The sequence below is a fragment of the Artemia sp. Qi Xiang Cuo genome, chromosome 12 (assembly GCF_049724085.1).
Source record: "Artemia sp. Qi Xiang Cuo chromosome 12, ASM4972408v1, whole genome shotgun sequence".
Classification (NCBI taxonomy): Eukaryota; Metazoa; Arthropoda; class Branchiopoda; order Anostraca; family Artemiidae; genus Artemia; species Artemia sp. Qi Xiang Cuo.
The window spans coordinates 10,150,504-10,201,172 of NC_142805.1; the positions used below are offsets into that span (position 1 = coordinate 10,150,504).

Genomic DNA, 50,669 nt, shown 5'->3' on the forward strand with positions numbered 1-50,669 from the left:
TATTTCATGAGGGGCAAAGCCTCCCCATTTCATTTCATGAGGGGCAAAGCCTCCCCATTTCATTTCATGAGGGGCAAAGCCTCCCCATTTCATTTCATGTGGGGCAAAACCTTCCATTCCATAGGAAAGCTAAAATATGTGTAAGTTATAAATGTACATGAAAGAAGTCGTCCTAGGATTTCCAGGAGAAACGGAGAGTACTATATTTAGTCCTTTTAAAGCTATAGTCTTTTAAAAAAAAAGAACGTTCTGACCATTTAAATGTATACACTCCAAAAGAGTAAATATATGTTGAATACATGAAAAACAGAAGCTATCATAAATATAGAAGGTTTGGCTGAATTCACACTTTCTTGAAACCACTTTCGCATGTTCAGTACAATGCATTCCTACTTGAGAATAGTAGGAGCTTGCTAATTCAAAACTTCATTATGAACATAACATTTTCTTTTCAATTTCAGAATAAAGAATTTTCTTTTCAATTTTTGAGAAAGAAAATAGGAAAAGCTTTGTCAGTTTTTAATTAAATCGAATTCAAAATATCTTGAATGCCAAATTTACCTCTAAACTAGTGATAGAGGGAAAAGAAGAGGGGCTGACCCCAACGAAAAGCTAGAATATATATATATATATATATATATATATATATATATATATATATATATATATATATATATATATATATATATATATATATATATATATATATATATATATATATATATATATATATATATATATATATATATATATATATATATATATATATATATATATATATATATATATATATATATATATATATATATATATATATATATATATATATATATATATTGTAGTCACGAATTTAAGGCTCGTGGTTAAGTGCATTTGGGGCAACTAGTTCAACCGACAAGTCATAAGCTTAACTGATACTTTTTTCGCATAATACACACCAAACAAGAGGCGAAAAACTGTTCGCATGCAGAATATTAGCGACGTCACAGTTCAAATGGATATGAAGTAGTAGTGTCAGTACAGAAAGGTGCTATAAGGCCTGACTAAACAAAAATAACACTCTCTTTTTAAACCACAAGCACTATGCATTAACGGGCCTTCCTGGCACCAAAACTTCTTTATTACAGATTCAAATAGAAAATCCGAAATCACAAGCTATTTCACAACCGAGATGAATTTAGAAAAAGGCTCCTTAGCTGCACCATTGCGAATATCGTTAGAGGGAGTTGAATGTTCCCAAATGGGCTTTGCAATTTGGGCAAGAATGAACAATATTCATGCAAGATGGGATGCAACACGGAATTAAACAGCAGCCAAACCAGCACCTGAAAATGAAACAAATTTTTTTTCTGAATGAAACAAACAACATGAATATTTTTAAAACTAAAGAAAAACCAATTTTCGGTAAAAAGGTCAGTTTCATTTAATCACCAGCGCAATTGCCGGTTCTTTTTACGAGTTCGTTTAAGTGAAATGCATTTCATTGCCGGAAGTTGTTTTTTTGGTACTGTGTAGCCTATATATTACCGCGAAAGACCGAAATTAGAGAATGTCGATATTCATCAGTGAATGTACAAAATCCTTTTTTTTTCTACTCGAATTTAGTCAGCTAGGTCAGTTTTATACAAGGTTAGATGGTGATAGATTAGGTTAGGTTTCTTATTCATTTCAGGGATTTATAACCTAATTTAACCAAACTTAAACCTTATCATCAGATGTTGCACAAAACTGACAAATCTGACTGGCAAAGCAGAGAAAAAGGAATTCCGAACTTTCACTGGTGAATGTCGATATTTACCAGATTTCACTCTTCCACCGCAACATCTATATCTTATAATGATATATAATGATATATATATATATATATATATATATATATATATATATATATATATATATATATATATATATATATATATATATATATATATATATATATATATATATATATATATATATATATATATATATATCTTGAATCTGAGTAGATTGTTAGCTATTTATGTTTATTTATATCCAAAATCATGTTTTAGGTGCCAGTAATCGGTGCATTAGCTTATGTTTAATATATATATATATATATATATATATATATATATATATATATATATATATATATATATATATATATATATATATATATATATATATATATATATATATATATATATATATATATATATAAATATATATATAGTATATATATATATATATATATATATATATATATATATATATATATATATATATATATATATATATATATATATATATATATATATATATATATATCTTGAATCTGAGTAGATTGTTAGCTATTTATGTTTATTTATATCTAAAATCATGTTTTAGGTGCCAGTAATTGGTGCACTAGCTTATGTTTAATGCTATTTGCCTAACCACGACTAAGATCCGATTTTAATCCTTTAATCCTTTTGCTGCGTGTCATTTGGCACGGAACACCCTTCCCGATTCGGCTCGAGAATGTCACTCGTTTGGCACCTTCAAAAGACTAGTAAAAAATTTTTGTTTTAATGTGATTAATTTTCCTTACTTTTGCCTGAATTAATTTTTAATTTTTCCTGAATAAACCTTACTTTATAATTTTTATAAGAAGGGTATGAAGATCACCTTTTCGTTTTGAGAATAATATGCAGAGAAATGAATTATGTTATGCTTTATTGATGTTTGATTTGTTTGTTTTTTGGTACTTTTTTTCTTCTTTTTTTTATCTCAGTAAGTAATTGGCTATTGTTCTCTGAGTAAGTATTCCGTATATAATCCCATAATTACAGATCAAGGAGCCTTTGGGGGGACTAGCACAGTGTATTATTTTATTTATATTGATAATAAATAAAATCGTATCTTATCTTGATACCAAAACAACCTGTTTTATTAAGTAGGAAGGAGACTAACTTAAAATGATTGAATTGAAATATGACTTAGATCTTAAGTTTTAAAGCAAAATATATCGATCCGCCTGTCTAGCATCGGTTTCTCAATTAGTGCAAAAAATTTTGACAATCCTTTTTTTAATATTTTAAAGATAAATAGCTGAGGTAAGTGAATGACGTTTTTAGAGGTTTTAACCATTATATATTTGAGCTAATTCCAGAAAGTTTCTCAAGAAAGCTGAAATTACCAGTTATTTCTGTAATTGAGGAAAGTCAATGACACTTTCAGAGATTTTATGCACTGTATATCAGAGCTTATTCCTGAAAGTTTGATTCAGATAGCTGTACTACTCTCTCCAAAATATCAAATAAAGTTTCTCAAGAAAGCTGAAATCACAAGCTATAACTGTAGATGCACTAAGTCAATGTCACTTTCAGAGATTCTAAGAACTGAATACTTGAGCTGATTCCTGAAAGTTTATTTCACCTGGCTCTATTACTCTCTCTTAAATATAATAAATTAAACCATAGCTAAAACAAAATTATATCTTTACAGCTTGGAAAAGAATGAACATAGTAAGGACTGAAACAAAATGATTAAAATTGAGTGCCCCATGTCTGCAAAAATGGATTGGGAGGGATATACTGCCTAGCTTAGCCTACATGATGCATCTTAATTTCGTGTGACTTTTAAATATGTAATTCTACAATTAATGACAAATCAATATAGCACCAAGCCATCTGAGGCAGCCAAGACTCTGAAAAATTTGTTTTGAAGTTGCATTAAAAATGGAAAACACTCCCCTTAAGGTTATTTATCCACTGATTTCACTTATGGAGGCACATCTACTCCATAAGAGCTCAGGGAAGGCGAAAAACTTTAAATATTTGGAATATACAGACGAAAAATGTGCTTTTTGTTTATTCTTTTTTTTTTGGAAACTATGTGAATTTTAAATACTAGAGCTCAAGCTATGAATTTATTTTTATTTCAATCCTTAAATACTTAAAAGATTCTTATACGAGTATATTTTCAAGAAAAAGTTACATGTGCAACCTTCCCCCTGGATACTGCATTGGTTTCACTATTTCACATCATATTTCGCTGAAGATGGCTATTATTCGCAACCAAAATATTTGTTTAGGTTATCTCATATTTAATTCACTGTCTTTAGGAAATACCCCATTAAATTTTTTTTTAGTATCTCTGGCTCGAAAACTGTAAAACGTGATTCATATAGACTATGTATCAAAATGAATCCACATTAGTCAGCTACACGTTACAACTTGGGAAAGGACTTTCTTATTCTAAATCCTTGATCAGTAAACTGTTTCAATCAAAAGCTTAAACACTACACCTTCCCATTCTGTAAAATTATAAAAAATGTTAATTTTTTGGAAGAAGACCTATTGAATAAAGCAAGAGGTACCGGTTTTGCCATTTTTATCGCAGTTTTGCTATCTCCAGTCTGTTAGTGACTGGTTTGATGTAGCGTCGATGGCTGTTTTCTACAACCATTTAAAAATCAACCTCTTCTCTAGAGCTTTCTCGTACTATACCCCCGATTATCCAACCAACAAGAGAGACACGAAGGCACACAGTTCGGTCCAATTATCTTGAGGTTGGCAAGCCGAAAAAAGAGTACTTTAAGAACAACGTCATCCGACGTTGCACTTCGGTCTGGAATGATCTTCCTAGGGCAGTTATCCCTAAGTTTCTGTGTTGACTCTTTTAAAAGAAGATTCAATAGTCGTCCAAAAATCACGATAAAAGACTAGCATTTTAAAAAAAAAAACAGATATTTAATTATATCTGGGGCCGCAAATTAATAAATAAAATATAAAGAAAAAATCACTTCTAACTTATATTAAACAGTGTACTAGATTATTAATAATTCCAACCTTAGTAACAAAGACTCTTTTTTTTATTAGTTTACAAATGTTCAAAAATGATTGTCGATCAACCAAGTCACACAAAAAAAGTATTGTTGGACCAGAGCAGAAATCTTATCTGAAAATATCGATTTTGGTCAGTGAAACAGCCAGTAAAAATGACCAACCAGAAGGTAAGATTGATATACCAGAAGATAAAAGTTGTTAAATCGAAATTAGTGGCAACATAAATTAAGAGAAGCGAAAACCTTTAGAAAACTTCAAATGATTTTTCCAACAGGGTAAAAAAATAAAGTAGTAGATTTGCAAAAGAAACTGTAGAAATGGAAGTATTCAGATATGTAAAAACTCTACGAAGATAGGGGCGTGCATATTTTCTCCAAGGGGATCGAAATTAGTGGTAACATAAATTCAGAGAAGCGAAAACCTTTAGAAAACTTCAAAATGATTGTTCCAACAGGGTAAAAAAAATGAAGTAGTAGATTTGCCAAAGAAACTGTAGAAATGGAAGTATTCGGATATGTAAAAACCCTACGGAAATAGGGGCGTGCATATTTCCTTCAAGGGGGCTGATGCCGGTTTTCTGGTATAATAGAAAAACAGAAAGTTCACTGTTTTCCCACCAAAGGATTTTTTTTTGAAGTAATAGATTTGCCAAAGAAACTGTAGAAATGGAAGCATTCAGATATGTGTCAACTCTACGGGGAGAGGAGCATGAAATTTATCCCGAAGGAGGCTGACACTGGTTTTCTGGTATTACAGAAAAACGGAAAATTAACTGGTAAAAAATGTTTTGCCTCAAAAAATGTTCGTTTTTTTAAGGGCTTCATATTTGTCGTTGAAGTAAAAGATTGCCTCTTTGTCTAGAATATAGTTTAGCATTAGTTAACCAGTTCAAAAGGTAGGACTATTTGTTTTTCCAGGAATATTGAACAAGGTGATGGGCTCGCGAAACTGCGTCACAAAAATAAGCCAATCAAATTAAAGTACACTTTTAGAACGGAAGCATCTCTTTGTTTAATCATTTCGTTTTTTTTATTTCCATTCACCATTTTCTTCAGTTCTTTTTTGACCATTTTCTTCATTTCTCTACTTCAATTTTCATCATTTTCATTTCATTTCTGTGTTTTCATTTCATTTCTTTTTTTAATCTTTGTTTTCTCTTTGATAGTGCGAAATTAAAAATCTTAGAGAATTATGATTCACGTAAGAATGCACGGCGAACTCCTTTAATTAGCATAAAAGTGGATTCAGGAGGGCGTTAAAGAGTAGTCAAACCACCATCTAAAATATATTTTTCTCGGATACACTGTATCACATGGTGTGATCTTCATTAAGATTCCCTGACTTTTAGGGGGCGTTTCAACCCTTTTTTAAAAATCAGGCAAATTTGATCGTAGCTTTTGATTTCATAGCATTTTCTTTTGAAATTATCATAGCAGATATATATTTATAGGTAGAGTAAACATATTATCCTTAAGTTTGATTATCCTAACTAAGATCTGAAAATTTGATAATTACAAAATTTATAAAACTAGAACAGTTTTCTTTTAATGATTATTTATTAAGGAAGGACATAAAATTATTCTGAAAATCAGAGGAGTGAAGTCTGTTAATGGTTAACGATATAACTGAACATAAATGGTCGGGATGCATTAACATCTTCAATGTGAATATTTTCGCTAGAAGCACAAATAAAAATAGACGCAATGGCCTATACAATCTTCAAAATTAACTGGAAGGTTTAAAGTAGAAAATCTACAAAAAAACGTACGCAAAAAGCCATATCTTTCACCACAATATCCAAGCCGTATCGACAGGGATGGGTTAGGGGGTTTGAACAACAACACCCACCCTCCTAAATGTTTGTCCGACTCGTAAGAACGTAACAAAAATAAATATAAACAAATTTTTGATGCGTCTTCAAAGTTTTTTTGTACCCCTCTACAAAAAAAAAAAATAAAATCCTGGATACGCTCTTGACAATATCCAAAGTTCTTATATTCTTAGTTTACCTTGGAGGCTTTGATGGAAATACAAACTTCAGTGTACCTTCTAAGCCAAAGACGATGGCCTAAGAAATGAAATTTTTGATTTGAGATGCAAACGAGGCATCTCAAGTATTGAAAATCAAGTATTTTGCAGTAGGCATCGAGACATGGCTAATTGTAGAAAAAGCCAAGACAGATAGTCCGAGTAATTGATAGGCAAATGTTCAAATGGCACGGGTAAATGGCGGGAGTAAGTATGACTCTCTTATTGAACAAATACTTGTGTGTTAGTTTTTGGAAAGGCACGCCTGCCTAATTGCTTGGGTTAGTTTGTAAAACTATTGCAATCCATTTTTTACTACTACTACTACTACTAGCAACTCACCGCAGCACCAAGCCACCTGAGGCCAACACAGCTACGCCCGCTCCTCCTCCATCCCAATCTATTCAAAGCCTCCCTTTTTACACCCGCCCACGAAGTTCCCATTTCCTTTAAATCTTTCTTTATGACGTCCTCCCACCCCAGACGGGGACGACCTGCTTTCCGTTTAGCCCTATATGGTTGGCCGAAAGGAACAATCTTCGGCAATCTGTCATCCTTCATCAGCACAACGTGCTCTAACCACCTCAACCTTTTTTTTCCTTATAGCCCTAGAGATCAGTATTGAACCACATTTTTCGTATATCCTCCTGTTTGATATACGGTCAGTCAGCTGGGTACCCACAACAATCCTTAAGCAATTTCTCTGGAAAACATCTAGCAAATCTTCATCCGCTTTTCGGAGCGTCCATGCTTCAGAGCCATATTTTTCGTATAAATGTGGTTAGGTATTGAACCGCATTTTTCGTATAGCCTATTGTTTGAAATACGGTCAGTCAGCCGGATACCCAGAACAATCCTTAAGCAATTTTTTTGGAAAACATCTAGCGAATCTTCATCAGCTTTTCAGAGCGTACATGCTTCAGAGCCATATTTTACCACTGTCATTACTATAGCTTCTAATATTCTAATCTTTGTTTGCACACTTATCTTCCTATTCTTCCAGACTTTTTTTTAACTGTGAAAAAACACCCTGAGCCTTGGCTATTCTATTTTTAACATCTTCACTGCTCCCACCATCTTTACTAATAATACTACCAAGGTAAGTGAAGCTGCCCACCTGATCAATCTTTTCATTACCCAACGTCACCTTTTACCTTCACTTATTCCTAGGCTTAGTGACTTAGTCTTCCTAACATTAATTTTCACACCAATTCTAGCACCCTGAACTCGCAAAACCTCTAAAACTTCACTCATTTTGCTCACACTTTCATCTAGGATGCTTAAATCATCAGCATAATCCAAGTCCAGGAGACTTTTTCCTCCCCATTTGGCTCCGTGGTCTCCCATTGCCTTTCCTGTGCTCCTTAAAACAAAGTCCATAAAAATAATCCATACAAAGGGGGATAGAACACAACCCTGCTTAACTCCTGATTTAATACAAAACCAGCTGCTAACCTCAGTTCCTACCTTAACCGCAGCAGTGTTATTCTCGTACATAGCACTAATCACTTTAATGTATTTGTCTGGTATACCGTACAAGGATAAAACCTTTACTAAAGCTCTTCTATCAACAGAGTCGAACGCTTGCTCATAATCTATAAAACTGAGGACCAAAGGTGTTTGAAAACTCAGGCACTTCTCAATTATTAGCCTAAGAGTGAAAATTTAGTCGACACATCCTCTACCTTTTCTAAAACCGCACTGCTCTTCTCTTAAAACTTTGTCTACGGCATCTCTCAGTCTAAAAAGTATCATATTACTAAGTAATTTGCTACCTACAGAGACCAGACTAATGCCTCGGTAATTACTACACTCACGTTTATCACCTTTCTTATTAAGCGGCTTAATTAACGTTTTCCTCAAATCGTTAAGTACTTCCCGTTTTTCAAAAATCATATTCATAATTTTCAATAACATATTTCTAACCTCAGAGCCACCATATTTAAGAAACTCATTTACCACCCTATCAGCACCTGGAGCCTTATTATTCTTTAATCCTTTTAGTACTGTTTCTGATTCCTCCTCACAAAACAAATCTTCCTTCCCATCCAAGGTATCACAAACTTTTTCATTTTCCTCTACACATTTTTCTGCAACTCTAGCTTAGTGAAGCAAGACTTCAAAATTCTTGATTCATCTCTCTTTATAATTTTCATTATCAGGAACTGTGACTACATTTCAATGATTAATTGGGCTATTTCTATATTTGCAACTCCCTCTCAGTTTGTGGGAGCGCAAGAGCAAAATGTTATCATTATGCATTCAAGATTCATCTTCCAGATCATCGGTAATTTTATCCATGGCATCCACTTCACACCTCCTTAGTTCATATTTTAATGCTTTCTCCACATTCTTTACATTTCTTTTGTTTTCATACGATCTATCACTCAGATAATTCTTGTATAAGTCCTTTCTCCTTTCTATTAAACATAAAGCTTTATCACTAATATTCTTAGCTGCAGTTCTAGCTTTCTTCCCTAATACACCTTCCGCAACTTCACAAATTATTTTTCTAAAATTATTCCAACCATCTTCCACATTATCAAATTTTAAACTCTCAAGTTTTATATTCAACTGTTCCTGGAAAGTTTCTCTCAAATTCTCATCCTGGAGTCTACCAACATTCTAACTTCCCGGGAGGTAGCTACCCTTCGGATATTTCAGCTTTAAATTAACCCTTGATACTACTAGATGGTGATCTTTACTTTTAACATAAATAAGAGCGCTTCTATATGCCCTAGTATCTTGTATTGATCCTGCTATTCTTCGGTTTACTGTAATATAATCAATGAAGCTTACTGTCTTACCATCATTTGAACATCACGTTAACTTATGAGCCATTTTATGACCAAGCACCTTATTGTTTATAACTAGATCGTTATACCTACAAAATTGCAAAAGTCTGTGTCCATTACTGTTTTCTTTTCCTACACCAAAATTACCTAGGCTGGGATACCATCTATCCATATTTCTACCAACCTGGGCGTTAAAATCTCCCAGTAATAACATCATATTTCAACCTGGGACCTTGTCTATTTTCTCCTGTAACTGTAAGTAAAATTTATCCGAGTCACTAGTATCTCCGTCAGTCAGTTCTACAGGGGCGTATACTACTATAACTGATACCCTGAACTTTTTAGTCATAAAATGATCAATTTGTATGCTATTATTAATACCTTCCGAGCCTAAAAAAGACTTAGCAGCTTCCTTATTCATCATCAGCCCTACTCCCTGTCTATGTATCCCATACTTCCTACCTGAGTAAACAAATTCTGTATCACCTAATTTCATTCTTCCTACCCCTGGGATATGAGTTTCTGAAACTCCTAATAAATCCAGTTCGAACCGTCTGAATTCGTCAGTCAAAATGTCGATACGATAGTCATTTTTTAACGTCGTAACATTCCAAGTTCCAATTTTCATGTTCTTTAAATCATTGAAATTATTTTCCCCTCAGGAAAAGCAATGATCCCGGATACCAGTGCAGGACGGGGATCACATATCTTCTCAAGTCTACACCAAAGTGCTTAAGCCGGCTTAGAACCGGACAGCAAGAAGTCCCTGGGACCTCCTTGAATGGGGGCTTTGTGCAATCCTGGGCCCATCTTGGTCACAACATGGTTTTCAGCACTTGGCGATGGTTTTCAAGCCTATTACCTCCGACTCATTATATATTCATGCCTACAAATATTATGCTACCATGGGGAGGCATCCCATAATAGATAAATTAGCTAGGAAGAGGTTTTTCAGCCCAAAGACGCCCATCATAACATACCAAGACCAGAAGAATTGTCCATTAGTCAGAATCCCGTGCGACTGCTGTGTCGTTTACTAGGCTATAATTTCCTCAAGGGGCGCCACTCCTCAAGTAGGAATAGAGTTGACCGCAAGGTACCTAGTTTTGCAGGTGCCCCGAGAAGGTCAAGGCAGCCCGTTGCAGAGGCCGCTGTCCATAGGTCAAGATCTTACACCACAGTTGTCCTTCTCACGAGGATCCTTCCGCGATGATGCTCTGCATCACCATGCACTTTAACCCATTACTGGGAGAAGGTTTGCAACTCGTGGAACTTGTGGACAAACCAGTGGGCCCTTTTGAGTGTACATTTGAGGGGCCTTCTTCCTACTCCGCCTGTGTTTATGACCCCGGGCGAGGGTGCCCCAGATTCTATTATGGACCCCCAGGGACAAGGTCCATCCTCGGTCCGTGCCTCCTATGGAGGTACCCTACATATCTGAAGAGCGTTTCCCTATCGCCACCTGGGAACACGCTGAATGGCCTGGGGGAGGTCAGTCCACTACGCTCATGTATGTGTGTGTGTTGTTTTGAGAGCATAACCTTGCGAAAACCAAATAAAAAACAACTGCGTTTTCTGCTAAAACCTATCTGAACATTTTTTAGTCAGCAACCAACACCAAGATGCTGACATAAAACTTCAGTGACAAATAATGGACACGAGGTCTTTGAAAATAATTTTTTTAGCACCCAAAAAAGATTTTCTTCAGTGTACGGACACCCATTCAATAGTCAGAATTATTATCAGCCACTTTGTCCCACATTGCAGTTTCAGGGAATAAATGCAAGGAGAGAAGAAAAGGTACAGTTTCAAGAACATGTTTTCCTCATCGATGAAATCGATGAGAGCGTTTCTTCAATGCCTTCTATGAAAGCGTCTTCTACTTTAGCGGAGTTTGTTGGCAGGGAGAGGGTCTGTTGGATCAAGAATTTCAGTTCCTCTTGAATCAAAATTTATATAAGATCTATTTAGAGTCTCAGGTAGGTTGACCAAGAATTCAAAACTGGCCTAGGACCGCTATACTGCCTGGAATTAGAGGCAAAGAAGGCACGTCTACTTCAGGCCATAAAAAAGCTGACCAAGAATTCAGGATAGGCATGATACCGTTAACTTGTTTGAAATATCTGACAAACAATCGGTTAAAGCCATCTTCATCTTCCAAATAGTACCTATTCAATGCCTAAGCTCAGCCCGACATTCTGAGCAAATTTCAATTTTTCACAAATTTTTGGGTCACTTGCCCGAGACTCTCGGCGGTTGGGTCCCTCCAAAAATTGTCCCAAGTTCCTCTCTCACCTTAGAGCTTATTCACGGATGCCTAAAGCCATGAATAGTTTGACCGTTTCCCTAGCAGTAACCATGCACTACACACACACCAACAATAATCTAGCCCATGTCTATCGCTTAGCATTCAAGTCAAAAAGTAAAAAAAAAATGTCGGCAAAATCAGTCAAAGGCCACAAGCATTTAAAACTTGCAAATGGGCCAGTCAGTCATCACTAAAAACAAGTTTCAAATAGGACATTTAGCTGGTTTTTTTTTTCAAAAGAAAACAGAGTTTGGATAAATGTACTCCATTATTCTCCTATTATTCTAAGATATACAAATATGTATATTTGATTTGAAAATTCGACTATACGCTCTATGAACCCATGAAAATCAGTGGGAGAAGAGAAAAACGGGGGTTCACTAGCTCAACCAGTTGTCCTACTACATGAATTCAACTGAGGTTGAACAGCGCTGCCTACGATATTGTTTATATGCCCTTTTAATATCCGCATGCATATAGGTTTTTTGTTTAATTTGAAACCTCCCCTAAACGTTCCCTAGAAGTTTCAACTTAAAAAAAAACGTTGTAAAATAAAGAATAATAAAGAAAAATAAAGACTAAACCAAAAGAGTTTAAACGGGGTTCCCAATTGTCGGAAGAAGCCACGTCACCACGTGGCATCGTCACGGAAGAAGCCACGAAGCCACGTTTTGGAAATCATGATCAATAAGTACAATTTTATCAGTAAACGAGTTCATAGGTTTGTCCTCAATTTCCTGAAAACGAGTCCAACCCAACCGGCCAGACTCGTGGAATCACAGCCAGATTTAATTTTCGCTGCTTTTTGCGCTTTATTAAATGGAAAAAGAGAAGTAAGAAGCAACATTAAAACCCAAAATAATATTTCAGGCACTTGTGCTACTACATCAACTGAACTTCTTCAGCTTGGGTTGATTGACACTAAATTTTAGGTACCTTTAAGACAACCATTTTTTACTTTATTTACTGATTTCTCATTAAATAATTATTTTATTTTAAAATCGTTCCCTTAAATATTATACCCATTTTGTTAAGTTCAGTAAACGGAAGGGTAGTGTGGTCTAAGAAATTATTTATTTTAACTAATTCAAAGAATAGGTGCATAAAATTACAGCAGGCAAGGCGTTTGGCAATCGGCTTAGTTGACTCGTCCTAACTTTCAACCTTTTTTAAATCGTAAATACCAACCTACACCTATTCTTATGCTTAACTAACATTTGGAAATTGCAACTTCCTCATTAGCTTGGAAAACATGTTTTAGATGGGCAAAATTTTGATGAATGGATCTACAACCCAAATTAGATTTCAGGTTACTACAACCCAGGATCTACAACCCAAATTAGATTTCAGGTTACTACAACCCAGGATCTACAACCTAAATTAGATTTCAAGTTGCTATAGTCCAGGATCTACAACCAAAATTAGATCTCAGGTTACTACAACCCAAATTCGATTTCAGGTTACTACAATCCAGGATCTACAATCAAAATTAGATTTCAGGTTACTACAACCCAAATTAGATTTCAGGTTACTACAACCCAAATTAAATTTCAGGTTACTACAACCCAGGATCTACAACCCAAATTAGATACCTGGAACTCCCGCTACCTTCTTACTTGTGAAGTTAATATATTATAAGAGCAAAGGTGCTAACTTATAAAAAAAAAAATTATATTCAAATTTAAAATAGAAACCATCTCAAACCCCAGCAGCCTTTTGCAAAGCCTTTAGTTAAAAAAACCAAAGGCTAAAAAAAACAACTCCGGATTATGATGTAACACTACATGGCAACATCACAAATCGATGAAAGCGTTTCTTCTATGTCTTCTATGAAAGCACCTTCTATGTTAATGATGTAACACAACATGGCAACATCACAAATCGATGAAAGCGTTTCTTCTATGTCTTCTATGAAAGCGTCTTCTATGTTAGCGGAGTTTGTTGGCAGGGAGAGGGTCTGTTGGATCAAGAATTTCAGTTGCTCTTGAATCAAATTTATATAAGATCTATTTAGATGGTAACTTTCAATGATTGAAAACGCCTTTTCAGGGCCCAATTTGGGGTGTAAATCCCTTCAAAATTGCTTCACTCGCTTAGTAAGTTATCTTTTAGAGATAGAAAGGAGTCGTTGTCCTGTACTTCGCCAATAAACGACATAAGATAATTAAACCCAAGAAATTTGACTGTTTAAAAAATATTTATTATAATATGGTTGTACTATAATATGTACAACACTATTAAGTACTAAAATATGTACAATATTTACATATATAATATGTACTTATAATACAACCTAGGGAGCTCTCTTACTTAAGCTAAAAAAAAAAATCATAGAATATGTTTAAAACCACGAGAACTTCTCAAAAAGGGAGTAAAACAGAGGTTTTTCATACGCTTCTTCTACACACACCCAAGGCAATCTCAGGTAATTTAACTCTCCCCCCATAGAACCCCCAGGCATTATAGGTGTCTCTGCATGCATAAGATTATATAAATATATCCAACACACAACTTATCATGGACTCCGAAGATTATACGCCCTCAGTAAAATACCTAATAGATCTAAATTTCACGATTATCATACCCCCTCAGCTTGAGTGACATTTTGCCAATGCCCATGATTACAGTACAACACAATGATACCTTCTATGTTGACCATTATTGGTAACAGACAATTGGTCGATTTTCAAACCAATATCTCTTTTCGGATTGTATCTATACTGACTGATATTTCTACAGCTATTATTTCTAGTATTTCTATTATTATTATTATTTCTAACCATTAGCCTACTATTATTTCTAAGCGCTAGTATTTCTAAAGCACTCGTTATACTACAAATACCATAAGGCACTGAAATATAAACAATAAATAACCCTTCGACCACAAAATTTTCAAAATAATTAGGTTAACAAAAATCATGCAAGAAAACAAAACAAACATCATACGTGGATTAAGAATCCTTTAAGCAGAAGATTTGATTTTCTAGTTAATGTAGCCCAACCAATAAGAAGATCACAGATGAAAACAGATTTTCACAAATGAAAAGGAGTTAAAAACTTTATTATTTTTTTTTAATTTGAGATATTATATCTGGCAAAATGACTCACTTTATAGCTTTATTAGCCAAAATTTATTAAGTAAACGATAAAAGTATGACGCTATATAAGCGGATGTAATGAAAGATAAGCTCACTTGCTAATGATCCATTTAGAAAAAAAAAAATATGCTTTGACGTAAATAGCCCACAATAGACGGCAATAGCAGAACTTTGAAACTAACACCCGCATTAATCCTCCCCTCCCATAGATTGGTTAGAAGCACGTTTTGAGGAAACTATCTCAAGAGGATTTCTCGAGGTTTCCATCCTTGGTTATAGCGCCTTACAGGAAGAATATGCTCGTGAATGTTTAATTTTTTTGTTGAAATCCCCCCCCCACAAAAAAGGGTCACACTGATTGCGCCTATGGCTGCAATGCTTAGTTTTTAAAGAACGCGGTGACACTGGCATGTCAAGGAACAATGATTTCATTCCAAGTCGAGATTTCTGGGGGGGGGGGAGGGGCAAGTACACTAACGTCCATGTCTCCAAGAGTAACCTATTTTGCAAAAATCTACGTTTCTAGTTTAGATAGTTCAGCCGATACACAGAGCCGTCCCTAGGGTTAGTGGTGCCCAGGAGAAATTAATTACAGCGCCCCTCTCCCGACTCAAATATAAGCGAAAAAAGCTGAATCACAGTGAAAAATATGACCAAAGTGGGCAACCCCCAGCCGCAGCACCCCCTACCCTTGCTGCAACACCCGGGGCTTCTGCCCCAATCCCCCTTTGAACAGCTCTCCAATTTATCAGAGGCGTATCTAGGATTTTTAGTGCCCATAGTCCATTTTTAGCCAAAAAGTGTCTCGGTGGCATTCTAAAAATGAAAAAGTATAGCGAAAAGTGTCATATCCGAGATGAATTAAACCACGGATATACATAGGTGTTCGGAAACAGCAAGCGCACCCAGCCATATTTCGTAGATATCATGTAGTTTTCAAGTCACATTGAGTGCCTTTGGGTATTATGAAACTATGATGTTGTTTGATACCTCATTATTTATGTGTCTTAAAATTTCAGAAAATAAAAACAACAAATCTACTGATGTTTCGGGCTATTTTTTTCTCCAGAAGTACCACCATTTCAAAAATTGCCAATTCGCTTAAATAGGATGATAACATCAGAGCAGCAAATATAAGCATGATGTCAAACTATGAACACGTTCAGGTGATAAAATACAATAATGAAGTGTAATAACAATAATTTCATAATAAATTAATAATAAATAATAATTTATTAATATTTTAATTAATGATTATTAATTTGAAAAATTAATAAATTAAATAATTTAAAAATTAAATAATTTGAAAATTAAAAATCGATAAATTAATAAATTTATTAATAATTTATTATGTTTAAAACAATAATAATATATTAATAATTCCAAGCTCTGAATTTAGTCTTACACCTCCAAAATTTTCCCAAGTAAGTCCACTGTGTTTAAATACATGCATATAGTAAATAAGTACACAGTGCCATAGTAAACGTTAATAAAAAATAGCAAAAAACGCCACAAATAGCAGGATGAGGGCCTTCAGACTTTCATTGGTTTGAGCTGAAGGCCCGTGCTTCCCACCATAGCGAGGCCACTGGGTGGAGGTAGGTAACATATATTTGTTAGAGGTAGAGACCCCTCCTCGCAAGGGTCAAAGGCCCAAGCTAGAGCAGGGGGGGGGGAACACTACGCCAAATGCAACCCGTCTAATAAACATTTAAGGTACTTATATAAAAAAAAAGCTCAAAAAGTTTCACACAAGAATGATTTTTGCATTAACTGATAAAATTTGCCCCAAGGGTGTGAAAAATGTCACAGACCCTAAAAAATGTAAGTAAGGTGCCAAAAGTACTGCTTTGGCAACCTTACTATTGAGTGATACGGGTTTCATAAAAGAAGGGCATTAGATCCCAGATTGTGCCAACAATACAGAACTTTAAGAGAACTGAAGTTTACCAATCTGAGAAATACCAATCAAGACAAATTCCTATTTAAACTAGTTTGATTAGCCTATCAGTTTAGATTGCTAGTGCCCAGGTTAATCCCTAACATAAATTTGCCAAAAATAACTGTACGAGCCCTGCAAGGAGAGATCCTGTCAGCTATCCTGCCTGCAAATACCAACCCCCCCCCAAAAAAAAGATAAAAAGATTAATGCTTAATCCTGAATTTCTTGGTAATTCAACATTTTTCGATAAATTGTTTCTAATTTTCTGTAACAACAATCATAAGATATCAGATCTTAACTAATCTGGGTGGAAAACAAAAGTTGGTGTTACCAGCTTTATGTAGGTGTTATTTACATTTGAAATTAAACTTTATCAAACTACATTAATCTGATCACACATCACCAAAAACCAATTATGAATTGTGATTTCCTTTAAAATACCACATAGCACAATTAATGAGTACAAGCTCTTAGCTAAGAGTAAATAAAAAAGGTTTTTATGCCATTTGCCAGATTGAAAATATTGTAAAACAGAGAAAAACACTAAATAGCAAATCATTAATTTATGTTGGTTCATGACAGATGGCGCTATGAACCACGTATTTCTTTTCTTGAAGTAACTTCTCCTCTTTTTTAGAAAACTGATAAGTAGCAATAAAGTGTACAACAACACAAGTGTTTGAGACTTTCCACTAAGAAAACCATTTTTCCTAATGTCTATCATTTATTGTAGGAAGTTCAAGCGCCTGTGCTGAACTAACTAACAAACTAAAAAAAAAAAAAAAAAAAAAAAAAAAAAAAAAAAAAAAAAAAAAAGAGTTGACGATAATGTTTTATCGAATCAAAAAAACTTTCAGGGTAATAAACCTAGCTTGTAAAATTTTAACTTTCCAATAATTTATTGCACCAATTTTTAGGCTTTATATTTATAAATATTAGAAGAATATATCTACATGATATTGTCAAAAATAGTGCTAAAAACCAGCACAAGGCTGACTTTTTTTCGTTTTTTTTAACATTGAGGCAATTTCTAGTTTACTCAAACTTTCTCTCACTAAGAAGAGCATTCCCGATGACTAATCTTCACAAAACATATTAAATTAAGTTATACCCCCCCCCCCCAGATTTTTTGAGAAAGAATTAAAAAAACACTCCAAATAATTAAAGGATAGACATTATAATTACCCCATGAGAGCAAGGATGCCTCCGCTTATCCAGGCAAGGAGACTTGGTTCTGATCTAATAGACGTATCAATTTCAGCATGACAGTGAGGACACACCATATGAGTAGGACCTGGCCCAGGTGGCACCAATGTTGTAACAATAATAGTTTGACCTGGTTGAACAAAGGGAGATGATGGTGGAACGCCACCTACAGACTCTGCATAGCTTGGAGGAGCAGAAGGTGGAGGGCCAGATTTATTCATAGCTAAAAGTAAATATTAGCTAAAAGCTAAAAGTAAAACGAATCATAATTATTAATGATATTTACAGCTATAGGTAATATTTTATACCCTCGTCTGACCAGCTGTACAATAGAATCAGTTGGTGAACAATAACCTGTTGTCAATTTTGATTTTCAAATAAAAATTATTATTTATTATAATTATTATTATTCATAAAAAATGAAAGAAACGGCACTAAAATAAATAACAAATAATAGCAAATATAAATTACATTAGGCCTATATCAGGGCTGTATCCAAAGGAAGGGGTACTGGATTTGAACCCCCTTCCCGAAAGTTTTCTCCCACTCTTAAAAAACTAAAAAATGCAGAAAAAGATTTTTGATTTATTTGTAGTTTTTTGCCACCCCTCCCCCTAATAAAAATACCCCCACCTTAAACAAAATCCTTGATATAGCCCTGGTTTATACATAAACCATTGGCTAAACTTGACATAATAGCAGAGTTTGTCAAGGAAGGTTTACAATATTTCTATTATGTATTTTGTATCATATAAAATTACAGCTTCTTGAAGAACAAAAAACTTATGAAGAATTTTTTCTGGCTTACAAAAACCTCGACTTTAAGGATCAGTATTTGTGTTATTAAAAGATAACTTGTGCTTATACTCAGCCCTTCTTTTAGAGTACAACTATACAAGCCCCTCCATTAAATCACAGCAGTGCTTACCCCCCCCCCCCTGGGTGAAATTCCTAGAAGTAATTACAGTTTGGGCTGATTAGTTCTTTGATAATCAAAGCAGTAAAAAAAATTTTCAATAAAATGAATCCATCTGCAATATTTGGCCTGATCCATTCTCAAGAGGCTGCTGCCCAAACAATGCATCAAAAAGCATCAAGCAAAAAATGCATCAAGGGCCATCAAAAATTCTTTAAAGCATGCTTTTTGCTAGACAAAGAACCTGAACAGCAGGACATTTTGCCTAGTGTGCCTATCGTCTTAATGTTTCAATGCTTGATTTTTCTATTACTTTTCTTTAAAAAACTTCCCTTCGAGAAAATATTTAAAAAGACATATTTGTTCTTTAATTGAGAAAGTTTTGCTATTTGTTAAATGTTGGAATACTTGTTAATTATTTTAAGCTTTTCAGTTTAAGAACTACAATATTGTAACACAATTTAATTTTTAGGCAAAACTTGATATTTATGATCAGGATGAGTTATCGATTTAATCTTATTAAAATTCCCCCGGTAAGAAAATGTTTAATTCTGAAGCACATGACTGACTCTAATTCCTAAACAATCATTCCATAATTTTACAATAGGTTATCAATTCAAAGATTGAATATGCAGTCAGAGCCTATGGAGAATGTGACTAGATAATTTTTGCCAAATTACAAACCATACAAAACTTGGTGAGAGAATATTTCTGGGACTTCATCGCCAATCTTCCTCGTACATAGTGCAACTTCAATCTGGACTACATTTGATTCCTGTCTGTTTGAAAAATGGTTTGCAACCGGTCCAGGCTGTCTTATCTGTCCTATTTCAACAAAATTTTGCCACTGTAGTTCCTTCTTTAGAAACCGTTTGACAGTTATTGTAAAGCATATACAGCATATAATATACATTTAGTATTGTATATTAAGGAATCAATTAAGGTATTTGCTTGTTTGGTTAATTAGGTCCAGCAATTCAGCTTATCTCACAGAATTTTACAAATTTTCGAGGATCCCTGGCATATTTCCTATATCTCAGGGGGGAATGTCTTTTTCAATGTTTGTCAATAAAAATCACCCCCAAAAAAGTGATTCTCAAAATATAGGGGGGGGGTAATATAAAAAGCAAAGGCCGCCCTTTGCCCTCCAATTGTTACCACTGCTATTACTCTATTTTGGGTCTAAAATCAAAAATAAAAACTAAAATCTAAAATGCTCTTTTATGCAATTTTCTAAGCCCTAGATATAAGGGAAAAGTAGAGATAAGAGCTTCAGAACATCTTCCTGGAGTATATTTTATCCGAAAAAATGAAAGTTTAATTTTTCTAATGTATTTATTTTTCAATACAGGGGAAAAGCCTCTCGTCAAGAATTTTACTCAATCTTTGTTAGTGGTTTGACATAAAGCCGTTATTTATTAGGAATAATTTTATATAACTTTTTCCACAAAATAAATTTCCAAAGAAAAGTAAAGAACTCCATTAAACCAAAAATTAGCATCGATAAATAAATGAAACCCAAAAACGAACAGAAATTACAATAAATAACCGAGTCAAACTCAAAACGAGCAGATCTGTCTAATCTATTATGTATTCAATTATTATGCACTATTAGGTATTTGATCTTAATCCATTATCTCCAAAACCAAGAGTTAAAGAAAACCAGACTCAAACTGAAATTACGGAAAGACTTATTATTTACCAAGATAAGTACTGGCTTGTAATTAATAGCTTGCTTAATTCCTCTTGCAGAGAAGACAGAACAAGCTAATAATCAAATATTACACCAAGATAGCAAGTATGAATAAGCATGGCCCCATCAAGCTTACTTTCACTAAGGAGTATTTGTTGAACAGTTTTTATCTAAACAGTCCCTAGGATGGCAAATGATACATCCAGGTCTTTTATCAAAAATAATATCAAACCTAAATCAAATTTCCTGCCAATGGAAATTCAGGCAACATTCTATGAGAAAATAATCACTTCATATCCTGAGTTTCTCCAAACCTTTACTGAAGGACAGTAAATGTGCCTCTGCACCAATAACCCTAAGTTATTAGCTGAATATTCAACCTAGATTTCCTGAAAATATTCTATCCTCCCCTGCACAGTTGTTGGCAATAAAATAGCCTCTCAAAGCTATCAGCTATTAATATTAATCTACCAGCATCCACAAAAGTATTTCTGCCCTTGGATTGCAGTGTCTTCAACTCCATAGTGATCTCCATAACAGAATAACTGGTTCAGATCTGAACACAAAATCAAAAATATTCTCCCCTCCAACATTTTATTTAACGAAGGACAATATTCTTTCCTATGAGGTTAAGAACAACTATGATGACAAAGAGAAAGGAGTTTGCATGGAATTAACCAACTCACCCATTCTGCAGATATTGTAACAACAGAATCCCTGAACAATTTGATCTTTGGGTGTCAATCCGTCTTGGAATAAGTATCATGTATAAAGAAAATCTTCCAAAATATAAACCTTAAACCAAATGTCAATGTCATCCATGAACTTCAGCATGTTCACTCCAGAAAAGATGAGTGTATATTCAATCATCCAGGCAAATCGCTTCTATCTTTCTAAGGATACTGCAGAGTGCCTTAACATAGAATGATTTTCAGTCAAGTGACAGCCCAGCTTCAGAATTAGGAATAACCACTGAACTGCAAGGAGATGAATGTCTGGGATGATTCAAAATCAAGGGTATGTGTTTGGCTATTGTACCAGATTTTAAGCTGCTTTGGATGCCCCAACCTCAGGTATGTTTCTCTACTTGAGCTATCCTGAGGAGAGTATCTTAGATGTCAGGTATTGCCAGTAATTTTTGCTTAGAGTCATCATATAAATGCATTCCTCCTGTTGTCTTTCAGCAAGAGCCTTCACTTTGAACATGACTTAGTGCAAAAGGATCATAATAAGTAATGTCAATAATGTCTTTCATTTACCCTTATAATATTTTATTGTCAACTCAAAAACTTAAACAATGGAATCAAAGCTTGTCTACAATGTTGTCTAGATGTCAGACCTAGCCACCATCTTCTCTTTGACATATTTCTTACCTTCAATACTAATTCAGCCTTGTCAAATGCTGGCTTGTAAACAATAGCTTGCTTAATTCCTCTTGCAAAGAAGAGATACAGCTCAAGTAATATATCAGATTATGGTAAAGCTGCTGCAAGCATTTTCTACAAGATCTTATCTATCAGCCATGCACCAGTTTAGTTGAAATCACAGTCAGGATACCTTGCTGAACACCAAACATGTTACTCTAATAACTGTAACTTTATGAAACCCTTGTCTAAGATTCCTTAAATTTATCAGCAGTTTCTTTCCCTCTGTATTTTTGGCTATTACTATGATTGAGTCCCTCCTGGATGGTGCCCTTACAACTAAAACAGGCTGACACATATCACAAGCCTTTGTTTGTGTGCAAAGTCAGGCATACTATCTGTTTTTTAATTATGACGTCTTTATATTATACTTATTTTCTTTAATTATATTTTTACAAGAATATTTTCTTTTATAATTATAACATTAATAAATGAAAACATGCTGGTACTTCCAGAAATTAATGTCATTATATGTCAAGCAGTCAGTATACTTTCATTAGTTCTTTTCAGTACGCTTTATTACTAAGATGATTGCCCTCTTTTTTTTAAATATATGAAGAATCAAATACAAAATACTGAAAATAAAACCACACTATGCAAAATACATTTTTTTTTATGAAATATAAACAACATCTAAGCTGTTTAGGGAGTTTAAGAAGCATTAACAAGAATTAGGGAGCATTAGTCCCACTCTTGTGCTAATTTCGTTTTTTATAGATTTGATAATGATTATTCATCTTAATTTTATTTTTAGGACTCATATATTCATCTATATTGGTATCCATTAACTGTATGTTTGGTATGATTATTCATTTTTATATCTGCCAGTTTTGGGTGTCATTTATTCATTGATAGTAACTATGGCTTGTTTTAAGTTTTAGTTATTATAAGACTTTATTTCAGTTAGTTTTTAGTATTAGTAGGGCCCTTTACTTTTTTTTTGAAAAACTTTTATGGAATAGGTCCAAGCTCAGAACCAGAAGAATAAGTAACTCCATTCTTCTTTCTATTTATTTATTTAATTCATTTAAGGGTACAAAAAAAAATATTAACCCCCTTAGAGATCAGAGCTAGTTAAGTTGGGGTAAACACACAGTATGACCTATAAAAGAAATAGTACATATCATCATAATAATAGCTAAGTGGTACAAATATAAACTGTCATCAAATATGAAAAAAAAAAATTTAACATAATTTCTTTAATAAGAATTAGTAAGAATTTTTCCATTATCATAGCTAATTTAGAAGGGGATAATGCTCCGAAGATTTCTAATATTGCATTATTTAGTGGGTGGTACTCTGACTGCTAGCTAACACAGCTTTATGCACCTTTCATGCTCTTTCTAAACGCACTAATTGCTTTCTTTGCAAACTTAATTTTGAATATTTAAAGCAAGACCTTCTTCCTTATTAGAAAATTATTTGAAACAAACTACGTTTTCTAAAGAGTTAAAGAGGCTGAGTTACAAGGTCGAACCTTAAAACGTACAGGGATTAGGAGGCACAGTTGGGGGGCTGCCGCCTCCCAAACCCCCCGCTTTCTCAGTCTTAAAATAAAAAAAAAAATTTAAACTGAAAGTAAGGAGCGACATTAAATCTTAAAACGAACAGAAATTATTCCGTATATGAAAGGGGCTGTGTCCTCCTCAACGCCTCGCTCTTTACGCTAAAGTTTGACTTTCTCACAACTCTTTTTTTTTAACAATAAAAACTTTAGCGTAAAGAGTGAGGCGTTGAGGAGGGCATAGCCCCTTTCATATACGGAATAATTTCTGTTCGTTTTAAGATTTAATGTCGCTCCTTACTTTCAGTTTAAAAATTTTTTTTTTATTTAAAGGCTGCGAAAGCGGGGGGTTCGGGGGGCGGTAGCCCCCCAACTGTGCCTCCTAATTCCTGTACGTTTTAAGGTTCGACCTTGTAACTCAGACTCTTTAACTCTTTAGAAAACGTAGTTTTTTTCAAATAATTTCTGCACGGTTTTGTACAGTTTATTACTTATTATTGCTTGACTAACTGTTAGCTGATCTGACAGCTTGGGGGCTCTTATAGGAAAACGAGCCCGCGTTTTCGCGGGCTCTTATGGGGAAACGATAAGAACCCGCTTATAGTGGGTTCTTATAGGAAAACGAGGTTTTTCGTAAATGTAAATTCGGGGGATAATTTTTTCGGTCTGAAAATATCAAAAGGCCCTAAAAGGTCGAATTTTGTTTCGAATGAGTCCTCATTCACCCGGATCAGTCGCCAACTGTGGCCTGTAGGCGTGGCTAAGAAGAAAAATTTTTTTTTGAACTTTAAGTGGCTATATTTGGTTTTTGGAAAACAGGGAAGGAGTGATCGGATTGAGCTGAAATTTCGAGGATAAGCTCCCGGGCCCTAGGAAAGCTTAACCTTTAAATTTCAGCCCAATCGGACCACATTAACGGGGGGCTGTGGTGGGAGGGTCGAAAATTCCGGCACACTTCCACCCATGAGGATACAGTCGGAGGGGGATGAAATTTTGCGCGTTTCTTAGTTTGAGCTTGGGCTACAAAATGCGATTACCGCTGTCTCTCTGCGACCGCTAGGACCAGAAATCGCTTAACATTGTGGTGGGTCGCCTCTTTATAGAGGCACAAGTGTGCCTCCTTGATGGCTAACATATCAAAAATTCTGAAACTCATTCAATCAAAATTTTGAGATAGCATTTTGTTCAACGTAGTTGAAAGATCTGGAAATTATGTATTTGAGGAGGACACTCCCCCCACAGCCCTCAGGGCAATGGTTGTAAGTTATGCCCAGGGGGCATAAAAGGTTTTTATAGAAATCATTGTAGCAGATACTTCAAAAAGGCCTCATTCGATTGAAAATTCAAATGGCTAGTGCCCTTTTTAGTAGTCAAAAGGGATTGGGGGCAACTAACCCCCCTCTCACACCCACCATTTCCCCTAACACATCAAATCAAAATTTTGAGTTAGCCATTTGGTTCAACGTAGTTGAAAGGTCCGGAAATTATGTCTTAGAGGATGAGAAACCCCCCACAACCCCCAGGGCGAAGGTTGTAAGTTATACCCTTGGGGCATATGAGGTTTTTACAGAAAGCGCTGTCATAGAAACTTCAAAAAGGGCTCATTCAATTCGGAATTGCGAGGGCTAGTGCCCTTATTAATAGTCAAAAGCGATCATTGGGCGAATACCCCCTTTCCACGCCCATCATTTCCCCAAACACTTCTGATCAACATTTTGATTGAGTCATTTTGTTGAACATAGTAGAAGGGTCTGTAAATTATGTCTTTGAGTATGCCCCCCCCCCTTACGGCCCTCAAGGCTACGGTTGTAAGTTATGCCCTGGGGGCATATAATGTTTTTTATATAAAGCGTTGTTCCAAAAACTTGAAAAAGGGCTTATTTTTTCTATTGCCCTTTTTAATAGTCGAAAGTAATCGGATGGAGAATCACCCCCCCCCCCCACACGCCAATCGTTTCCCCAAAAATTTACGGTCAACATTTTCATTTGGTCATTTTGTTCAACTTAGTTGAAAGGTCGGAAAATTATGTCTTTGAAGATGACAACCGTCCCCCCCCCCATAGTCCTCAGGACAAGGGTTGTAAGTTATGCCCTTGAGGCCTATAAGGGTTTTATAGAAGCTTCAAAAAGGGCTCATTCGATTGGAGATTGAGAGGACTAGTGCCTAATTTTTCAGTCGAAACTGATTAGTGGGCAAATGCCCCCCCCCCCTCCACACCCATCATTTTTCCAAACACTTCCAATCAAAATTTTGAGATAGCCATTTTTTCAATGTGTTTGAAACGTCTGAAAACTATGTCTTTGAGGACAACCAATCCCTCCAGCCCTCAGGGCCAGGGTTGTAAGTTATGCCCTGGGGGCATATAAGGTTTTTTTTATTATAGAAAACATGGTTATATAAACTTCAAAACAAAAAATCAAATGAATTTACTGAAAAAAATGTGCATTTTCAGTTTAATATACATAATCCTTATTCCTTAAAATAATGATATTTATTCCTTAAAATCTTAATTAATTTTTGTTTTCTTAAAGTTATAAATGAAAACATTTAAAAGAAGTTTTATCAGTAAAGTACAAATTATATTCTGGCTATTAGAAAGCATAGGGTTTAGAAATCTACTCAGATTAATTTCTGCTCGTTTTGAGTTTGACTTATTTTAATTTCTGTTTGTTTTGGGTTTCATTTATTTGTTGATACAGATTTGTGGTAGTTATATGCATGGTAGATTATTTGATTCTATTTTTGTTTATTTTTTGGTTAATGGAGTTCTCTACTCTTTTTTTGGAAAACTTATTTTGTGCAAAAAGTTTTTTTGATTAGTTTATATTTGTTTTATATTGGCATAGTTTTTTTCAGAAAGTAAGAATTAGTCTCTTCCGAAGTTAAACAACCATTCCTTCCATAAAAACCTTTAATACTCGCTAGGCAAGACTTACAACCCTTATCCACAATCTTATGGGTTTTTTTTAAGCTCAAAGTCCTTTTTATATGATATTTAGAATATTTTGAATAGAATGGCTATCTCAAAATTTCTATTAGACGCATTTTGAGACAATAAGACGTGTGTCCAGGGGTGAGAGGGTAGCTACCCTCTGATCACTTTGACTCTTAAAAAGACCACTAGAGCATTTGATTGCCAATCCAATGAGCCCCCTTTGAAGTTTATGAGACCACACTTTCTATAAAAACCATATATTTCCCCAGGGCACAACTTACAACCCTTTCCCTGAGGGCTGGGGGGATTTCTTATCCTCAAAACATAATTTCGAGACCTTTCTGATAGGCATAATAAAATGGCTATATCAAAATTTTTATTGGGAGTGTTTGGGGAAATGATAGGCGTGGAGGGAGACATTTGCCGTCTGATCATTTTTGACTAATAAAAAAGGCATAAGTCCTCTCAATTTCCGATCGAATGAGCCCTTTTTGAAGCTTCTACGACAAAACTTTCGAAAAAAACCTTATATGCTCCAAGGCCATAACTTACGACCCCTGTCCTGAGGGTTATAGGGGGAGGGTTGTTATCCTCAAATACACAACGTCCAGGTCTGTCAACTACATTGAACAACAACGTAATAGTAAAGCTCCGATAGAGTATATTTGGGGAAATGATGGGCGTGGGGGGATTCTCCCTCCGACCAATTTCGACTATTAAAATGGGCAATATCCCTCTAAATATCCAATCGAAAGAACCCTTTTTGAAGTTTTTACGACAACGCTCTCTATATGACATTATATACCCCCATGGCATAACTTACAACCTTAGTCCTGAGGGTTGTCATACTCAAAAACATAATTTCCGGACCCTTCAACTATGTTCAACAAAACTGCTATATCAAAATGTTGATCAGAAGTGTCAGGGAAAATGATGGGTATGGGGGGGCATTCACCCTCCGATCGCTTTTGACTATTAATAAGGGCACTGACCCTCTCAATTCCCAATTGAGTCCTTTTTGAAGTTTCTACGACAACGCTGGCAAAGACCTAATTTCCAGAACTTTCAGCTACGTTGAACAAAATGTCTATTTCAAAATTTTGATTGGATGTGTTTGGAGAAATGGTAGGCTTGAGAGGGGCGTTAGTCGCCCTCCAATGACTTTCGACTATTAAATAGGGCACTAGCGCTTTCAATTTCCAATTGAATGAGCCCTTTTGGAAGTTTCTATGATAACGCTTCCTATAAAACCTTATATGCCCCCAGGGCATAACTTACAACCCTTGCGCTGAGTGCTGTGGGGGGAGTGTCATCCTCAAAGACATAATTTCCGGACTTTTCAACTATGTTGAACAAAATAGCTATCTCAAAATTTTTATTGGATGTTTTTGGGGAAACCTTGGGCGTGGGAGGGGTGTTAACTTTCCTCCAATCACTTTTAACTATTAAAAAGGGCACTAGCCCTTCAAAGTTTCTATTACAAGGCTCTATAAAAAACCTTATAGGCCCCTAGGGCATAACTTACAACACTTACCCTGAGGGGTGTGGGGGGGAGGGATCATCCTCAAAGACACAATATCCAGAACTTTCAAAAACGTTGAACAAAAATGGCTATCTCAAAATTTTGATTGGATGTGTTTGGGGAAATAATGGGTGTGAAAGGGAGGTTATTTGCCCTCCAATCAGTTTCGACTAGCCTATTAAAAAGCAGACTAGTCCTTTCATTTTCCAATTGAATGAGCTTTTTTAAGTTTCTACAACGAAATTTTCTATAGAAAAACCTTATATTACAACCTTAGCCTTGAGGGCTCTGGGGCAGTGTCATCCTCAAAGACCTAATTTCCAGTACTTTCATCTATGTTGAACAAAATTGCTATCTCAAAATTTTGATTGGACGTGTTTAGGGAAATGGAGAGCTTGAGAGGGGGGCTAGTTGCCCTCCAATAACTTTCGACTATTAAAAAGGACACTAGCCCTTTCAGTTTCCAATCGAATGAGCCCTTTTTGAAGTCTCCACGAAAATGCTTTCTATAAAACCTTATATGCCCTCAGGGCTTAACTTAAAACCCTTGCCCTGAGGGGTTTGTCATCCTCAAAATCATAATTTGCAGAACTTTCAACTACGTTGAAAAAATGGATATCTCAAAATTTTAATTGTATGTGTTTGGGTAAATGGTGGGCGTGAGAGGGGGGTTAGTTGCTTTCCAAAGGCACTAGTCCTTTGAATTTCCAATCAAATGAGCCTTTTTTGAAGTTTCTATAATGTACTACGGTAATTACTTGGCTAAAAAAAAAAAAAAAAAAAAAAAAAAAAAAAAAAAAAAAAAAACGTCTTCCTACTTTAGTAACTGAAATAAATGAGCACTTGAACAAGGTCTAGACCCTACTCATCCATCCAGTTCCCCAGGACAAAACAGTATATCCAATCCGACAATCCGAAAATCAAGTCCAAAATATAGCAAAATCAGCATCAATAAGTATACGTCAATGTTCCCAAACCAAGCTATAACGCTTTAAATCTACAAAAACATTATATTCCTAAGGTGATCACCACATATCGGGGCTCATCAGATGAAAACTCATTGCCTAAATGGGTTTTGGCGCTTAAATTTCATTACCCAGGCAATATGAGCGCGCCATGACAACACTTTCTATAAAAAAAACCTTATATGCCCCCAGGGTATAACTTACAACCCTTGCCCTGAGGGCTGTGAGAGGGTTGTCATCCTAAAAGACCTAATTTCCAGAACTTTTAACTATGTTGAACAAAATTTATATCTGCAAAATTTTGATTGGATGTGTTGAGGGAAATGGTGGGCGTGAGAGGGGGGTTAGTTGCCCTCCAATTACTTTCAGGTATTAAAAAGGGCACTAGCCCTTTCAATTTTCAATCGAATCAGCCCTTTTTGACGTTTTACGACAACGCTTTTTATAAAAACCTCATAAGCCCCCAGGGCATAACCTACAACCCTTGCCCTGAGGGCTGTGGGGGGTTCTCATCGACAAAAACAAACTCTCCGGACATTTCAACTACGTTGAAAAAATGGCTATCTCAAAATTTTGATTGTATATGTTTGGGAAAATGGTGTGCGTAAGAGTGGGGTTAGTTGCCCTTCAATTACTTTTGACTATTAAAAAGGCCACCAACAATTTCAATTTCCAATGGAATGAACCCTTTTTGAAGTTTCCACAATAACATTTTCCATAAAAACCTTATATGTCCCCAGGGCATAACTTACAACCCTTGCCCTGAGGGTTGTGGGGGGGGGGTCATCCTTAAAGACCTAATTTCCAAAACTTTCAACAACGTTGAACAAAATGGCTATCTGAAAATTCTGATTGTATGTGTTTGGGGAAAAGAAGGGCGTGAGAGGGGGGTTAGTTGCCCTCCAATCACTTTCGACTGTTAAAAAGGGCACTAGCCCTTTGAATTTCCAATCGAATGCGCCATTTTCAAGTTTCTACAACAAAGCTTTCAATAAAACCTTATATGCCCACAGGGTATAACTTATAACCCTTGCCCTGAGGGCTCTGAGAGGGTTATCATCCTCAAAGACCTAATCTTCAGAATTTTCAACTAGGTTGAACAAAATGGCTATCTCAAAATTTTTATTGGTTGTGTTTGGATAAATGATGCGTATGGAAGAGGTGTTAGTTGTCCTCCAATCACTTTCGACTATTAAAAAGGGCACTAGGCATTTCAATTTCCAATCAAATGAGCCCCTTTTTAAAGTTTCTATGACAACGCTTTCTATGAAAGCCTTATATGCCCCCTAAGACGTAACTTATAGCCCTTTCCCTGAGGGCTGTTGGGGGGGGGGCGGTCATCCTCAAAGACCTAATTTTCAGGACTTTCAACTACGTTGAACAGAATGGCTATCTCAAAATTTTGATTGGATGTGTTTGGATAAATGGTGGGCATAGAAGGGGTGTTAGTTGCCTTCCAATCACTTTTGACTATTCAAAAGGGCAGTGGCCCTTTCAATTTCCAATCAAATGAGCCCCTTTTTAAAGTTTCTATGACAACGCTTTCTATGAAAGCCTTATATGCCCCCTAAGACGTAACTTATAACCCTTTCCCTGAGGGCTGTTGTGGGGGGGGGGGGGGTGTCATCCTCAAAGACCTAATTTCCAGAACTTTCAACTATGTGAACAGAGTGGCTTTCTCAAAATTTTGATTGGATGTGTTTGGATAAATGGTGGGATTCGAAGGGGGTGTTAGTTGCCTTCTAATTACTTTCGACTAGTCAACAGGGCACTAGGCATTTCAATTTCCAATCAAATGAGCCCCTTTTAATGTTTCTATGACAACACTTTCTGTGAAAGCCTTATATGCCTCCAGGACATAACTTTAGCCCTTTCCCTGAGGGCTGTTGGGGGGGGGGCTGTCATCCTCAAAGACCTAATTTTCAGAACTTTCAACTTCGTTGAACAAAATGGTTGTCTCAAAATTTTAATTGGAGGCGTTTGGATAAATGGTGCGCGTAGAAGGGGGGTTAGGGGCCTTCCAATCACTTTCGACTATTCAAAAGGGCACTAGGCATTTCAATTTCCAATCAAATGAGCCCCTTTTAAAGTTTCTATGACAACACTTTCTATGAAAACCTTATATGCCCCCAGGCCATAACTTATACCCCTTTCCCAAAGGGTTGTTGGGGGGGGGGCTGTCATCCTCAAAGACTTAATTTTCAGAACTTTCAACTATGCTGAACAAAATGGCTATCTCAAATTTTGATTGGATGTGTTTGGGGAAAAGGTGGGCGTGAGAGGGCGGTTAGTTGCCCTCCAATCACTTTTGGCTATTAAAAGGGCACAAGCCCTTAGAATTTCTGATCAAATGAAACTTTTTTTGAAGTTTTTACGACAACGCTTTCTATAAAAATCTTATATGCCCCCAGGGCATAACTTACAACCCTTACGGTGAGGGATGTGGAAGAATGTTCTTTTCAAAGACACAACTTCTTTCTCGTAATCAACTACGATGAACAAAATAGCCACCTCAGAATTTTTATGGGGTGGGTTTGTAGAAATGGTGGGTATGGAAGGGGTGTTCGTTTCCTTTCGATTACTTTCGAATATTAAAAAGGGCATAAGCCATACCAATTTCCAATTAAATGAGCCCTTTTCGAAGTTTCTATGACAACTCCTTTGATACCAAGTGCCCTTTGTACCCCCCCCCCCCAAAAAAATAAAAATAAAAATAATACATTGTACCAACATCGTTCCTAACTTTGGCAGCGCTATTGCGCTGCCTATGATTAGGGAATAACCCAGACAGCTTTGGTTTTAATTATTTTCACTTGGTCAAACATAAAAAGAAAAAACTTTCAAAAAACATGGGCATTAAAGGCAGTGTCATCCTCGTCAAGTTCCATGGCATTCTAGCAGAAAAACAATCTGCATGATTTGCAAGCTATAGGGCATTGTAGATTATAATTCTTACATTAGCATCTTTCTGAGTCACAGCTATTAGGCTTACAGGAGCATTTCACAATTTTCAGAAGTTGCAATTGAGCCAGAGATAAATCAGTCATCATTGGGACCAAAACTGTTTCTTTGCACCTAAATCCCCACTGAAGAGGGTTGAGAATTTTTAAGTGGCTATTTTCAATTCAAATTTGGACCTAGTGATAGACATGAAGCAAGTGAAACTTTGCAGATGCACTTGCAGGTGGCAAGTCTCAAAGGTCCACAAATTTGGAAGATATTGAGACCTTATTTTGAGAGATACAATAGTGAGCTGAGTTTAGGTTTACATCACTCTTGTCTCCATAGATGGACAGCAAAGCATGTTTTCCAGAAAAACTATCTCCTCCTCTGTGCTTGCCTTCAGGAAAACTTGAAAACTTCTTTGGAACACCTTGTTTACCTCAAAGATGTCTATAGCCTTTCCTTAACTAACACCATGTATATGGGAAGTGATGTTACAGCCATTCAGGGCATAGGAGAAAAGTCTGGAATTGCAGAGGTCTATTCCCAAGCTACTTTTCATCATGTACACGTCCCATGCAATACTTGTTTTGCTTCAGGAGAATAATATATCTAAATGGAATAGCAATTGGCATGAAACAGTAAAAGAACAAGTAAGCTAGTATCATCTCCAACTAGCACAGTAGAAAGAATACTAGCCTTCTCAACAGGTTTAATGATCTTCACATCAGTGTTGTCTTCTCCATTAAAAGCTTCAATCCCCCTTTCACATGAGCTTTCACCAAGCATGCAGATGAACATTGCCTTATTTTTTTTTTTTTTTGGATAGAAATTCTTCCTTGTGCATTTGACATGTATCTGCAGTAAACAGAGCCTGTGTGCTGTTGAATTTCAAACATCTGCTTTGTGTCAGGTCTTTTGTTGCAGGTCCTCCATCACATTCATCAAAAAACCACTTTAGGGTGTGGGTGCTGCATTTTGATAAATGTCAAGTACCAGTTGAATATAACTGAAAATCTGCTTCCAATCTTCCACTGAAGCCTATGAAGAAGAGCTTCACCATCCAAAATGTGAAGTTAGTGTCCTAGTAGTTCTTTCCTATTTGAGCACAGGCTATCTATGTATTTACAAGCTTCAAAGAAAGCTTTTGCAAGATCAGGCTTGTTTGGTTTCCTCATTGGCCTATTGATGTCAAAGAGTGATGAAGGAACAGCACATAATTCATGTTTGGAGCAGTCTCTTTCTGGTATGATTACATGTTTTGCAACAACCAAGAAGCTCTAGAATATTAGGCTATGATCTGTGTGTTTGATGCCTAGTGAGCCAGCTCTCATGGCTCTCATGAGGGTTACTTGTGATTTCTTTCTGAAAACATAATCCTTTACTGATTTGTCAACCATACTATCAAGAATCTCTGTTCCCACTTTTAGAGCTTCTTCCATGTTTGATTTTAAGGGAACAATTATTCCATTAACTATATTTCACAGTCCTTCTTTCCTGTAAGCTCCTGCATGAGATAGTTTACTTTAATGTAAGGAGAGCATGACATCACCCAAAGATTTTGCTGAAATTCTGTCATTCCACCTCCACTAGTAGGGCCTCCAGATGTCTCAAGACTCCTCATAAACTCCTGATCTATAATCAGGTCAACTGACACCCCATCCCACTCCTTTTCTGAGTGATTTATTATTTGAAGGCCATCACAAAACAAAGATCTGTAAATTTTCAGATGAAAAACAGATAGCTTGTTTATTTTTGAAGGCAGACTCTTGCAGTCTTTACATATTGGTTATGGCCTGCTAGAAGATAGAAAAGCATGCTTTTTCTGCATGCAGATGTTCTTCCAACAGACCAAGTCCCTCTGCACTTAGGAATCACTGAATTATGCCAACCACATTGAGGTACTGTGTCCAAAGCTTGACTGTTCTGTTTCCATCAACTGAAAGTTGTTCCTTCTGCTTGTCAAATGCAAATCCAAGATATTCTAGTACTTAATCTTTACAGATACTTCCAAGCTTAATCTACCATCAATGAGCCCTTCATACAAAGCTTGCAATTGATCTATTGCTATTAACTCCCTAACCTTTAATAAGCAGATTTTTATCATATTCCCTTACAAAGCACAAGTTTCTGCTTTCCCTGTCAATGTATGAGGTAGTGTTTGTTCATCATAAACAATTTCAAGAATTTCTTTCAGGCCTGATCCTTGCAGTATGTGTTCTATGCAGTTAAGAAAGCTTAGGAGAAAATGGAATCCTCCTTATTTCAATACAATCTTTTTCTGTATGTTTCCAGGTTTTTCACTTTCTAGACTTATTTTCATAGACTTCATTCATAGAGGTTGGTCAAATGTTACAATAGGCACAAATCCATATTTCTCCCCTTGCTTGGCTACAAACATCAGGGCACAATACAAATAGGACTCACTACTCAAAGGAAGATCAATCATGGGTAGAAACAAGATGCTTGCTTTCACAGGTAGCCCTAAAAAAAATTGCTTGCATGACCCTATTCATAGCAGGCCATGGAGCTCTTAGGTACCAAGACCACAACAATTCAAGCTCACAAAAAGGATTGGAATTTTAGATTCGCAGGAGATTTTTGTATTTTATAGTTGAAAGAATTCTGTTGTTTCCTTAGTAATTCAATTGTGGAATTGCAAAGCATTAGTTAATAATATCAGTTGAAAGTGATATAACATCAATCTGGTAACAAATGTTAAAATTATTCAAGAGTATTTTCATGTTCCTTTTGTTGTTTTTTTATGATGCCAATAGCTCTATTAAAGTTATTTCTTCCAAAGCTTTTAGTTATTTAGATTTTTTCACCCTCCCCTTTGCACTTTGAGGGAAGACTTTACAAGTATGGCAACACAATTTGTTACCTGTTATCAATCCCAGTACTCACAAAAAGGCATTTTTTTTATTATTACATTTTCCATTCTTTTTGTTTTTGGCACTAAATAGCATAAATGTCAGTTTTTGTAGGTTCCAAGTCCTTTCTTTCCTTTTTTTGTTATGTAAAACCAAGAAAACCCTAGAAAGGACACCTTATTTGCTAAAATGGGATATGTCATTATTTTTTCAGAGAAACCCCTCCCACTTCAAACACTAAAGAGTAATTCTCAAAAATATCTCTGTTATACTGGTGATGGACCATTTTTACATTCATTTCCTTTATTTTTATTCATTCCTACATCTTTTTCTATGTGTTATAGCATAATGAACATTTAGCTTTTTGCCTCTCCTCTGTACTTTAACAGTGAACATGACACATTTTGCCTTGGGGTAGTGATGCCAATTTGGGTTATGTTAATAAGCCTGTTTTTTCCATAAAATTGTACACAAATCTTTTGTGTTGCAATTTATTCAAGGTCTACTTCTTTTTTGTTGTATCTTTATTGTTCTGCAAGCATATTTTTTTTAAAACTGGTTTTCAATGTTGTAAACCTTTTCCAGTAGACTATTATGGGTTGACTGCTTCTAAGGATGACATGTTAATAAAATAAAAGTACTACCATTAGGTTCTTTATTTTATACTCTTTCTAAACATTATGATTACTTTTCTGACAATACCCTACCCTCATATAGTCCCAGATATAGCACTAAATAATATATTTACTTTTTTTTTCATCTTTCAATTTGCCATGCTTCCTATGTTAACCATTTTCTTGCATTCTAGACCAGTAGAAGACATTCTGCCTAAGTGATTTTAATAGGGATCCAATGGTACTTATTTCACTTTATCAATTTGGAGATTACTGAGATATGTATTAGGTGAACATACAGCTTGATGCCTTTTTAATGCTCTTTCTGAATATAATAATTGCTTGAAACTTGAAATTCAATTTTAATCCCTTATTGGATGCTTAAAATATTTCTGATTTTTGGGTATAGAAAAGGGTGAAAAACAACAACTCTTACTTCATGATATGCAGAATTATTTTAGTTAACCCATTTTGAGTGCTGATCCATTATTATTTACTCCCAACCCATCCCTTAATTTGCAAACATATAGCCCAAATTACATATTTCCTAAGTGTTTTCTGGTTATTGTTTTTTTTCACATTCAATTAAATGTATGGGTATACAAACAAGATTGATACTAACAACTTAAAGTACACACAGCAATTTTTAAATGTATATAAATTGTTTATTCAGTTGGGTTATGATCAATCAATGTCTGTGGATTATATAACTTTAAAAAAAAAATGGATTTATAATCACATAGTAAGTTTTAACCAATCTTTTAAACCTTTTTATAGCCAAACAAAGAGAAAATGTGTCATTAAGGGTCTATAAAGGACTTAAAATTGAATTTCCAAGTAAATGACTGGGGTAAAAAAACAATATCCAAATGAACAAAATTATGTAAAACAAAAACCCACATTGACCCTAGGCATTGAGAAGAATTGTATATATCAACAAATAGCTAAAAACCTAAGCTATGCATCAATATGGTTATTATTAAAATAATTTAAGATCAAGCACTTGAAATTATTAGTTTACTGGCTTACCAAAACAATTTGGAAATACCAATTATCCTACTTAGATGTATATACTCTTTTAGTTTTTCAGTTTTATTGAATATTAACAGAAAGCTTATTTTCTTCTAATTCTAAAAATTTAACTTTTATAGCTTCATATTTACTCCAGAAATCACAAAATACTAAATACAATTTTTTCTTTTCAATTGCTTGTCAAAATAGACCACATTTTTAATTTACACTGACAAATTAATGGAGAAAATTTCACCACCAAGGCTGCTCTTGTTACTACCCTAACATTGCATCAAGCTGTAGTTAAATAGGGGTAGTCCAAAAACTTATCTCTGTTTTTCTGAAATGCCAAAGAAAAGTGGTCTTTCCCAAAAAGAGGTCTTTTACCATAATATATTTGGAAAGAGTATAAAAATAAGCATGGAGACATATTTTCACCAAATTTGTAGCTGAGTAATAGAAACATATCCACATTTAACCATGTCTCTTTTAGGGTGAATTTCTAGTGGGCCACAGAATTTAGCTAAGATGAAAGTGAAAACATGAGATGCCTTTTTATGCTTTCATAATTCAAGAATTACTTTGGGGGCTAGTTGCATTTGAGCCCTTAAAAGGGCTTCAAAGGTATTTCATTTTGTAAACATAAACAAATTATCAACACTAGTTAAGTTATTGAAAAGTGGTTAAAAACATATCACTAGTTATAAATAAATTGTTCAAGAGTAATATATTCCAAAAATACTTATTTATAACAATTCAGTTCTTATTTATTAGGCAACTCAAATATAACTCATTTTCCTTCCATTTCAAGTTTTTCAAAAGCTGTTGACAAAAATAGTGCTGAATTTTCTGATTTGGAACTTTGCTGTCAACAATTCAGGGTATATGTTTGCACATTAGGGGGCTGGGTAATTTTCAGGGCAAATCTGATAAATCTGGCTGGGTAATTTTCATGGTAAATCTGTATTGGCCATATAATTTAGCTAGAATGAAAGTGAAACATCATTTGATGTTTTTTATGTTCTTTCATTATTCATATAAAATACCTTCAGGGCCCCTTTAAGAGCTCAAGATGTAATTAGCCCCAGAAGCAATTCTTGAATTATGAACGAGTATAAAAAAAGGCATCAAATGATGTTTTCACTTCTATCTTAGCTAAACTATGTGGCCCCACTAGAAATTTAAATCTTTTAAGAGTGCTTAACCAGTTATAGCTTACCCAATTTTTTACTGGTAGACTATTAACATGCAAAAGAAACAAGTTGTCACTTTAAGAGTCCCTTACTGGCTCAAAAAAACTAAATAGTGGCAATTAAATTTGGAAAGAACATAAAAAAAAAATGTGAAGTGGTATGTTCACCTTCTGCCTATCTAAGTAGGCTAATAGAATAACTACATAGGCCTAGGCCTTGGGTATTTACTGCCGGTTACTTAGATGTTAAAACTAAGAGTTAGTATAGGCTCAGGATAGCCTATTTATGAAACTTTTTCAGATGAAGCAAGAAAATTCTATGTTAGGCTAACTAAAAAAAAGAATGAGCCTTTGGCTGAAATCCACTAGGCCTGGGCATCAGAATAGCCAGCCTGATACTCTCAAACAAGGGGATAAAGAAAATTCCTTCACCTTGGTCACTCAACAAGCCTAAGCTAGGGCTAGTCTCTAAAGACACCAGGTTGTTTGATGCAAACAACCTTTTTAGGTCTATATAGCATAACAAACAACCTTTTCTATAGCATAGGCCTATGATAATAAAAACAATCCTAAATTTTCATTAATAATAGGCCCTAATTAGGAGAAACAAAACAGCTACCTTCTTCTTCTACTAGCTAAATTGCCTTTAATATATATATATTTCTGATTGTTGAAGTGAATTGCAGAATGACTTCATCAGCTCTAAGGGTGCATCTAGATTATGTTTCATTTAAGAACTATTCCAGATTTCCGGATTCTTATATGAAGAAACAAAGAAATTTACGGATTATTCTTTCCATACTTTCTTCTATATTTTAGAAGATACTTTATTAGATATTTATTCTGTGTTTTATTCGTATATCTCAATATAATATGCACAAACTTGTTTAAAGGTATTTTATTGGTATCTCTACTTGGAAAGGCTGATTTATGTTTTATTGGTATATAGTTTATACCAATTGAATAGTTTTTGAAATTGTGTTACCAATCTGCAGTCTGCTAACTTCGACGGGTTTTCATGTCCAATTAATGTAATAATTTTATAGACTGTACTCTTTGTCTCCAACATAAAGCCTAATATTAGTTTTTTACAAACAAATATTGTCCATAATATCTTTTATCTATATCTTCTAAAATTTTCAATTTATCTTGAAAAAGAGTATGGTGTTTTTTTTTCAAATCAGAGTTAAGTGATGAGTACTCATAATACAACATAGAAATTTTAAGGTAGCTTCTTGCTGTATTTATGTTTGATACATTATGTACTATCTGTGTTTCTGAAGGGAATTCAAACGAACGTCATATCCTGGGCACCAGCAATGATCTCTAAGTCAATGATCTCATGAGTATTTCATATTCCTTGACAGACTCTGCTGCCACACTATTCAAATAGTTTGAGGGCAGCCTCTAACAAGCATTTTTCAATTGGTATTACTACCAATTTGTGATCGGTTACAAACTTTTAAAATTGATTTTTTTTTTTTTTTTTTTTTTTTTAATCTCGAATGAAAATAAATTAAGAAGAAGAAGCGTTTTCAGAGCTCCTTGGAATGTCAGATAGCTATTTCCATTTTTTCCTTTGTCTTTTCAATTGATAATTGGAGCTTGTTAAGGTTATTGATCCAACTGACCGACAAAAGACGAATAAGTGAAAAATGCATGCTTGAGTATTTTGCTCGTTTTGAAGATTCATTTAAAATAAAAGTTAGATATGTAATTTTTCCTTTACAGGCTCTAAAAATTGTATTAAAACTTTATTAAAAGTAAACAGAGAAAATATAGATGGATGTTTTCCAGTCTCTCATATTTATGTATTTAATTTTATTCAAAAATAGTCCAACTTTGCGGGGGGGGGAGAAATAAAAAGCTAGCAGTAGTGTCAAGTTTTGCTCTTAATTTGTTTCCTATTGCCCATTTCCTTTCCTACGGCTCTTAAAATCTCTCAAAAAGTCTAACTTTAGAGTTGCTACTATGTTGCTCAATAACGACAGTTTTTTAATAGTTAGGAAAAAATATTCGATTGTGATGAAAAATATTAAACGTTGCTTTAAAATAAATACACTGGCCCCACTTTTAATAATGTTGAAATTATCAGTTACGAGCTATCATGTTCATTGAAAAAAAAAGAAAAATAGGACAACCCGATTTAAAGCCTTGAATACTTCTTTTAATCATACCTTCGAGTTCAGTATGTAAACACCCTTAACAGAAATTTTAAGGACTATGATTTTGTGTTGCACGCAGGAGAGTGCTGAAATTCCTTTCGCGTCATCTCTGTAAAGCAGCGTTAACAAGCGTGTCTAGCTAGAATCCCGTGTCTACCCAGAATCCATTGTCTAGGCAACGACCGTTCACATGTAAAATTCGGTGCTTAGCTAAAACTACAAATTTAGTTTCAAATTGTCATTTCTAGCCAATCAACAGAGCTTATGCGGGCAAAACTTTCAAATATTATAATCCCTATTTTTACTGTCACAAGCTAATGGATGAGATAAGCAAAACAATTGCCTTAGTGTGCTTTATTATTATGTCTTGTGTTGTATATTTGCCTAAAATGGAAAAAACAATTAATGAGAAAACAAAAATTAAATTTCAGTTTACAAATGTAAACAAAAATGATGAAAATAGTGGATCTTGACACATTCTGATTGGCTGTAATTGAAAATCCTAGACATTGAGTTCTAGAGGCTAGAACTCAATATCTAGCCAAGCGCCTTGTCTAGCGTGTCTAGCTAAGCGCCGAATTACTTATGAACGGTCGTTGCCTGGACATTGGATTCTAGCTAGACACGTGTCTAGACATGGGATTCTAGCTAGACACGCTTCTGAACGCCGCTTAAAGAAATGTTGACGAATGTTTGTACTAGGCATATACCTAAAGGTCTTTCAAATCTTCAGACAGGAATTTTAACCACAAATATGCTAATTATGAAATCGAAAAAAACGTTAAACGCCAACTCATCATTATGGAGATGAAAAAGTTTTGTTTGTGCTTATCAATGTTTGCTTATAAATGATACTTAAAAATTAGGATGGAACACTATTGTTTACTTGGGGTAAAGTTCTGATAAAGACAATATGGATAAATAACTTCATTTTAAGGCTAAGTTTCATCCTAAGTTCTGAGTTTTCTATATAGCATGTTTGAAAACACTATCTTCTTCCATCCTAACCTGCCACTTGAGAACATACCCCTATTCTTTGGTTGTGCACTACAGATACGTAAAAAAGTGCTTGGGCTCCAAGTTTGTATATGTTGACCAGTAATAAGTGTGTTCAATAATTTTTTTTCAACCTGTCAAATTTAATATTTACCCGGAGTATTTTCTCTGTAGCTTAAAACTCTCTAATTTTCTTATTTAATTCTTTTTAACGAAAGTAACTGAATAAAGAAAAATTATTCGAAAGTAAATGTAAAAAAAACACAACTAAATGAATCATTGCCAGATGAACAAAAAGGTGTGGACATTGTTTTTAAGGCTGTTAATCTAAAACATACGAACTGAAATCCTAAATTCCAAAGCAATCCTTTAATGTAATAAAGAATGTTTTGACGTTAAATTTTGAATAGTCGCGGAACCATTCGAAAATGTAGCTTGGGACACTTATTTGATAAGCAAAGATGTTTCGTCAGTTGCCCTTTATATTGCAATTGCCTATGGGACCTCATAATGGATAGCCACCATGCAGTAGCCGAATAGAGCGATGCTGGCCGTAGCCTGTCAAGACATGCATTAATTGGTCATCAGTTCTGAAGCTAGTCAGCCAATCCAGCCAGAAAAGGCAAATGCAGAATTGGTGTCAGTTTACTTGTTTTCAACTGTTATGAAGCTGAAAGCTAAAATATAGTAAATTAAGTTTTGTATTTCTGCTGCACCCCTTCTCCAATATAATCTCAAAGTATGAACCGGAAAATAAGTCAGACGTCATCAAATTACTAGGTGTATTAACTTGCCTTAAACAAGTTCTGCTTTTTGCCATCTATTCATATTCTCTGCCATCTACATAAAATTGCCCAATTCCTTTAGTTTGACAGATACCCTTGCAGAGACCACAGATTATTTTAGTTGCAAAACAAAATTGAAGCTGATAACTTAATCTCTTTAAGTAAGATAATAGAAGTTTTTAGATATGGGTTGTGATGGTGGAACTATTCCTCGCCGTGACGAGTTGGTCATTACCAAGAAGCGTCCTGAAAGGGTGTGTATTTTGTGGTTTAGTCTTATAGCTAGGCTACTATTTTGGAAAGTAGGCTAGGTGAATAATTTCTCTAAAATGGATCAAGAGCCTAAATGTGGGTTAAGTTGGTGATGATAGGCTTTTTGCTTGGTATTGTCAGAGAACTAACTGGAAGAAAGAAATATGCTAAGAAAACAATTCTTACTTCATAATATGCAGGATAATTATAGTTAACACATTTTTTATACAGCCCCACCATGGAGTTAAAAACCAGGGTAAATTTTTTGTTATTCATATTATTGACTCATGAGTAAAGTAAACATACCACTTGATGCCTTTTTTATGCTCTTTCCATAGCCTATATAGCCTAGGCCTAATAATCATTTTGGTCAGAAGTGAATTTTACCCCCACCCCTATATATACAAATTCAGGGTATATATTTGTACATTAGGGAGGTGGGGGTAAATTTTATTTCTTATATAAATGAGAGGTAAGTTTAAAATTTCCACCCACCCCCTAATGTGCAAATATATAGGCTACCCTGAATTGGTATATATAGGGGTGGGGTAAAATTCATTTCTGACAAAGATGATATTTATATTTGGAAAGAGCATAAAAAAAGGGATTGAGTGGTATGTTTACTTTACTTGTAAGTCAATAATATGAATACCAACAAATTTACCAAAACCAGTATCAAGTTGAGCAAAGTTCTGTGAAACTAAAACCCTGACATCTTGTTACCAAATAGGGGTAAAATTCTACTTTAGCTACTTTTGACTATCTTGGAAAGGGGTTAGGTTAGGAAAATGAAAGTTTCAGGGATGGGTCTACAGGCTAAAGTATGGGTAAATTTTTACCAAATCATATTATTGACTTACAAATAAAGTGAATATACCACTTGATGCCTTTTTTATGCTGTTCATTAATATAATAATCATTTTTGTTGGAAATGAATTTCAGCCCCACCCTATAGCCTATATAGGTACCAATTCAGGGTATATATTTGCACATTGGGGGGTGGGGGAAAAGTTTAATCTTACCTCTCATTTACATCAGAAATAAAATTTACCCCCACCCCCTAATGTACAAATATATACCCTGAATTGGTATAAACAGGGGTGGGGGTAAAATTCATTTCCAACTAAAATGATTATTATGTTTGGAAAAAGCATAAAAAAGGCATTGAGTGGTATGTTTACTTTATTTGTAAGTCAGTAATATGATTCAGTAAAAATTTACCAAAGTATATCCCAGGAAAGTATTTTGAAATACCTACCTCCTCTCCTTTTCCCTCTAGAGGGTCCTGACCTTTGATGACCTTTGAAAATCTGTGTTATAAAAGTGAAACCTTGCAAGATAGATCTCCCACTTAAATGAAGTACAGTAAAATTGTTTTCAGCTTAACAACCTTGCTCAGTCCTAATTTATAAGGTTTGAAAGATATGCAAATACATTTCCTAAATTTTGAGAAAAAAAAACCATTGATATGGCTTAAAATTCTACTCAAATAACAGGAATTGCATTTTCAGAACTAAAGCCAGAGAAAAAGAAATGGATAACTGAAAATTAAAGTAAAATGTTTTGTCAAAATTTCAATACTTGTCAAGTAGGCAAATTTCAGGACCCTTTAGAGAGAGAAAGAGTGGAGGTAAATACTTCAAAATATCTTCCCAGGACATACTTTAGCCTGTAGACACATCCCTGAAGGTTTCATTTTCCTAACATAACCCCTTTCCAAGATAGCCAAAAGTAGCTAAAGTAGAATTTTACCCAAATAGGAATTAAGAAGAATCAGATATGTCAACAAATAGCTAAAAATCAAAGCTATGCATCAATATGGTGATTATTAAAATTATTTAAAATCAAACACTTAAAATTATTAGTCTATTGACTTACCTAGAAGGACATCCTTTTGGAAAAAACACTTATTGTATTTTGATGTATATATCCTTTCAGTTCTTTTCATATATTAACAAATAGCTGATTGTTGTCTGATTCTAAAATTGTAACTTTTACTTCTTGATATTTATTCTATAAAACACAAGTATTAAATATATTTTTTTCTTTTCAAATGTATATTCAAAACAGTTATCACAATTTGAATTTATGATGACAAATTACTCCCACTGGGCTGGCTCTAGTAAGAGACAATTGGGTCTACACTTGCATTGTGTCATGCTGTAGGCTAGTAAAATAGGGGCAGTTCTAAAACCTGTATCTATTTCTCCAGAATGCCAAAGAAAAGTGGCCTTTCCCAAAAGAGTCTTTTGCCCAACTTTACCCTCAACATCCCCCTGATGTGCAAATATATAGCTCAAATTATATATCTCCTATTTATTCTCCCAATGCATCTAGTTGTATCAACCCATGTACCTGTAAATTGAATCAACTGTATTGAAACAAAACTAGAAAAACAAGCTATGGGTGGCAGAATACATTGAAAATATATTATTTAAGCTATATATTTGTACAATAGGGGGATTGAGTGGTAAAGTATAGCAATGCTGCATGCAAAATGTGTTAACTACAATTATTCTGCATATTATGAAGCAAGGATTGTTATCTAAACATGTTTCTCTCTCCCCAATTAGTTCTCTAGGCAAATATATTTTGCTCTCTAGGAAAGTAATTGGGTAATTTTGTACATTAGGGCCTCTTGAGTAGGAAATATCTTGATAAAATATAAACATACACTGCTATTAGGTTCAGTTTTTTATCAGGAGTAGATCTAGGTGGGGCAGACACCCCAGGAGGGGGTAAAACAAGCTTAAGTTATAATATTTTTGGGCAAAGTTATAATACTTACAGTATTGATGGTGTGGCAAGGGATGGCAAAGTCTACATTTGCCCCCCCTCCCCCTAAGAAAAAAACTAACCCTGAGTCTGTTCTTTTATGAAATTTTTAAACCTCAGTCTTTGAATGTTACCAGTAGTTGAGTAGGTACATCAAATTTACAAAAGGACTGAAAAGATTACATGGAAACAGATCCTGGTGTTTCATTTGTCTCTGTTTTTTGGCCCTTGGTCATAAATTATAATCCATAGCCTACTGTTTCAGCAGGATTATAAGCCACATTGAGGCTGTTTTTATTTTTTTTTTATTTTTAACAAAGTTTTTAAAATCTGTTAACCTATAATCTTAAAGGGTACTTCAAGGTTTTTAAAAAAATCAAGGCTAAAAATGTATTCCTAATGCCTCATTTATGCTATGGATCTATGTCTGAAAACTTCACTTTATAGCATAAAGACCATCAAAAACCAGTAGTCTTTTCAAGACAGAAAAGACAGATAATTATTTTAGAAATTTTCTATGGCATATTTGAGACTAGTCTATGGATCCATTCCTTAAAGTTTTATTTGCTCCACTTTAACTACTTTCCAAGACAGCTATAACTCCCTCATCTAGAGTTTTTACTTTCACCCCCTCTAAATAAAGTATTTTTTTAAAATATTAATTTACTAGCTAAATGATAAACATGCTATTCAAGGTACATATAGCCCTAGACTATATAGACAAGTTCACGGGCTTTTGTGGGTTTGTCATTTTTTTCTATGTACTTATTTCTCAGTTATTTTGTAACCTCATAGTCATTATAAAAAACAGCAAAATTTTGTGTATTTCATAAAGCTGTGTCTGCTTCTATTGGGGTGGGGGAAGGGATTCAATTACAACAGCAATTGTTATTTATTGGGAAAGAGCCTTGAATGGTATGTTCCTTTTTCTAATCTGATTTCTGCCTTTTAACTATCCTTAGCCTCATTTGATGCTAAAATTAATACTTTGTTCAGTGGTGTCAATTCATGAAAATGTTGGGGTGCAGGTGCAGTTCTTATTTATTTATTTATTATTATTTTTTTCAATGAAAACACTATGTATTTGTATTTTGGTATTGTATTTTTCAATTACAATACAAAAAAAAAAAAAATATATTTTCGAAATCTAGCAGGGAATTGCCTCTGATCCCGCCCCCTTTTAAATGGCTCCACTGACTGTGCTGATGTTTGAAAGGCACTCAATTCCTAATTTGTGTCCTGATTTTCCTTGTTCCTTGGGTTTATTTTTAGTAAAAAACAAAAATCAGAATGCCCAGAAAAAAAATATACCATTTGATTCTCTCCAATGCTCTTTCCATCACTGCTGTTTAAATTCTACCTCCGCTCTCCCTAATAGAGCAAAATCTAGCTCTCAACTGTAAGCAGAAGTTGCTGATTTTGCTGGCCAGTGATTACTTTATGTGCCTATTTCTTATTAGCAGTTGGCTCACAATGCTGAATAGACTCAATTCAAAGGGGAAAAAAATCAAGGACCTTTTATATATAAAGCCTAGGAGTAGGACTATATCTGGCCCTTTTAGGATGGCTTGGACATGATTATGATAAAAGACATTATGATAAAATGTGGGAATGCCACATTTTGTCAGTGGTGCCATATAAAACCAAGAAATTACAAATAAAAAAACTAGCTAGTTACCAAAGAAATAAGAACTTGAAAGCATTCCTTGGGCATGATTTAGGCCCTGAAAGTTTCATTTTTCTAACTTAACTACTTTCCAAAGGTAGCAAAAAGCACCTTATCAAAAAAAGCCCATCATTGATTGTTCATAAGTTCAACTACAAAAAGTAATTCAAACCAATAAAACTAGCAAACTTTTACAGCCTAGAGCGTTTGCTAGTTTGGATATTAGATAAGGCATGCCTAAGCCAAATCATTACCTTAATTCACACTTTGAAGCAAAATAAGGTTCAAGCTGGATCTGTTCTTTCTGCTCTGTGTCTATGATGGTAATTTGGAATGTCACTGTGATGGGCCCAGTGATGTTGCATTAGTTGGCAGATGGGAGGGATGGACTGTCCCACTTAAATTTCCATGGCTTGTTGTTCTATTCTTTGTCAAGTCTTGACTTGAAGGAGACATTAGTGGGTGAAGTCATGGTTTTGTCTTGAAAGTTGTTCTAGTTGTTGGAACTATGCTCAGTGAAAAATTTTTGGTGCATTGTGGTCTTCACTCTTGGCTTTGCTAGCTTCTGCAAGTGTCCTCTAGTGTTGTGTTGACCTGTATGTTTCATGAGGAGGATGTTGTTTGGTTGACTATTATATTTGTAGGTCAGCATCATATCACATCTGCAACATCTGAAGACCAGTGTTGGTAGTTTCAGGTGCTCCAGTCTCTTATCATATGGCATATTTTGCAGACCTGTGATGCATTTGGTGGCATGTCTTTGAACACCTTCAGTTATGCTGGTGTCATGTATGAGGGGGAGGTCAACTATGTTCCAAAGTCGAAGACAGATAGATAGTAGGGGAGCAGCTGGTGATAGTGCATTTCAGCAGGCCTAGACTTGAGTTAGCTTTTGACACCACTTGTTGCCAATGCCCATGGAATTTCAGTTGCTCATCAAAAAGTACTCCCAAGTTTTGTTCTTCATTATCAGGCTACTACTTCTGGTCATATATTGTATACTGGTGGTGAGGATTGTTATTGCCAAAATGGAGGACACTGCATTTACTGATGCTGAACTCGAGCAGCCATTCAGTGGTTCACTTCTGGAGACCTCTGAAGGTCTGATTGCAGGCTTTGTTGAATGGCTGGTCGAAAAAGCTTGGAGTCAACAGGATAAAGAGTGATGTTATTTTTGGCTTCCTTTGTCATATTGTTTATGTAAATGAGGAAGAGGGTGGGGCCTTGGACAGTACCCTGAGAAACTCCACTGACCACATCACATGGTTTGAAGAATACTTTATCACTGTTATTGTTGAAAAGTTAGACCTGCTGATCTTTGGTTTGTCAGGAAATCCATCACCCATTCTACTACACCAGTGTGGATGGCAACTGCCAATAATTTGGCCCTAAAAGCGTCTGCAGGGCACCTTGTTGAACCCTTTGGCGAGGTCAAGCAAAATAAGGTCAACAGGTACTCCCATCTCCAAAAGGTCCATGATGATATTGTAAGTTTCAAGTAAGTTGGTCTCCATTGACATTGCCAACAATCAATCCCCAAGACACACCTATTGGAAAAAAAAAATCAGTATTTATATGATAGGCATTTTCTTTGATTTTAACACAACACTTGTACTATTAAAGCACAAAATTGAAATCGAAAAGAAAAGCCTATATTGACACTAAGTTTTTCTGCACTATAATCTATTAATCTGTTATTTTTATAACATATTTTAATGTTATTATTTTATATTATTTTGATGAAAATATTACTTATAATATTATATATTATTTATTATTTTAGAATTATATATTATTATATAGCATTATAGAATTATATATTATTTTGATGAAAATATTATTTTATATTATTTTATTTATATTATATTATTTATTATTTTATATTATTTAATATTATTTTGCCAGATTCATCATTCAGGCTGGAAAATTCTATTTCCATTAGTTTCCATCTTTTAATTCCAAAGTATGATGTCTTAAATCTTTACTATGGCTGATCAATTGGAAAGATTATGCTTGCAAGATAAACATGGCTTAATTTTCCAATTCTTGCACAAAGACATTATCAATACATCATGCATTATTTGGATTTTATCCATGTTTATAACTATAGTGTGGCTTGGGATAGATCTAGACCTTAAATTACACATAGGAAGGTGCTTTCAATTACCTGTTGCTCTTACCAGCTCTTATAAATATTCCTTTATTTCTGAGACTTAAAATACTGAATAAAAGCCAGTTAGCCTACCTGTCTGAAATTTTTCAGGGAAAACATTTCTCCTAATTTTGGTTTTAGGCTGCTTTTCTTTGACTTGAGGTTTTAAAATGGTTGTGATCCTAGAGGATAGGTCTTTTTTGTCATCTTGGTAAGCAATTTTGATTTTGATGAAAATAGATAGTTAGTAAATAGAGTTTTAGCATTTTTTCTAACAGTGTTCACTGTAGCTATGTTTTGTGATGGAAGAAAGTTGTATTTTTGATTAATTTTCTTCTCTCAAAGAAGTCAAAATGTAATTCTCAGACTACATTGTGAAAGTATGGATATTTTGAAAAATTGTACAACACCCACAGGAAATTTTTGCATCTTTTTTGGCTCTCATGAATTCTGATGAAAATTTCAGGCAATATTTTTCTTTTGAATTTCCATTTCATTTTTGCATACTGTTGAAAGAACCACAAACTATGTACTTCAGAAGCCAACTGAGATGAAACTTAAAAAAACTGACTTCAATTGCATGCAGCAACTTCCAGTATCCACATTAAAATTTTGCAAAGATGATAATATTTTTGAAGCTTGTTGCCAGAATCACAATGCAATAGCCAATTTTGCGCCACCATAACTAACTATATCCAAATCCAATTGAATTTTGCTACAGGTTTTGTAATATTTTTCTCTATATTTTAGGTTTTAGTGTGTCATGTTAAAAAAAAGAATGAATTGGTAAGGCCTCCCCTGCCTAGATGTGATGTTTCTTTTAATGTTTGCCAAATCATTTTTTACACTTTCTATGTTTTGCAATTATATAGAATAATACAATCAATTCACTCTACTACCAGTGAATGTTAAGTCATGCTGGTAGTTGTCAGTTATGATTCCGTGCTATGAATGATAGTCAATTGTTTCCCAATAATAGTTTCATTGTCATATTTTCTTTCTCTTGCAGAAAGACAAAGATGCAGAATTGTTCTTCAGATGGAGAATGTGTGCTCTTTCACAGACACCTCTACAAGAACCTGTTGTTACTTGTCCTCTTGGAAGACTTTACAACAAAGAAGCTGTCCTCCAAAAGATGATTGACAGAGCATCTGGAACATCAGTGGATGTTGTGGCTCATATTAAAAACATGAAGGATATAAAAGTTGTCAGTTTGACCCCAAATCCTTCATTTAAAAGACAATCAGCAGACAAGGGTGATGTGTATATTGATAGATCTGTATCTCCATACATTTGTCCAGTTGTTGGCATTGAAATGAATGGCAAATTCAAGTTTATTGCCTTGTGGTCATGTGGCTGTGTTCTGTCTGAGAAAAGCATTAAAGAAATGAAAACTGATATTTGTCATAAATGCCAGAAGCCATTTCTTGAAGATGATATTATCGTGCTTAATGCAGCAGGTGAAGATTTAGAGCATCTTGAAAAACGCCTTGCTAATAAGAAGGCTAATGGGAAAGGTGAAAAGAAAAAAAGTGAAAAAAGAAAGGCTGGCGAGTCCTCTTCTATACCAGACAAGAAAGTAAAAAATTCTGAGGTTAAGCCAAAAAGTGAAGCATCTATGGTTACTCTTAAAAGTTGTAAACAGGAAGCATCAGGATCTTCAGTTACAAATGAAGTGTATAAGTCAATATTTACCTCTGACATACAAAAGAGATCTAGCCAAACTGATTGGATCACTCATACATCTTTCTAGTATTTGTCCGTTTATGTTTTTTTTGTACTTTTTTTCTTTTAAAGTGTTACAAAGTGTATGGCGGTATCTATTCATATTTGTAGGATGTTGCTGTTGTATGTACAATTTAAATAAAATTCACTGGTATATTTATTCTTCTTCAATTTATGCTTCTCTAAATTTCAGTAAGTGTAAGAGAGAGGGTTTGAGACAAAAGAATATACTACTAACAAGTCACTACAGCACCAAGATACCTAAGGTCACCACAGCTATGTATACTCCTCCTCCATCCCAAACTAATCGAAGCCTCCTTTTTTACACCCTCCCAAGAAATTCCTTTTTCCCTTGAATCTCCTTATAACATCTTCCACCCCATTTGATAG

The 50,669-nt window shown here is 34.8% G+C and overlaps 2 protein-coding genes across 3 annotated transcripts; one reads left to right on the plus strand and one right to left on the minus strand.

Annotated features, from left to right (window-relative positions):
* Window positions 1-825: 825 nt before the first annotated feature.
* LOC148945755 (LITAF domain-containing protein-like) lies at window positions 826-38,498 on the minus strand. Of its 2 annotated transcripts, none has more exons than XM_089097752.1 (3): window positions 38,196-38,264; window positions 18,150-18,393; window positions 826-1,325 (listed from the first exon to the last, which is right to left on the minus strand). In XM_089097752.1, exons 2-3 carry the CDS (start codon window positions 18,389-18,391, stop codon window positions 1,217-1,219), a joined length of 351 nt encoding a protein of 116 aa, XP_088953878.1. In that variant the 5' UTR covers window positions 18,392-18,393; window positions 38,196-38,264; the 3' UTR covers window positions 826-1,216. The 2 variants fall into 2 exon arrangements, with proteins under 2 accessions (XP_088953878.1, XP_088953877.1); XM_089097751.1 differs by lacking the exon at window positions 38,196-38,264 and adding an exon at window positions 38,383-38,498 and having other exon boundaries at window positions 827-1,325.
* A 3,308-nt stretch (window positions 38,499-41,806) lies between these two features.
* On the plus strand, window positions 41,807-50,435 carry LOC148945756 (replication termination factor 2). Its single transcript, XM_089097730.1, has 2 exons — window positions 41,807-41,963; window positions 49,564-50,435. The coding sequence occupies exons 1-2, from the start codon at window positions 41,895-41,897 to the stop codon at window positions 50,305-50,307; spliced, it is 813 nt and encodes a 270-aa protein (XP_088953856.1). The 5' UTR covers window positions 41,807-41,894; the 3' UTR covers window positions 50,308-50,435.
* The last annotated feature ends 234 nt before the right edge of the window (window positions 50,436-50,669 follow it).

Coding starts and splice junctions, on each gene's coding strand:
- LOC148945755 (XM_089097752.1), bottom strand. CDS start 18,391: ATGAATAAATCTGGCCCTCCACCTTCTGCTCCTCCAAGCTATGCAGAG. Junction 1,326..18,149: donor GGCATCCTTGCTCTCATGGG/GTAATTATAATG, acceptor TTTCATTTTCAG/GTGCTGGTTTGGCTGCTGTT.
- LOC148945756 (XM_089097730.1), top strand. CDS start 41,895: ATGGGTTGTGATGGTGGAACTATTCCTCGCCGTGACGAGTTGGTCATT. Junction 41,964..49,563: donor CCAAGAAGCGTCCTGAAAGG/GTGTGTATTTTG, acceptor TTTCTCTTGCAG/AAAGACAAAGATGCAGAATT.